General features: G+C 41.9%; 4 protein-coding genes across 6 annotated transcripts in view; all 4 read left to right on the top strand.

Annotated features, from left to right (window-relative positions):
* smarca4a (SWI/SNF related BAF chromatin remodeling complex subunit ATPase 4a) overlaps nt 1-16,441 on the top strand; it is a 24,148-nt gene extending 7,707 nt beyond the window's left edge. The window contains exons 4-34 of one of the 3 annotated variants that reach the window (XM_079521014.1): nt 14-487; nt 676-774; nt 1,013-1,268; nt 1,759-1,885; nt 2,129-2,302; nt 2,527-2,700; nt 2,998-3,171; nt 3,268-3,318; nt 3,536-3,666; nt 4,185-4,245; nt 4,346-4,485; nt 5,080-5,227; nt 5,868-6,031; nt 6,246-6,312; nt 6,881-6,991; nt 7,280-7,522; nt 8,546-8,659; nt 8,750-8,857; nt 9,153-9,239; nt 9,371-9,417; nt 9,699-9,865; nt 10,759-10,922; nt 11,736-11,993; nt 12,410-12,487; nt 12,590-12,808; nt 13,176-13,432; nt 14,060-14,168; nt 14,300-14,401; nt 14,821-14,953; nt 15,080-15,219; nt 15,716-16,441. In XM_079521014.1, coding sequence (XP_079377140.1) covers nt 14-487; nt 676-774; nt 1,013-1,268; nt 1,759-1,885; nt 2,129-2,302; nt 2,527-2,700; nt 2,998-3,171; nt 3,268-3,318; nt 3,536-3,666; nt 4,185-4,245; nt 4,346-4,485; nt 5,080-5,227; nt 5,868-6,031; nt 6,246-6,312; nt 6,881-6,991; nt 7,280-7,522; nt 8,546-8,659; nt 8,750-8,857; nt 9,153-9,239; nt 9,371-9,417; nt 9,699-9,865; nt 10,759-10,922; nt 11,736-11,993; nt 12,410-12,487; nt 12,590-12,808; nt 13,176-13,432; nt 14,060-14,168; nt 14,300-14,401; nt 14,821-14,953; nt 15,080-15,219; nt 15,716-15,748 — 4,610 coding nt within the window. In that variant the 3' untranslated portion in view covers nt 15,749-16,441. Of the gene's footprint in view, nt 1-13; nt 488-675; nt 775-1,012; nt 1,269-1,758; nt 1,886-2,128; nt 2,303-2,526; nt 2,701-2,997; nt 3,172-3,267; nt 3,319-3,535; nt 3,667-4,184; nt 4,246-4,339; nt 4,486-5,079; nt 5,228-5,867; nt 6,032-6,245; nt 6,313-6,880; nt 6,992-7,279; nt 7,523-8,545; nt 8,660-8,749; nt 8,858-9,152; nt 9,240-9,370; nt 9,418-9,698; nt 9,866-10,758; nt 10,923-11,735; nt 11,994-12,409; nt 12,488-12,589; nt 12,809-13,175; nt 13,433-14,059; nt 14,169-14,299; nt 14,402-14,820; nt 14,954-15,079; nt 15,220-15,715 lie in introns of all 3 variants that reach the window. The other 2 variants (XM_079521012.1, XM_079521013.1) reach the window with 2 other exon arrangements.
* A 7,889-nt stretch (nt 16,442-24,330) lies between these two features.
* Nucleotides 24,331-41,563, top strand: ldlra (low density lipoprotein receptor a). The gene is made up of 18 exons (XM_079521707.1): nt 24,331-24,645; nt 29,773-29,898; nt 30,179-30,301; nt 30,778-31,158; nt 31,318-31,440; nt 31,529-31,651; nt 31,773-31,892; nt 32,591-32,716; nt 32,858-33,029; nt 33,164-33,391; nt 33,624-33,742; nt 33,880-34,019; nt 35,259-35,400; nt 36,202-36,345; nt 36,583-36,855; nt 37,266-37,343; nt 37,470-37,633; nt 38,921-41,563. Exons 1-18 carry the CDS (start codon nt 24,564-24,566, stop codon nt 38,972-38,974), a joined length of 2,718 nt encoding a protein of 905 aa, XP_079377833.1. The 5' UTR covers nt 24,331-24,563; the 3' UTR covers nt 38,975-41,563.
* Nucleotides 41,564-47,087: 5,524 nt separating this feature from the next.
* On the top strand, nt 47,088-59,403 carry kri1 (KRI1 homolog). Its single transcript, XM_079520683.1, has 18 exons — nt 47,088-47,284; nt 47,457-47,533; nt 48,277-48,385; nt 48,615-48,711; nt 49,026-49,089; nt 49,183-49,232; nt 49,867-49,957; nt 50,385-50,462; nt 50,893-51,002; nt 51,292-51,517; nt 52,275-52,445; nt 53,313-53,385; nt 53,885-53,994; nt 54,098-54,260; nt 54,590-54,720; nt 55,708-55,772; nt 56,704-56,799; nt 56,893-59,403. Exons 1-18 carry the CDS (start codon nt 47,200-47,202, stop codon nt 57,386-57,388), a joined length of 2,292 nt encoding a protein of 763 aa, XP_079376809.1. The 5' UTR covers nt 47,088-47,199; the 3' UTR covers nt 57,389-59,403.
* A 1,792-nt stretch (nt 59,404-61,195) lies between these two features.
* spc24 (SPC24 component of NDC80 kinetochore complex) overlaps nt 61,196-70,893 on the top strand; it is an 11,172-nt gene continuing 1,474 nt past the window's right edge. Inside the window, exons 1-5 of the mRNA XM_079520060.1 lie at nt 61,196-61,355; nt 63,650-63,815; nt 67,621-67,765; nt 69,247-69,351; nt 70,806-70,882. Of these exons, the coding sequence (XP_079376186.1) occupies nt 63,662-63,815; nt 67,621-67,765; nt 69,247-69,351; nt 70,806-70,882 (481 nt within the window). The 5' untranslated portion in view covers nt 61,196-61,355; nt 63,650-63,661. The remainder of the gene's footprint in view (nt 61,356-63,649; nt 63,816-67,620; nt 67,766-69,246; nt 69,352-70,805; nt 70,883-70,893) is intronic.

Genomic DNA, 70,893 nt, shown 5'->3' with positions numbered 1-70,893 from the left:
TTGTTCTTCCTAGGTTATCCCTCTCCATTGGGGGGCTCAGAACATGCCCCAAGCCCTGGCCCAGCCAATGGCCCACCCTCTGGCCCCATGATGCCTGTAGGCCCCCCTGGCCCTGGGAGTGGCCCGATGGAGGGCAGCGGGGACCCTGGCCAGGGCATGGGCCAGCCCAACCGCAGTGGTCCCCAGGGACCAGTTGGGCCTGGCGTTGCGGGAGGGGGACCAGGTGGTGCAGGCGGACCCACTCCTTTTAACCAGAACCAGCTGCACCAACTCAGGGCCCAGATCATGGCTTACAAGATGCTGGCACGCAGTCAGCCTCTACCAGAGCACCTGCAGATGGCTGTGCAAGGCAAGAGGCCCATGCCAGGCATGCAGCAGCAACCCATGCCCAACATGCCACCTTCCACTGGGCCTGGAGCTGTACCAGGAGCTGGTCCAGGACCAGCTCAGGCCAACTTTGCTCAAGCTAACTATAACAGACAGCATGGTGGGTTCTTATTTCCCATAATATGTATTTCTACTGAATGATCAACTAAAGACAACACAATGGTGTCAAACAAAGAATGTGTATGAAGGCTGAACAGAGACCCCTGGTGGCAAGATGTGATTATGTTGGTGTGTTGCCTCCCCATTTTGAAACCATTCTGTTCTCATGTATAGCATTTATGTTTGCAGGCATGGTAGGTCCAAATATGCCTCCTCCTGGACCTGCAGGTGTTCCTCCAGGCATGCCAGGTCAACCTACCAACGGACCTCCCAAATCATGGCCCGAAGGTAAGACTAGTCTTGACAATTGACCAACTTAAACGATCTTTTTACAGTGTCACACAAGGCATCCCTCAACAGTGCCAACACTGCCCATAGCAGAGAACAGGCATGCACAAAACAAACCGTACTGGAGCAAATAACTATTCCATAAACTGAAACTGGCTTTTGATTTTAGAGAGGCCATGCTTTTGAACTCTTGTACACACAGCAAAGGTGATGTCTCATTGTGAATCATGTGTTTTAGGGCCCATGGTGAATGCTGCTGCACCATCCAGTGCCCCCCAGAAGCTGATTCCCCCTCAGCCCACCGGGAGACCCTCTCCGGCTCCCCCCTGTGTGCCACCTGCTGCCTCCCCGGTCATGCCTCCACAGACGCAGTCTCCAGGGCAGCCTGCCCAGCCTCCGCCTATGATGCTTCACCAGAAACAGAACCGTATCACCCCCATCCAGAAGCCCCGCGGGCTGGACCCAGTAGAGATCCTCCAGGAGAGAGAGTACAGGTCAGCATTAGGAGGCGCTCCATTAACCACTTAAATCCTATACTGAATTGACCCCCAGGGATTTCACTCTGCTAAAATGTCTTCGCGGAAACTAGCCGATCTACATGATGACACGTAGTTTTGAGCTTGTAGATGGGCTATTTTTGCAGACAGAGTGTAATTTCAACCAGACCATACCACTGGTCTGGTCGATCTCATGATGTTCCTGACATTACTGTGTCAACCATTTTCTAAATCACACAGTTTGTTTTATTTAATTGGAGAAAACCCATCGGATTCAGCTCATTTCTGTACTGTATGGAAACTAGCTTGAGATACTTTGTGAACTTCGTGTTCGCAATCGTAACCGTAAACGACGGCTGACAGGATGATGACACAGGATGTGCTGAATCTACCCAGTTGGACTTATTTACTATTGGTGTTTGATCGCCTTATGTGAATTTGAAATGTTTTTATTTTTTTCATATTAAATTTGTATTTTGTGCATCAGGCTTCAGGCTCGTATTGCGCACCGCATCCAGGATCTGGAACATCTTCCAGGCTCCCTGGCAGGAGACCTGCGCACCAAGGCCAACATCGAGCTCAAGGCCCTGAGGCTACTTAACTTCCAGAGACAGGTACGCAGGAATTATGTCGCTTAAAATAAATGTTATTATTTTATGAATTATACTATAGACCCGGCAGTGGCTCAAAGTGGTCGTCTGGGAACTGGAAGGTTCTCTGTTCGATAACGGCTCATCTTGGCATCGCATAATACAGGTGGACACCTTGCATGGCTGCCGCTTGTGTCAGGGTGTGTGAATACGAGGCAACATTGTATGCCTCGAGACTGAATTTCCCAACTTATTTTGTACCCACAGCTGCGTCAGGAGGTGGTGGTATGCATGCGTCGTGACACAGCTCTGGAGACTGCTCTCAATGCTAAGGCCTACAAGCGCAGCAAACGGCAGTCACTACGTGAAGCCCGCATCACAGAGAAACTGGAGAAACAGCAGAAGATTGAACAGGAGCGCAAACGTCGTCAGAAACACCAGGTACACGGAGAGCTGCGACTGTTGCAGATACATTGGGCTTCTTTCACTAAGGGCCCAGGGGCCCGCACATATTTTGTACTTATGAGCATTTTGTCTGATCATCAATCTTGTTTTGTCCGTGAATTTGGGCAGACGTACAATACAACTCGCATCTGTTCTAGAGCAGATAATAACCAATATCCAATGTTTGTAACCGGTGGTCTTGTGTGTCATTGTTTCACTAGGAATACCTCAATAGCATTTTGCAGCACGCCAAGGACTTCAAGGAGTATCACCGCTCCATCACAGGGAAGATCCAGAAGGCCACCAAAGCCGTGGCCACATACCACGCCAACACTGAGCGCGAGCAGAAGAAAGAGAATGAGCGGATTGAGAAGGAGAGAATGCGGAGGCTCATGGTGAGGGCTACATGCTGTGAAAGCATGTGCAATGCATTTAACCACAGTATTACTATCAAAAGAAAATAAGTATTTAATTTTAAAAATCATAACATTCTGACAAGTCAGACATTACATTTAGAAATGCACAGTTTAAAATGTTTAAATAAGCGGCTATAGAAAACTGAAAAATAGCAAACCTTGATCTGTCATTTAAGAACAGACATAGCGATGCTCTAAAACCTAACGGTCATGATGATCTGATGGCACCCAGCATACAACACGCATAATAAAGATGTCTTGTGTGTTGTAATCCAGGCCGAGGATGAAGAAGGCTATCGTAAACTCATTGACCAGAAGAAAGACAAGCGTCTGGCCTACCTACTGCAACAGACGGACGAGTACGTGGCCAACCTCACAGATCTGGTGCGGGCGCACAAGGCCGAACAGGCTCTCAAAGACAAGAAGAAGAAGAAGAAAAAGAAGCCCAAGGTGAAATGAACTTTAAATTGAAGTATGTATATTGAATTCAATATACATATTGGTTTTTTATGCATGTCTTTTCGATCTTTTCGAACTTCTCCTCAGAAGCCAGAGAATGCAGAAGGTGCTTCTGCTGCCATTGGCCCCGACGGAGAGGTGAGTTTGGAGGAGAATTTGTTTAAATTTACCTTCCTGGTTAACCACATTAAACCTGGTGTTCGCATCGCATTTTTTTTCATGTGATGAAATATGTAGGGCATAAGTGGTTACCATTGTTTATTTTCTTTATATACTCAACATTATATATACTCACTTTTCACCATGTTCCTTCACACCGCTCACCCTGTCTCTCGCCCCCTCCCTTCTCTCCCAGCCTTTGGACGAGACCAGTCAGATGAGTGACCTGCCGGTAAAGGTCATCCACATTGACACCGGGAACACCCTGACCGGGGTGGAGGCACCCAGGGCAGGTCAGCTGGAAGCCTGGCTCGAAATGAACCCTGGGTATGTCACCCGTCTGCGTCATGCTGAAGGAGATTCTTGGTCTTGTTTTTTTTTTGTAATTGAATGTTTTTGGTCAGTATTTTTGGACCGGATTGTGTAGCAAAACAGGGGCCGGGTGGAAAGACATGCAAATTCAGCTTGGGACTTTAGGATTTTGGGACACACTATCCAGTCATATTCTGGCACACCCCTAATCAATTGAATGTTTGACACACACATTAAGTCCATCAAACCAAGATGTCATTGCCTGAAAAGCCAATGGTTTTGGCGGTGTGTCTCAGTGATATTCGGCCATGAGCAGTGGCCATTCACCCGACTGAGCATGTCGAATCGGTGGCGGAGGGAGTTGGTGAGGCGAAAGCTCTGTTTAGCCTGAGCAAATCGGGGCACAAGAAGAGAAGCAGAAGTTGGCACCAAGCCAACAAAGAGGACACACAGACGCAAAATTGACCTCAATATAATGGCACAAACGTTAGTCATTTCCCTGTAAAATCCTAACCGCCTTTTCTGTCCTGCAGGTATGAAGTGGCTCCACGGTCAGACAGTGAAGAGAGTGGTTCAGAAGAGGAGGAAGATGAGGTTTGTCACTACTGAAGTGTAATGGCACCGAAATGGATTGTTAACACGTGACTTCTACAAATGTTTGACACCTCTGGTGTTTTGTCCCTGTCAGGAGGAGGAGGAGGAGGAGCAGCAGGCCCAGCCGTCCACCACAGCTACAGCCGTAGCCGTAGCCGTGGAGGAGAAGATCAAGATTCCTGACCCTGACGGTGCCGACGGTGCCGACTGTAATGAAGGGGACGTTAAGCACATCATCGAGTAAGACCCCCATTTGATATAATTTTGTATCTCTGTGACCACAATCTACACTGTAAAATCCTCAGTGTTTATAATCTACTCTAAAATCCCCAGTGTTTATTTAACTCTTGAGAGTGTACACTTTCAGAGTTACAGACTCATAAGGGTCCATTTGGACGCCTGGTTGTTGAGAAACAGTGCTCAAGACCTCCGACATCTGACCGCTAATAGTTATATTCTCTGTTAGAGAGATGTGACTGCTAGTAGATATATTCTCTTAAGTCTAAGACATCTGTTATTAGACTAGTACTGTACTTGGCTAAATCTAGGGCTGCAACACCATTATTTTCATGATCCATTTACTGTATCTTTTGGTAAAAACAAATTAGTACAGTTTGATCATTCATATAGCTCCACGTATTACTTGGTTTATTAGCTTGACTGAATAATGATATGCTGTTTGCTTACTAAAATTGGGGAAATAACCCTATTACTTGCTTTTTAAATCCGATGCTGTAGGCAGGATTGTGGTTCGTAGTATAATTTGAGTCTAACTCCACAGGCTGTTTGTTGACAATAAAAGAAGCTCTAAGTGTGTTTTCTCTGTGCTACCAGACATGCCAAACAGGACGTGGATGACGAGTATGGCAATGCAGCCTTCGCCAGGGGCCTGCAGTCCTACTACGCTGTGGCTCATGCAGTCACTGAGATTGTGGACAAACAGTCATCACTGCTGATCAACGGGGAGCTCAAACATTACCAGGTGCGCTGCTGATCACCTCAGATAGTTTATATAAACAATTACATTTGGCTGTAAAAAAAAAAAGACCCGGAGATGGTTTATTTAAACAATTACATTTGGCTGTAAAAAATGTTTGCAATACAAAGGGGTACAAAAAGTTCACAAATATTGAATATGTACTGTATGTGTGAAGATAGATTTTAAAGATATAAAATGATACTACTATACAATTAATCTATCACAAAAATGGGACTGAAATGTATATTTGGGAGTTCCTGTCTCCCATTTAATTCCTGGTGAAACCCAGAACAGCCTGGTTGCTAAACCAGGCTCTGGTTCTGGTTCGGGAACTGCGCCGCTGCAGAACGGAAAGCACTGCAGAGGGTGGTGCGAACAGCACAGCGCATCGTGGGAGGGGAGCTTCCCCCGCTCCACAAACTTCACGAGAGATGTTGTGTGGCTAAGGCTGAAAACATCATCATTCTATTTGTCAACAATTAGACTGCTGAACTAGGTCTGGTGACACTGCACAGACTGAACTGAATTTGTCTCTTGTTTTAATAGAGACTCTCTATATTATACACGTAGGCCCATATTACTTGTGATGTGACAATAAAGATTGATTCTGATTCTGAAAGTAACTGGCCGCTTCTCTTCAAAGGTCAAAGGTCTGGAGTGGCTGGTCTCTCTGTACAACAACAACCTCAATGGCATCCTGGCCGACGAGATGGGCCTTGGGAAAACCATCCAAACCATCGCCCTCATCACATACCTCATGGAGATGAAACGCATCAACGGACCCTTCCTCATCATCGTACCACTCTCGTAAGTCCAGGCCCAGTATGAGATTCACATTCCAAAGGCCAGATATTTCCTATATCTCAGTTCAAATACATTTAATCAATCGACTATGATATTGGTAATGTAACAGAAATCTATAAAGCAGTAAGCTCCACAGCATGTAACATTTTCTTATTGCCACTAGAGGGCAGCATGTAGTAAGACTATTCTGAGAGGATCCTTTTTGTGGTGTTTTCAGAACTCTCTCCAACTGGGTGTACGAGTTTGATAAGTGGGCACCGTCTGTGGTGAAAGTCTCCTACAAGGTTAGTAACTCTTTGGGAACCTTCAATTACTTTGTTTAAGGGTGGCAGTGGCTCAGGGGTAGAGTGCCTGGATGGGAACCACAAGGTTGCCAGTTCGAACCCGGGCTCCCCCAGAGTTACTGTCGAAGTGTCCTTGAGCAAGACACTGAACCCCTAATTGCTCCCGATGTGCTAGTTGGTGCCTTGCATGGTTTCCGCTGCCATTCACACAGAATGTAATGCACAATCTATGTAAAGCGCCTTGGATAAAGGCGCTATATAAATGCACCATTTACCATTTAAGAATGGGGCGCGTCATGTTCGATCTATGATATTAATTAAGAGTCTCTGAAGTCATGGTCAGGTACTCTGGTCAGTAAACAGAAAATGATTTAATCCTGTTTATTTTTCATGGCTATCTTTATATGTTTTGAGTTGACCTGGATTATCAGACTACAGCCAAAATCATGATACAAAAATGGAGCATCCAGAGTGTACGATGTCTGGTTTTTATTTTTATTTAATATTCCACTGCCAACACCTAAATATATGGTGTGCATTATCTCCCGTCATTTAAAAATATTTCCAGGGCTCGCCACAGGCTCGTCGAGCATTTCTCCCCATCCTCCGCAGTGGCAAGTTCAACGTGCTGCTGACCACATATGAGTACATCATCAAGGACAAGCAAGTGCTGGCCAAGGTAAGATGATCGTTCGTCCCCGTCTGTCCAACATAATACTCACGTGGCCATCCATCTTAAACCTCAATAGCGTTGCATTGTGACACATTGTGAGCTTGTAAATGTGTTGCAATATGTTTGATTTATTTTTTTTCATTTTTACATTTTGAATTTTTGGTGAATGTTTCCTGTTTCTTTCAATGTATTTAAAAGCATATAATGGCACACAAAATAAGGGACACCAGGTTTAAGGTTTGTTTTTGTTAATAAACTTTAGTGAAGCTCACTGGACTGTACTTAACCCCACAGCTCCGTTGGAAGTACATGATCGTGGATGAGGGCCATCGCATGAAGAACCATCACTGTAAGCTGACCCAGGTCTTAAACACACACTACCTGGCCCCACGGCGCGTCCTGCTGACTGGCACGCCGCTGCAGAACAAGCTGCCCGAGCTGTGGGCGCTGCTCAACTTCCTCTTGCCCACCATCTTCAAGAGCTGCAACACCTTTGAACAGTGGTTCAACGCACCCTTCGCCATGACCGGAGAGAAGGTAAGCTTTTGTGTGCCAAGTCTTGTACTTCCATTTATTTTGTGAAAGAATGAGGAAAAGTTTGGACATCATGCTCATACTTGATTTAATTTAAAGTCGGGGTAAGGTCTAAAGTTTAATTTAAAGTCGGGGTAAGGTCTAAAGTTTAATTTAAAGTCGGGGACTAAAGGTCTAAAGTTTAATTTAAAGTCGGGGTCTAAAGGTCTAAAGTTTAATGTAAAGTCGGGGTAAGGTCTAAAGTTTAATTTAAAGTCGGGGTCTAAAGGTCTAAAGTTTAATGTAAAGTCGGGGTAAGGTCTAAAGTTTAATTTAAAGTCGGGGTAAGGTCTAAAGTTTAATTTAAAGTCGGGGTCTAAAGGTCTAAAGTTTAATGTAAAGTCGGGGTAAGGTCTAAAGTTTAATTTAAAGTCGGGGTAAGGTCTAAAGTTTAATTTAAAGTTGGGGTAAGGTCTAAAGTTGAATTTAAAGTCGGGGTCTAAAGGTCTAAAGTTTAATTTAAAGTCGGGGTCTAAAGTTTAATTTAAAGTCGGGGTCTAAAGGTCTAAAGTTTAATGTAAAGTCGGGGTAAGGTCTAAAGTTAATTTAAAGTCGGGGTAAGGTCTAAAGTTAATGTAAAGTCGGGGTAAGGTCTAAAGTTAATGTGAAGTCGGGGTAAGGTCTAAAGTTAATGTAAAGTCGGGGTAAGGTCTAAAGTTAATGTAAAGTCGGGGTAAGGTCTAAAGTTAATGTAAAGTCGGGGTAAGGTCTAAAGTTTAATTTAAAGTCAGGTTAGTTCTAAAGTTAATTTAAAGTTGGGGTAAGGTCTAAAGTTTGCTGCGTAATATTGAGGGTCAAAGGGGTATGTTGCCTGATTTAGACATCTGTTTGCGTGTGCAACATGTTTTTTAAAGACATATTTTTATGGTTTAGTTTAGGAATTGAGTAATGAATGTAGTGAATGAAAGTATTGTATACTAGTATTGTGTTCCCCTTGCATTATTTCATACCCAGACTGACCGTAGGTTTTGAACATTTCTCCTCCAGGTCGACCTGAATGAAGAAGAGACCATCCTGATCATCCGTCGTTTACACAAGGTACTCCGCCCCTTCCTGCTGCGTCGACTCAAGAAGGAAGTTGAGGCCCAACTGCCTGAGAAGGTCAGCTTATTTTACATTTGACTGAAATTCACGCGGCTTCATCGTTTTGTTGAGTTTTGTTTTGCTAAACATTTCTCTGTTGGTTTACAGGTGGAATATGTGATCAAATGCGACATGTCAGCCTTACAGAGGGTGTTGTACAGACACATGCAGGCCAAGGGTGTGCTGCTCACCGACGGCTCAGAAAAAGACAAGAAGGTAAGGGTGTGAGTGGAATTGTCATAAGAGCTCTTTCATGCGTGGCCACTTTAACCACTAAAGCCCCATTTAACCACATGTCTTATTATGGGGAGAACATTTGCATTAAGCTCACAATGTGCCGCATTTCCGATGTGTTGTGAGCTTATGAATTGGCATTGCAACACATTATGTAGATCGCAACATATTTATGAAGTAAACAAAGCAGTTAGTCAGCGAAACCTATGACTAGTAGTGGTCTAAGAATGTCTTTATTTGAGGACGGCCTCAAAATGATTTTGTTTTTGTCTTGCAGGGTAAAGGCGGTACGAAGACCCTGATGAACACTATAATGCAACTGAGGAAGATCTGCAACCACCCGTACATGTTCCAACACATTGAGGTAAGATCTGCAACCACCCGTACATGTTCCAACACATTGAGGTATGGTGTCCAACATGCAAACAACATAACTGGACAATTCTTAAATCATCAGTCATTTTAATTCAGATATGTTTGTCATTGATTTTATAGGAGTCTTTCTCGGAGCACCTTGGTTACTCTGGTGGAATAGTGTCAGGGTAAGTAGACTTTGGTGTTGTCTTATTTGCCTATGACATGATTGGTTAGTGAGCCCGCCTCGGACTCTGGAGGTCCCGGAGGTCCCATGATACGATTCCAGCTCTCTGCAAAGTGTCGAAGTGTCTCTGACCAAGAGACCCCCATTTGTGCTCCTCTGTGGGCAGCACTCAGCTGGGTGAATTTCCCTGTGGGATATGATGGGTATCGGATGCCATGTTGAAAGTGTTTACTGGTTTCATGTGGTGTTAAACTACTAACCCACTTTTCGTCCTGTCTGCAGCCCTGAGCTGTACCGTGCCTCTGGGAAGTTTGAGGTCCTGGATCGTATTCTGCCCAAACTGAGAGTCTCAGGTCACAGGGTGCTTCTCTTCTGTCAGATGACGTCGCTTATGACCATAATGGAGGACTACTTTGCCTACCGCAACTTCAAGTACCTGCGTCTGGACGGTAGGGCAATCACGAACACAGATTTTTTAAATTTGACTTTGAATACCTATTTGAATAGCCTATTATTCATCCAATACAAATGATCATTTCTCATTAAAATGCTGTGTTGTGGCCTGGGCCATGGCTCAGTGGTCCAGGCACCTTGGCTGGCAATCCAGTCTGGCAGTGTGCCGCGGGTTCGACTCCCGAACCCGACGGCCTTTGCTGCATGTCTTCCCCCCCATCTCTCTCCCTATTTCCTGTCAGCCTACTGTCTTGTCCCTCCATAAAAAATTTAAATTAAGGCGAAAGCCACAAAAAAAAAACATTTAAAAAACGCTGTGTTGCAAGTCTTGAAAACATCCAGCGAGTAAAGGGTTAAATAATGTAGGCAGGGTTGGTCAAATAAGAGTCATTGATTGGCTTTGAGAGGCTGTTAACACTGCAGCTGTGTGTTCTGATTGGACTGAACCCAGATCAGCCAGACTTTATTGGTGACACACTCCAAGTAAGTGCAGTGTAAAACGTTATTAAATGGACGTGATTTGAAATGACGTGAATGCGCTACTTGTTACAAATGAAGAGAGAGAGAGGACGTAGAATACGCACAGATGGGTGGGTGCTGGGCTAAAGAGACTTCAGTTTACAGATGGATGGAGCCCGCACACCATAGTGTACAAAAAGTCTTCTTCATTCGTCTTTTTTTTGGTACCTACTATGGCGTGCGGGCTCCATCTGTATACAAATTATAAGAGAGACGGAACAGAACTAACCAAAAGACACACAAGCAATAGCTAAACACAATATTTGGGCCCAGTTGCAAAACCAGATGGAGACACAAACATGCTGTTAGTGCTTGTATTTGAGGATTGATGTATTTGGTTTGTAATAATTTTCGGTGCGTTTGACTGTAGGAACCACCAAGGCAGAGGACCGTGGCACGCTGTTGAAGACCTTCAACATGCCAAACTCAGAGTTCTTCATATTCCTGCTCAGCACCAGGGCTGGAGGCCTGGGCCTCAACCTGCAGTCTGCCGACACTGTCGTCATCTTCGACAGCGATTGGAACCCTCACCAGGTATGCCACACAAAGCAGAGTGTACCTTAATCTATAGGATATTCACATTCAATGTTTTATCTGACTGTGGCCCCTAACAAGATTTCCCCTTTTTTATTTAACCACTTACCAGTAAGTCCTATTTAATTTCACTACTTAAGCCCTATTTAAAGTGGTTTCTGAAATAGTAAAAATCTACAAGGTCACAACTCGGAAATAATTTGTATCCCATATAAACTTCCCTTTTTCTTTTTTAACTATGTGTTTGGGATTTTATGCCTTTTATTGATAGGATAGTATAACTGTTGAAAATGGGGACAGTATATTCAGTTGGAGCAGGGTACAGCATTGAGTAAACAGAGCTATGTCACATTGCATCGTTATATACACGTGGGGCCTCTACAGAGGGCCCCGTTGGGCACTGGCCTTCTTGGAACGATGCAAGTTGGAAATGCATGCCCCACCCAGATATTATGTACGTGTCCCTTTTTATGCCCAAGTATGTGTCTCTGATATATTTGTATAGTGGGCAGGTGGTTAGAAAGTGTAGCTCAGTTTCCACCATATTTTCTGTGCAGTGGGTGCATAGTGCGTCTTCCCTTGAGAGCGGGGTCTGTCTGTGGCGGCCTTTCTCTATTGCAAGGCTGTGTTCACAAAGCTCTAGTCAAGGCTTTCCTAAGTTTTGGTTCGTTTACTGTGCTCAAGTATCCAGCCAATGTATATTCTCTTTTTATAGCTAGATAGCATTCCATTTTGCTTTGGATTCCACAACAAACCTCTCACGTAGAGTAAACCACTCACCAATCTCTTTGCGTCCCGTCTCCTCCACCACAGGACCTACAGGCCCAGGACCGAGCCCATCGTATCGGTCAGACCAACGAGGTGCGCGTGTTGCGCCTCTGCACTGTTAACAGTGTGGAAGAGAAGATCCTGGCTGCGGCCAAATACAAGTTAAATGTAGACCAAAAGGTCATCCAGGCTGGCATGTTTGACCAGAAGTCGTCAGGCTGTGAGCGCCGGGCATTCCTTCAGGCTATCCTGGAACACGAGGAGCAGGACGAGGTCGTTGTCGGGGCAGATATACCTCCTCCGGTCTGTTTTCTTTTTTTATTACGGCAGTTTTATACTTTATTGTTGATAATTGTTGTTGTAAACAGTGGTTTATGGTCTTCTATGTGCAATTTAGAATTTTGATTCTGCAAATTATTTTCCCTTTCGTTAGGTTTAAGAGCACTATTTAATAGATAACTAGTCTAGTACTGCTAAAGAAAAATGTAGAGACCGTGCTTGGGAGTCTTAACATGCCCATATGTAGAGACCACTTTAAATTTGATTTTCAAGCTGATTGAAAGGGCACTAGCTGTTAGACCTGCAATGGAGCGTAAAGATGGATGGAAGACGTTCATTTGACAAAACACTGCTGTAAGGATGAAAAACATGCAGGTAACAGTACAGAATAACAGGTAGGATAACACAAAGTTAAAACAATATTTCTGGTTCGTGTACAGGAGGAAGATGAGGTGCCTGACGATGAGACTGTAAATCAGATGATCGCCAGGAGCGAGGAAGAGTTTGAGCTGTTCATGGTGAGTCCTCCTCTGTGCTTCATTATACAATCAACAAGAGTTAAGATGTTAATGTCTGTTGACTCAATCCTCCCTTTCACTGGCCCCTCTCTTCACCACCAGCGCATGGATATGGACAGACGCCGCGAGGAAGCCCGCAATCCCAAGAGGAAGCCTCGTCTGATGGAGGAGGACGACATGCCCACCTGGATCCTGAAGGACGACGCTGAGGTGGAGAGGCTGACATGCGAGGAGGAGGAGGAGAAGATGTTCGGCCGAGGCTCCCGGCAGCGCAAGGAGGTGGACTACAGCGACTCGCTCACCGAGAAACAGTGGCTCAAGGTCAGACGCTCTGAGGATTCACCACAGACTGTTTGCCATGTGGCTACAAGTGTGCCATGGAGTTATAGCATGCCGCTCAGTTTTGTCCAAATGTGATTATTAACATCTACTTGACTGTTGGATGTTAAGCTACAACTATGCAGGGTAATTTTGTTTTGGGGTCCAACAATGCAAAATGTTCTGTCACCAAATGGAGTATCAAGTTAAAACGTTGATGCCTGTCATTTCTGAATTACACTGAAAGAGATGGAAACCTATATTTCTACGGTGGAGTTGATTTAGCCGACAATTCAATCCAGTTCAATTTACGTTTTGCCTTTAAATCAACGCCATCCTGTGACTCACTAAAACCTCTCCACCCCAACAGGCCATAGAGGACGGCAACCTGGAGGACATCGAGGAGGAAGTGCGTCACAAAAAGACGACCAGGAAGCGCAAGAGAGACCGTGACCACGATGGTGGAGCCTCCACGCCCAGCTCGAGCCGGGGCCGAGAGAAGGATGAGGAGGTGAAGAAGGCCAAGAAGCGTGGACGTCCACCTGCTGAGAAACTCTCGCCCAACCCCCCCTCCCTCACCAAGAAGATGAAGAAGATCGTCGACGCCGTCATAAAGTACAAGGACGGGTAAGAAGTGAACGCCTCGTTTTCTCTGACGTGAAGCTAATTTTAAAAATCATAATGACCATTCTGGTAAAACAGAGTAATGGAGAATAACGTCAATACTTTGTCTTCCCCTGGAGGCTGGATGTTGAGCACAGTCATCACTGTTCAAACACAAGTTCAAGTTCTGAAGTGTACAGATATGATGGAACACAGGAATGGGGAGGGGTGTATATTAAAAGGAAATAACTGGAGTTTGCAACCTTAGGAAATGTTTTAATTTGTTTATCACAGTTGCTGTTGAAATTGTATTGAACTCATCCTTTTCAGTAAGTATTTCAGTCAGACTGCATGTTATGTTCTAAGATGCTTAAAGACTAATTTATTTTGTACTTTGTAATTGGAGTAGAGGTAAAACACTGACCCACCACTGCAGTGTCTTTGGTTAAATTCCCTTGCCCTGGCCTACACCATGCATAGACCAGCAGTAGGGGTAGCAACAGGGTCCACAGTACACATGGGGAATTGGCATTGACTAAATAGGGGTAAAAACACAAAAAATAGTTTTTTGTTGAGCGAGGAAGTATAAATGAACCGTAGGATGTTATCTTATGTTGTGTTAAGGCTCCATCTTCCCTTTCTCTCTTACAGCAGTAATGGGAGACAGCTGAGTGAGGTCTTCATCCAGCTGCCATCGCGCAAGGAGCTGCCAGAATACTACGAACTCATCCGTAAACCTGTGGACTTCAGGAAGATCAAGGTCTGAACTGGAAACCACTCATCCTTTTACTACTAACTAATTTCAGGAAGCGAAGACATTGTCATTTTGAATGTTTTTCATTATTTTGGTGAGTCCATAAGATGAGATGGTTTTGTATTTCCTCCATGCAGGAGAGGATTCGCAGCCATAAGTACCGCAGTCTGAACGACCTGGAGAAAGACGTCATGCTGCTCTGTCAGAACGCCCAGACATTCAATCTGGAGGGGTCTCTGGTGAGTGTCTGTGTCAGCCATCATGTCATTGACCTTGCTGTACTAGACATTAGATGACATGGATCCAAGTTCTCAATCGCCACAGCTGATTTCAGTCTTTTAGATTTAGAACTTTTAAAAGTCTTGGCTTTCTCTAATCTACTGAGAGATTGAAATTCTGTTATGTTCCTGGAACGTAAAGAAGCCCTGGAGATTTCTTGACCTCAATCCAAGAAGAAGCTTTTATTTTTAAACCCCTGCATTGACTTAAAAGTATTGTGCAACCCTAGTGTTTGTCAGGGAATCGGCACATTTCCCATTTGATCCCGGTGTTAGAAGTGTCCTTGAGCAAGAATCTGAATCTGAATCCTAACTGCTCCCAAAGTTTAGAAAAGCGATTTAGTCCATTCAGAGTATCTCCCTGTGACTCCTCCCCGCAGATCTACGAGGACTCCATTGTACTTCAGTCGGTCTTCACCAGTGTGAGGCAGAAGATTGAGAAGGAGGATGACAGCGAGGGAGAGGAAAGTGAGGAGGAGGAGGAGGAGGCTGACGAAGGCTCAGAGTCTGAATGTGAGTCCTGGAAAAGCATACCAGTCACAATGGTCTATCATCTCTGTCGAAATCTTGTCCAATAGGGACATGAGTGGCATGAATGTGCTCCTCATGCCATCCCTTCTCCCTCTGTCTCTCTCTCAGCTCGTTCAGTGAAGGTGAAGATCAAGTTGAGTCGGAAAGAGAAGGGTGAACGAGGGGGGAAAGGCCAGCGTCGGCGGGGCCGTGGTGCCCGGGCCAAACCTGTGGTGAGCGATGACGACAGCGAAGAGGAACAGGAAGAGGTGAGAGAACACGGCGCATACCGCCATTGACAAATAAATTGATTGATTTTTATTTCGTGACAGAATTAAAGTTCAACACAATATTGTGCATGGTACACTGAACTCTTTGCTAAGGCTGAGAAAAATGCCCTTTTCTGTGAAGTTTGTTTTCTTAAGTAAAATAAATCCTGGGGTCCTTCGGACATGTCCAGTTGGGGGTATGCCGAAGTCTGTTATGGTAATGTGTGAATAAAGCATGATACGATGTGAGCTTACATTAGTTTAAAAACGTGTTTTAAGTAAAGCATTACATTCAATGAGAATACACTTGCAATTGCATAAACTTTCAGATCATGCTATGTTTCGCCTGGTACTAAAGTGACCATATCTGCTCTTTATATGTGTCTAATATCACTGTTATATTGCGGTATACATTGTAAATAACTTTGAACGGTTGCACTTAAACATAGGAGTTTGAAGTAGCAGTCCGTTAACCATTTTATGTTCTGTACTCCAGGAACACTCGGCCAGCGGCAGCGATGAGGACTGAAGACAAACCTCTAGACCCGACAAACGGCCAACTGAAGACCCTCGACTGGACCCCATATATTTTACTTTAGATAACACAACGGGCAGACAGCCAGAGGAGGAGCACTAGTTTTACCTAGATGAGCTGATTTCTAGTGGGACAAAGGTATTCTCATTAAAGTTAAAACGATGAACTTAAAAAAAGAAGAAAAAAAAACTGTTCAACAACGAAGGCTTTACAAACCTTCCACTTCAATATTTAAGCAGGCTGATATGAATAGTAGAACTGTGTATGTCTTTTTGCCTTTTGTTTTCTCCTATACTATGATAATTATTGGCAGGGCTATTAGACTGATCGTGGACCACAAGGAGAGATAAACTGACTTTTTTTAAGTGGTATTATTTGTTTGTCTTATTCTGTTTCTTCTGAGACAAGAACGTGAACCAGAGTCACTGTTGTTTCCTGAACTGAGTCCTTTTGATTTTGTTTTGTTTCATTTTTTGAATGCATGTCGTGCGTGTCAATGGAAATGCACCTGGATGTGTCGTTCTTTATTATCTGTGTTTAATTTAAGACTACAAGCAGGATCGCGGTTAATGTCCCATCCTGGAGCTGCTCCCTCTGTGTGTTGAGGGAGGGAGGGGTGGATGGGACTATTACTCGTGTAGGTGTCACTGGATTCCAAAAAGTACAATAAAGGCATCTCATAATTAACTTTTTGTGATTTAACTGCATTGATTTCCTTCTATAGCAGTGATTCTAAACGTTTTTAATTTCAAGGACCCCCAGTTTAATATGCATTAGGAAAAAACCCCAACTTTTTTTATTTTGTTTTACAACTTAATGTATAGATTTGACATACAAAATTGTGCATAAGCATATTGCACCAGCAGTTCGTTTCTCAACCCCTAGGCATGCGCAACGTGTCACAGTCTATGACTTGCTGAACTCAACTGTGCATGATATGTTACCGTTTCGCTCACAACTTGTTACCTACTCATTGTGTGATAACTGTGGTTGTCACTTTTGCACACTAGATGGCTCCACTCAACAAGACCAACTACATAATGTCAGAGCTGCAACGTGGGCTAGTGGTTGGGGGGTGTTATGGGTTGTTTTTGTCTCTGTAGTGACTGACCGTAACCTCTTGAACCCTACTCTCCCTATTCTGGGACAAACATGGGTGAAACCAGATCTACAAGCTCACAGTGTTGCTTTGTGAGGTTGTATATCAAATAAGTATAGGGTTTATGTGGCTAAACTGAAGTCTGCATACCTAACTCAATTTTGAGGTTTTTGCTATTGAACAACCTTTACATCTGTGTTTCGAAATATTGAACCAATGGAAAGCAGTAAAAGCTTTGGACAAAACCTCTTAACTCCATTGGACCCTCAAACTGTCTGCTAAAGCAGCTAACTCCACCACCTCTCCCCGTCTCATTCAAGTAATTGACTAAAGTCACAACACCAACTTTGATGAGGCAGCATTGCTTTGTTTTCAAAATGTATGGTTTTCTTAATTTCCTGAAAAAATAACATTTTGGAGTTAGGTGGTTTCTTCCGGACAGCAGAGATACACACACAACTGTGGAAATTGATCCCCAGCCATTTTTCAACTTCGTAGGATTAGGTATGTTTTGTCTTTGTGTGGGTTTTTTAGCCTAGACTGTAGCTGAATTCCCTCCCAGGATGTGATATTGTCATTGGACCTCCATGCCTCTGATCTCTGTGGTCTTCCTCGGAGGGCAGCCGTTGACCCCGACACCCCTATATCCTCTCTTCCCTTCACAGGGATTTAGCGGCAGCTAGGGGCCACATACCATGACACCTGTCCAAACACTGCAGCTCATATCTCAACTGATCTGCCATTCACTCCAACCTCACGTGAGTTCAGAACTCACTTGAGCTTTTAGAGGACACTGTCCAAGCATGCATATGCTATTAACTGACTGCATGCCATTTCCTGTCGGTTTGTCCTTGCAGTAAGGGAGTCTTATTTAGGGTTGTTTATGTTTATATAACGTACAGTATGTTTGAATGGTTTTACTATTTAGAGGTTCTTGGCAAGTTTGTTTCCGACAAATATTTAGTTAGATTTAACACTGGCCAGGAGGACAAGTTATAGCCTACATTCTTTCGACCTGTTTAGTGCGAGTCTTATCCTCAGTTACGAGGCCAGGATGATAAGGCCAAATGTGAGTTTTCACAAGTTATTTCAAAGTAGAAAGTGAAACAATTGCTCACAGTATCGGCCACTATTACAGACAGGAGATGCAGAAAATGTTTCCTGCTGCCCAGTGCTATTTTCCGTGGATGATGGATAACTACACACACATCAACTGATGTCCAAGGTGAATGCCCCTGCATGTGAAAAATCAAGCACAGGCATGGAGCCAGGATTTATTCTGTGTCCTTAAATTCACTCTGCAGTCTGCACTGCAATAGGTTTTCTGCAAAAAAGCAGCCCATAACATGATGGAATATATTCCCAGTATCTTGCCAACTTGGTCAGGGTTAGTGGCCAAATAAAGACTTAAGTACAAATTATTGATGTTCTGAGGAAGAGAGATAAGATAAGATAGTGTTTGCATTGGCTCATGGTGAAGTGCAACAGTAAATGCATAAAGAAACGCAAAGCTGAGGGAAGTTTAGTCTGTCACGTTAGGGGAGGATCGTGGCGTTGGGGGTGCGGTTGGGATTTCCGCCAGGATTCCTTCTCTGTCCTTGTGTACCCTCTGCACTGCAATACATCTGCTGAGAAACAGCAGCCCATACCATGGAATATGATTCCCTAGCCAAGTTTTGGAGCAGCTGTTGCCAAATAAAGACTTTAGTGCAACTGGGAGAACCTGATTTGACCTGAGGAAGAAGGGTGGGCAGGGAGTAAGAAGCTCCAGCATACAGTTTGTTTTGAGTGTGTGTCAGGCTGTCAGCAGCAGAAAAGAAGGCTTGCTTCCAGCATACTGGAAGAACCAGAAGGTGTGTGCTGGGTGTTGTTTATGCTGGCCCATGGTGAAGTGTGACTGATTGTACATCATGAATAATGTAATGCTGAGTGAAGGGAGGTCAGGTTAGGGGTGGGTTGGGGGGGTGTGGTTGATACTTTGCGGTTCCTCCTCCATATGAATAGAGCAGAAAGAGAGAGCCACTTACCTTTCCTGTACGCCCCAAAACTGCTATTTGGCTTCTGCATTGGGCTATAGTTTATACATAGTAAAATCATCAGTGTTTGTACACTGATATTGTAAGAAAAAAAAGTCCCTTACGGGTCCATTTCTTCACTCGGAGGTAAATTAACTCTTTGACGTCTACTACTACAAGATTTGTAAGGGAATTTCTCTCTCTTTCTCTCTCTATGAATATGACCTATCTTTAGTTTTCATGGAATTCCATGTCAGGGGGCCCACGAGAAGGAAGAGTAATTAGCGTTCGTCTCATTAGGCGATCCGAGGTCCATTCTGGGCTCTGGCACCGTTTCAAAAAAAACTTTCCGTGCCTTGCAGGCTTCTCTGGGGTGGGTCATCAAGGACCCCGTTTTTCCAGAGGCCCCTAAATGTAAGCCTGTCAACTTATATTAAATGCTCACCGATGTTGGGTTGTTCCTCTCGGAGTGGGGCCTGCATTAAGAACACAATTTCTCATTCACAACAGTCCAGGGTACAGTACAAGCTGTCACACATTTTTATCTAAATAGAATTTATATAATTTCAACGAGGGGTTTATTTTTTGGTACTACACATATTTTGTCTATAACAGTGGTTTTCCACCAGTGGTCCTTGAAGAGGTTCCAGGTGGTCCCCAGCTAAATGATGGAAGAGGTTCCAGGTGGTCCCCAGCTAAATGATGGAAGAGGTTCCAGGTGGTCCCCGCAGCTAAATGATGGAAGAGTTGGCAACCAAAGCGTTAAACATCTGCATTACTTAATTTACAATAAGTCTACACAATAGAGAAAGTAGAAGAATTTTTTGATCAACGTTTGCCTGTTATCTCTTCTAATGGTACCACATCAATACAGCATGGGGCAAAATCCGACAACAAAGTTTTGGGTCTGAACGGCTGAATCTCATCAAATGGTGGTCTGTGGCTCAAATGCCGAATATATAATGGCCTTGATGTGAAAAGGGTAGAAATCCACTGGTCTATAATATAAACCTCTGTCTATGGATCATGACAACAATCCATTTTTTGTGTCATCCTTTTAGCAGCGTTTTGTTGACTGTGTTGCTCTAACTGTCGTAACAAACATGAAGTATTCAGTCAATCAGTCAAGGGTCAATAAGAGAGAACTATCAGCTTGGAGTAGAATGCTTCATTCGATTCTATGTATATATTTGAGAAGTGTGTTTTGGCATGGGGTTATGAATGGAGTGATAACATACAAAAAGCTACCACATGTTATGCTATCATCACATACTATATTTTCTAGCACTACAGGTACACTCCTGTATAATATGTTGATAGTCTGTACATAATACTGTGTCAAATCTGAATATTAATTGTGATAGATGTATTTTCACTCATATATTCACTGGTGAATGTGATTCAAATGGTAAATGGTGCATTTATATAGCGCCTTTATCCAAGGTGCTTTACATAGATTGTGCATTCACCCATTACATAGATTGTGCATTCACCCATTCACACACACATTCATACACCGATTGCGGCGGAAACCATGCAAGGCACCAACCAGCACATCAAGAGCAATTAGGGGTTCAGTGTCTTGTTCAAGGACACTTCAGAGTTAGGGGAGCCCGGGTTCGAACTGGCCGGTTACCATCCAGCCACTCTACCCCTGAGATATGGTGAATATGACTGCCTATACATGTTTATGGACTACACATTTTAACCCATTTATAGATCATAATTAATAATTTAGAGAATGTGTAGATATCCTTTGTCATAACCTCAGAACCTATCCTATTATAATTTTTTCTTTGGCTCGATTAAATCTTGTTCCTTGTGTTTCACTCCTAATGCGGTTGTTGTTATCACCTAAAGTTTTATCTAATCTTATAAACTTCATTACCTCTATCTCATCTACGGTATTATAACAGCCAGACCTTCACTGTTGGCAGCAATATCAAAACGTCTACCTCTTTCCTTTCATATGGATTTGAGCTACTGTGATGCAGACCTGCTCTGATACGAAGCTAGAGGCTCCCAGTGGGATGGTATATAGCTGTGTAGCTGGTTAGATACGAAGCTAGAGGCTCCCAGTGGGATGGTATATACTGTGTAGCTGGTTAGATACGAAGCTAGAGGCTCCCAGTGGGATGGTATATACTGTGTAGCTGGTTAGATACGACGCTAGAGGCTCCCAGTGGGATGGTATATAGCTGTGTAGCTGGTTAGAAGAAGCTAGAGGCTCCCAGTGGGATGGTATATAGCTGTGTAGCTGGTTAGATACGAAGCTAGAGGCTCCCAGTGGGATGGTATATAGCTGTGTAGCTGGTTAGATACGAAGCTAGAGGCTCCCAGTGGGATGGTATACAGCTGTGTAGCTGGTTAGAAGAAGCTAGAGGCTCCCAGTGGGATGGTATATACTGTGTAGCTGGTTAGATACGAAGCTAGAGGCTCCCAGTGGGATGGTATATAGCTGTGTAGCTGGTTAGATACGAAGCTAGAGGCTCCCAGTGGGATAGTATGTAGCTGGTTAGATACGAAGCTAGAGGCTCCCAGTGGGATAGTATGTAGCTGATTAGATACGAAGCTAGAGGCTCCCAGTGGGATAGTATGTAGCTGGTTAGATACGAAGCTAGAGGCTCCCAGTGGGATAGTATGTAGCTGGTTAGATACGAAGCTAGAGGCTCCCAGTGGGATAGTATGTAGCTGATTAGATACGAAGCTAGAGGCTCCCAGTGGGATAGTATGTAGCTGGTTAGATACGAAGCTAGAGGCTCCCAGTGGGATGGTATATACTGTGTAGCTGGTTAGATACGAAGCTAGAGGCTCCCAGTGGGATGGTATGTAGCTGGTTAGATACGAAGCTAGAGGCTCCCAGTGGGATGGTATATAGCTGGTTAGATACGAAGCTAGAGGCTCCCAGTGGGATGGTATATAGCTGGTTAGATACGAAGCTAGAGGCTCCCAGTGGGATGGTATGTAGCTGGTTAGATACGAAGCTAGAGGCTCCCAGTGGGATGGTATATACTGTGTAGCTGGTTAGATACGAAGCTAGAGGCTCCCAGTGGGATGGTATACAGCTGTGTAGCTGGTTAGATACGAAGCTAGAGGCTCCCAGTGGGATGGTATATACTGTGTAGCTGGTTAGAAGAAGAGGCTCCCAGTGGGATGGTATATACTGTGTAGCTGGTTAGAAGAAGAGGATAACACACACCCAGTGTTGTTTTTGGCAGCACATTTTGATTTTAGTTTTAGTCATAGTCTTTTGAATAGTTTACATTTAGTTTTAATCACATTTTAGTCACCTGGAATGATTTAGTGTCAGTCGACTAAATATCATAAGATTTTAGTCGACTAAATCTACAGTTGATTTAGTCGACTAAAATGTATTTTGGCGGGCCTTGATGCAGTCGTAATGACACTAAAATGTACACTAAAATAGCCGATCTACAAGCTCACAACGCGTCGTGCTTGTAGATCTGCTATTTTCAGCATGCAACCAAGTGTAAAATATATTATACTGGATCTCTTGTCCACTAGTCCCTCCCTAACATTTTAGTCTAGTTTTTATTTGTTGACAAAATTGTCAATATATTTAGTCTTAGTTTTAGTCTTCATAGCTTAGTTTTCATTTAGTTTCCACTTTGTTTTCGTCATTGAGAAAAGGTAGTCGATGAAATGTTTTCGTTTTAGTTTTAGTTGACGAAATCAACACACCCAACAGACCATGAGAAGTGGAGCAGCTCTGCATATTGTTTTTGCTGTTGAGGTTCTCATGTGGTCACGTGAACTCTTCTATTGAAACAACAGACACAGACCTGGGGAAAAGATGCCTCAAATACAAAATAAAAAATCCATAACAGTACCAAATGACTACACTATGAAACATCATCAAGCTCAAGCACAAACTTGTAGGAAATGTATTTATCTTAGTCATTTTTAGCCCTGGGTTTACATTTCATCATACAATGCAAAATCTGCAAGCTCTCTGACACGTTGTGACCTTGTAGATCTGCTATTTTTCCTTTTTTTTATAATTTTTTGAGGCTATGGCCAGCTTTGTGTGTAGCCTACCAAATAACGATGATTTGATTGGCTGAGCACGGAATGTGATGTATGATGATGTATGACGATAACGAGTCTCACTTCACATGAGTGTGATTTTTATTTTTTTAATTGAACATTTTCACCTATAACGGCATGCCAAAGGGACACCAGGTTGAAAGTGGTTTAAATTTTAAAAATCACACCCGTGTGAAGTGAGGGGCGCTCTTATCATCTTACAACATCGAGGAGGGAATTCGGTAAAGCTTGGAGCAGCTATGAATGTTAATGTCAATGGTCATCTAATCTAAGGAATTAGATGATGTAGGCCTAATGATGATGTAAAACAAACGGTGTCCAAACAAACACTAAATTCTCTTTAATGTTAATGGGATTTAATGTTTGTGTTAGGGACAAAACAAACATTAATTTCTCTTCATTGTCAATGAAGAGAAACTAAAACAAAAACAACAAACTAAAAACAAGCGCCCTTCAAAAAACAATCTTTGTTTCTGGTGTGAAGGACACGGTCATATTAACAGATCGTCGTGAGGATTGTGAAATAGGTTTGTGCCATGAAGCATCTTTGGATGAGTGGGTGTGTGTGTGTTTGTATAACGCTCATTCTGCCTAGTTCAAGGCTGCTTGTCACTTTTATCTCTTTAGGTGCGCTTTATCTCTGGGTTGTGTGTAATGGTATCTTATTATTATAGTGAACTGTGTTATGGCTCCGCCAGTAGGCCTACGTTTGAGACTTTGAACTTGAGATCATGTGCAGGTCCTAAATCTTACACAGTAGGGGTGTCAAAACTTTTCAGGTGAGGGCATTCATGTTAATGAATTTACTGCCCATGTGTTGGTATTTTTTACGATTTACTTATGACTTCTCAGCCAGAGTATAGTAGCCTATATAGTAGGCTATTAAAGTAGACTTGAAAATAAATAAATAAATAAAAACACCAAGGGTGAGGCAACAATTAACTCAGAATAGGCTAATTGGCAGTTGGAGCCAAATGTTGGAAATGTGAAATGTAGGCTAAGTCATAGGCAAGTCATTGTCAAGTCATTCTGTGTGTGTGTGTGTGTGTGTGTCAGGAGGAGTACACGTGTGCACAACTCTCTTTCTCTCCCCTCCCCTCCCTCTCCCTCCCTCCCTCTCTAGGAAATATACCTCGCTCCCTCTTCCACACTTCAAGGTAAGGGTTAAACCAATACATCCATCATGGGGGTTAAACTCGTAGTAAAAGTTAAAAAATGCGACCCCCCCCCCCCCCGGAAGCCCCTCCCCTCATTGTAAAGCCATGTATCTCAGGAATCACACCACTCCAAATCCCGCCTTCCCCTAGCGGGGCCCCTCCCACCCTGGACCACATTGAAATGGGTCTGATGTTGTTGCCAAACATTACAGTTAGAGTAGTGCGTGGGGCCAGCATCCTTCCATCCAGCCTCCTCAGCCAAGCCAAGGAGCATCCAACAGCCAGGCGGACCTCAGACCAGCTTCAGGACACCGGACCTCCTGAACACCCCAAAACAGCACAGTTTGTAGTCAGTAGAGCAAGCAAACAGAACAGGCACATCATCACCATCATCACCCACATCATAGTTGCACTCTTGTTTATTTGGCCATAGAAGGGAAGGGACTCTGGGACTGAGAGAGCGTGTGTTGATGTTATCAACTCGGTTGAAAGCTATGGACCGACTGCTCTACGTGTCACTGGCTTTTCTCATCTGTCACATTGTCCAAACAAGTAAGCTATATTTAATGTACTGCCTTTGATTTGCAACATATATTATTTTTCATTAAGTTTGAGAGCTATATTTTATGTACTGCCTTTGATTTGCAACATATATTATCATTCAGTTTGAAAGCTATATTTTATGTACTGCCTTTGATTTGCAGCTTATATTATCATTCATTTAAATTGATGTATCTGTTGTTAAACTGCGTGGGTGTTGAATTATTATTTTATTGAACTATTAATATTTTATAGGATAATAAATCCATTTCGATTTCCTACATTTAGTTAATTAATAGCCAATTATTATCTGTTTATCATGGGTTTACTCCTCTGACGGCATGATGGGGGAGGGGTCATATTTTTCAAAATGTAGGTCAATTTTTTCCCCCTGCCGTGTCCTGAAAAGACTCGAGGGCACGAGGGGGGCTGGATTGTAAATCATATTTTGTCAGAAGCTCAGAAAACATAAAAATAGTGTATCTTACCATTACATTGCTTTTATTTCTCAGTAGGCTGCTATACATGAAACGTTTTATAAATGTGTTCATATTTTATTTTGCTTTGTATTGTATTTTGCCGGCATTCGTAAAGAATCGAGCACGCTTTATGCTTCTCATTGGTTGGTACTCAAATTACTAGACGTTCAGTGGCCAATGAAGTTTGAGGTATGTGACCACTGTATGATTCATTTATATTCCATCGGGTGCAGCAGCCTGCCAATGCCTACAATGTAAAAATGTATCTACAAGCAACTGCAACTTTATTTTTTGGGGGCAAATGATACAGTCTTGCGTGCAGGCTATAGTAGGCCTATAGCTAAACCTGCAGTTGTCAAAAACCTGCAGTTGTCAAACGAGGGTTTCTGTAAATCCGGTTGTTGAATGCAGGGAGGGGGCGATTTTTCCATTGTTATTATTTATGATGTGAGAAAGTATGCTATTTATTTACAAACACACCATTGAGTTTTGAATAATTAGATAATTTGTAATTGTTAGCTCTTACAGGTGCACACAAATAGCCTAGTCTTACCCCCCTCCATTAGGATTGTAATTGTCATGGTGGTGTTCACATGATGCAATATCCAGCCTGTTTCAAGTGCTGCATGGCTTATCATGGTTATTCTCAACCAGTTTAATTTCAAGGATCCCTGCAGTTTGATTGTGCATTACTGTAGGTACGGACCCCCATTTGATTCCATTCCTGGGAACCCGATCTAGTGGATCTACACTGTTCATTTAACTCTGAGAGTGTACAAATATAACTGAATGGACCCCTTAGGCCCTTACGGTCCAATTGGTTCCTATCAATCATTTAGCTGGTGACCCCCTCCCCCTGGATTGAACCACCTCATAGACCCCTGTAGCCGATGCCCGGAACTCACGTTGGGAACCACACACCACCCCATATATGTCCTGCAGCGGTCTTTACAGTTTTCTGTTATTGTGGGGAAAGCTTTTGCAGAAAATAGCCCGATCGACAAGCTCACAATGTGATTGATTGATTGATTGATTGATTGATTGATTGATTGATTGATTGATTGATTGAAGAATGTATACAGTTTGGAGAATTACAGTACATTACAAGAACAACTCAATACAAAGACTGTTAACTGTGGACGATACCAAAGCATTACACTTGTTTACAATAGGGTCCACCCTTTTCAATTCATCAGAACATTTAGAGACGTACAAATATACACTTCTATATAATCAAAAACAGGAAACACATCGTGACGCGCTCAGATTTCAATAGAGATGTTCTGAATGATACGATTTATTTCTTCCACTTCCAGATCCGATTCCAATAGGCCTACCTGTAACTTGCATATCAGTCGATGCTGAGTACCGATGCAACAATAAAATCTATAGGAATAAATAACAATTCCATTAATAATGTAAAGGTTCAGCCACAAGTTAGTAAAATAATAATGTAAATAGTATAGTAAGAGTATAAACAAGTAGTGTAACATCAACTGAAGCATTTAAAATACAAAATAATTGTATAGGCTACTGTAAATGAAACCATGTGATAAATTACATCATATATAGACTGGCCGAACGGATTGCGGAGCGGTCTTGATACCGGAAGGTCGCCAGTTCGAATCAGCGGTCCGACACGTTAAAATGACCACCGCTGAAGTGCCCTTGAACAAGGCATTGAACCACTACGATGAAATGTGTTCTATGAGCAGGGCCTGGCTGGAAACAAGTTCTTGAGTTTAGCCCAGATACCCTGGGTAAATATAGTAATCATTTCATTTAATTTCATAGACTGACATACTCGCCGATACCGATACAAGTTTTGGCGTTTTTTTCGAACTGCAGGTTTTGGTCTTTTGGAAATGGAACAACATTCAAAGGCCTTGCCTCACGTTTTTGTGGCGCCCCAAAAACACGACGACCCCCAAATCACTGAAATGGACCGTGATTCCCTCACACCCACCTTCCTTGACATATATTTGTCTCGAGGCAACATTCCAAACTATTGGTTTTCCTAGAATCACGTTTTGGGCTCGACCAGTGTGTTGGGAAAAGAGAGAGAGAGAGGGCGCATGGTGGAACGTGTTGGAACTGGTTCAGTTTCACAACAGAACCCTGTGTTGTTGTGGTTTGAGGACAGCAGCACCAGTCAGTGTTGGCTCAGTTCTGCCGTCCATTCTCTATCCCCCCACATTGTCTATTGTTTTATCAGGACACCCGCACATATTGAGCCTTTCTCCAGAATGAAGGCTTTTCATTATTTACGGCGTGGCATGGGCCGAGTATAGTGGAAAAAGATGAGTCTGTTCAAATGAAACCGTTAATCACTTAAACTACTAAAGGCTCTGTACTTGGTCTGCTCTTTTTTGCCCTCTAGTTTACACCAAATCTCTTTGGCTAAAATAGTAGATCTACAAGCATTGGGTCTTTGTAGATTTATTATTTTGGGCAATTGTTCCCCCCAGAACAGGGATCCTATAGGCTTCAAGTGTCCGCGGTGGCACAGTGTATACTTGTGCAGAAAGTGACTCTTAAGCGGCCTCTTAATCTGTGTTAATCTCCATCTGGTTAAACATGTGATGCCCAGCTTTAAGTCCCATATGTCCGAGCAGTTCAAGCAAGGAGACCTAATTAAAGTTGTGAAGCCAAATGGCTTATCAGATTGTACGAGATTATAGTTTCCTCTCAGGGTATAAACCTGATAGAAGAATGATAGCAGATCGATTAGGTACACCAGACATCAGAGACAGCATGCACTGCAAGCATGTCACAGTTCCCTCCTGTCAATAACCCTGTCAACCCTGTCATCTTGTGGGTGAAGCCTGTTTTGAACTGCTGGACTTTAAGCCCCAAAAAATAAATAAATAATTGAATTTACATTTGGAACGATGAGTCATCACTTTCTTTAAAGAACCCATGTATTAAGACAAGAGCTGGATAGTGGATTCTAAAAGATTCTTGTCAGGGTAGAGTGGTCATCTTTTTCAAGTTTTAAAGCTGTATACCAAGGGAGGAATATTTTGCCTATCTTTAGCAAAAATAGCAGAGTCATGTGGTGTCCGTGTTTAACCCTATGTTGAATGTTGTTGTCCCACAATGGAATCCTACACCAGATTCAAAGTGACTCGTGAGGTTCTTGGTGGCTATCTTCATGAATTACAGTCAGAATTGTTTTAATAGCCAGGTATGTTCATGCAGTAAAGACAGGACCACGCTATTGCTATGAAGGTGATAAGGTACAGGAACCACATGGAGCCATAAATCCTTGGTGTTTACAAATATAACCGGATTTGTAGCAATAAAGATTGTTAGGAATTTCAGTCATATCAGTCTGTATCAGGCCAAGAACCATTTGTGATTTAAACCTCATGCTTCTGGAATATTTTGCCTGGTGAGGACTTCAGCTTGACATTACAACCCTGTGGGGGAAAAAAAGAAAAGAAAAAGCACCCTCGTTAATGTGGTCACCAGGCATTAACGTGCAGAACAAGCTAGAACCAATCACACTGCTGGTGGTGTGATTCTTTGACCCCTCCCGCTGATCTCCGACAGGAACAGGTGTCCACCCAGGGTTTCAAGGCCTGAGGGGGCAGGAGAAGAAATCCCAAGGGCCCAGGCTTCCTCTCGTTAGAGTGCTCTCTCTGGCCAGGGTCTCTGATGTACAGTATCTTAATTGGTTCTTTCTTGCAGCTGAGTGCGTTCAGGGGATCCATTAGAGTCGGGCTGGGGTCTGCAGAGACGAACCAACCTCTGAGAGGCGTAGAATGTCTTTGTTCACTGAATCTGAATGAGCTCAATTCAGACTCAGTATGTGTTTGCTGACATGGAACCACAACAGTGTCAAACGAGATATGCATTGTTGTACTTGTAAGACCTGTCGAGTCTTGAAGATGAGTCGTTACTAATCTCTCTTTACAAAGCTGTAGCGTACCAATTCGTCTGCCCTGGATAAACTGTCTTGAACTCGCCAGTAGGATGTATATGTCTGTATGGTGTGTGACTGTACAGAAGGGTCTTGTCAGAAGGTCATACATCAACAGCACTTATATTGTACCTCAACCCATCCCCCTGCTCCCATGGTAGCAGGTTATCATCATGTATACCACGGCCCACTGCACAGGCCCTCCCTCTCCCCACTCACTGTGAAATACGGTTCAAAACACAACGCAGTACCTTTTTGAGTGGTGCAAACCACTCCAACAACTGGCTTTGTTAGTACCCGTGTGTGTGTGTTTGTGTCTGTACGGGTGAGCATGGTTACTAACTTACTATGGTCACTGACATTACGTCAGACCACAGCTGATCAGGCTATATAAGACCTTGCACCACTCAGTTCACACGGGTGTGATTATTATTTTACATGGGACATTCCAGGTCACCGAGGAAAGATATTTGAGAACGACCGCCAGCTCGGCAGTTGTTCTCAAATACAACAACTGCCAGATGTCGTATGATAGAACAAGCGCCAGCATATTCTATTTCAGAACCCGCTTCTATAAACAATTTATTCCTCGAGGGCTACTCTCGCTTTCCAAGCTAATTTCTCTTCACGTGCAGTCGTCAGACTCACGTCAGTTTGCTTATGTTGACTAACCCTGATAGATGATGGCTGAAAACAGCTGCACGTTTGGCTCAACCTGTGCCTTTTTTGTCACAGGCGGACTGACAACGTGTGGGAGCAGCCAGTTCCAGTGCGGCAATGGGAAATGCATCACAAGCCGATGGGTGTGTGATGGAGCAGACGACTGCGGAGACGGCACTGATGAGGTTTCTCAGACCTGCTGTGAGTGTCACATTGCACAGTGCACCATGTGTTTCATATGGGCAGATCCTTCACCTGTTTAATAAGCAGTAACAGCAGGAGGACAGAGATTCTCAGCCTTTTGAGTTTGAAGGTCCCCCGTTTTGATATGCATTATTAGGCATACCCTTTGGGACCCCAGATCCTCAGTATTAATTTTGTACACTCATAGTTATAGATTTGTAAGGGAGAGACATTACAGGGATTACAGGGAACCCTCTGTTGTGGTTTTGATGTTCTTTTTTGTTTGCTTTGTCTCCAGTGGACAAAACATGCAGACCAACCGAGTTCAGCTGCGGCGGGAGTCTAAACCAGTGTGTGCCGAACACCTGGCACTGTGATGGAAAGGCAGACTGTGAAAATGGATCTGATGAGGAGGACTGTGGTGAGTTGGACTAGTGTTGAGGTCTCACTGTGGCCATCTGTCTTTACTTATCCCTTCATTATTTACTCCTCAAACGTCTCCTCTTTATTATGGTTTTGCATAATTCCTCAGTCCTATAAGTTACGCTAACGTAACCTACCGTAATCTAATCTATACCCTAATCTAACCTAACATACGCTACTGTATGCTACACAATCCTAGCCTAAATTAAAATAATATAATCTACCGGTCCCTATCCTACCCTAATTTAATCTAACCTTCCGTAATCTAACCTAATATTAGATTATGTATTCTATAAATTGTCTATTCTATTGTCTGTTTTTATTTTTTAAATTTTGTGTGGACCCCACCCCAGGAAGACTAGCAACCACTTTGTGGAAGCTAGTAATGGGGATCCGAATCAACAATCTAAACTAACTAACCATTTTCCTCCTCTTCCCTTCATCCGGTCCTTGTGTTCTTTCCCGCTGGTACAGCCCCTAAAGAGTGCACAAGCACAGAGTTCCGCTGCGCAAGCGGACAGTGTGTGTCGACAACGTTTGTGTGTGACGACGAGGCGGATTGCGACGATGGCAGCGACGAGGCCAGCTGCCCGCCCAGCACCTGTAGTACCTCCGCCTTCCAGTGCAACAACACTGTGTGTGTTCCCCGTCTCTGGGCCTGTGACGGAGATGCCGACTGCTCTGACGGCTCAGACGAATGGCCAGAGAACTGCGGTGCCAAGAAACCCCCCAGCGCCGCCACTCATCACTGCTCTCCCCTGGAGTTCCACTGCCGCAGCGGGGAGTGCATTCACAGCAGCTGGAGGTGTGACGGAGGGGCCGACTGCCTGGATCGATCGGACGAGGCCGACTGTAGTAAGTGGACACCCCATTACAAGCTTATTATTGCCTTATTATTTATATTATTTTTCATGTTTGGTCTTAACTGTTCTACAAATAAATTGTATTGTTGTAAACCATATCGCTGTCTTATCCTCTCTCTCTCTCTCTCTCTCTCTCTGTGTCTGTCTGTAGCTCGCCCCACCTGTCGTCCAGATGAGTTTGAGTGTGATGATGGCACCTGCATTCCTGGCAGCCGGCAGTGCAACCACCAGTATGACTGTAGGGACAGGAGTGATGAGACAGGCTGTGTTAACGGTATGCCATACCATCTGTTTTTGGAATACATCAAATCTGTATTCGTATTTAGCGTCATGGATTCATTGTTGCCCTGTCTTCTCCACAGCGACACATTGCGAGGGTCCAACCAGGTTCAAGTGCCGCAGTGGGGAGTGTATCACCATAGAGAGAGTCTGTGACAGAAAGCGTGACTGCAGGGATTGGTCAGATGAGCCTCTCAGAGAATGCGGTGAGAGGCGAGATTTAAATGACTCAGCTAATTGCTAGCTTCATGTGTTTAATGAGGGTGTAGAATGCTAGTCGCTGACTGACCTGACCGGAGGATCATTTTGGTTCTTTGTATGCTGCAGGTTCCAACGAGTGCCTGTACAACAATGGCGGCTGCTCCCACGTCTGCAACGACCTGAAGATCGGCTTTGAGTGCCGATGTCCGGACGGTTACCGCCTAGTTGATAACAAGCGCTGTGAAGGTACAACACGAGAATGAACACTTTCTTTTCTTTATTTTTTCCACTTAGTTTTTTATTGAGAAAAAAGGCTGCATTTTTCATATATTACAGATTAACACAATCTATAAATTCAATATTTGAATTCCTCATACATTGGCAATGGGCTGGAGGAAGAGATCACACTTTTCCCACCTTTTGTAAAACTTCTTGTAGTCTGAGTATGAATGTTAGTTTTATCATGACATATTTCCCCATTCTGAATCAACACTTTCAACCTGATGTCCCTATTTTGGTTCATTATAGGAAAATAATCTTCCAAACCTTTCCAGAATTTTCTAAAAGTGTTTTTTTCAACACATTTTCAAAAATATATACAGTATTTGTATCATGTGACACCATCATACGATGCAGTACAAAATATGGCTTTATTGGTTTATCTATTTGTGTCAGCCCAAGGTACATGAAGTCACTTGTTAAGTAAGCAATACTTCATGTCCATGCCAGCGTGACGATCATGCCAATGTGAACTTCAGACATTTACTGCAATCAATGTATTCAGTGGCGCAAACCCCTAGGGTGGGTGAAAGGGAGTGTGTGTCTGCTGCTGATGAAATGTCAATGTTGATGACTCAACAGTAAACACTGTTCCCACTCTCAGTGATGATGGTTGATGCCGGTCAAAAAACAGACTATATATTTCTACTGTTCATCCTTTGCAGATATTGATGAGTGTGAAAACCCGGACATCTGCACCCAGATCTGTGTCAACCAGATAGGTGGCTACAAATGCGAGTGTCAGGAGGGTTACCAAGTTGACCCAGCAACCAAAACCTGCAAGGCCATTGGTAAATTTAATCTTTTGGAGTTTGCTGTAGTTTATTTAACATTATTTCAGTTTATTTAATTATATTTCCATTATTTTCCCACTATTAGATAAGTATTTGCCAGCTTAAAACAAACACTCATGCTCTTGTTTGATTTGGTAGGAACCATAGCCTACCTGTTCTTCACCAATCGTCATGAGGTTAGAAAGATGACTTTGGACAGAAGTGAGTACACACGAGTCATCCCCCGTCTGAAGAACGTGGTGGCTCTGGACATGAACATGGCAGGCAAGGAGATTTACTGGTCGGATATCTCCCAAAAGAAGATCTACAAGTGAGCAGGAACCTCTTATTTTTACTCCCTATACTGCTGAATGGGCCAATTTAATTTGTTCAACACCAACATGAAAAATATCTTTCTCAACTTTTCCTCAACTTTTCTTTTTCCATCTTCCCTGATGAATCCAGAGCTCCCATGGACACGGCTGCAGACTCCACCCAGCACAACGTGGTGATTGACAGTGACATTGACGCTCCCGAGGGCATTGCCTTCGACTGGATCCATGGAAACCTGTATTGGACGGACAGCATCCGCAGCACCATCTCAGTGGCCACTGCTGACGGAAGCCGCCGCAAAACCATCTTCCACCAGGGCTTGGCTAAGCCTCGCGCAATAGTGGTTGATCCCCACAGCAAGTAATACCAATAGCCTTACTTTCCACTCTTAACTGATTCAGTAACGAAATCATACAGTATACTATATAAATAATAAATATAATATAATATAATATAATATAATATAATATAATATAATATAATATAATATAATATAATATAATATAATATAATATAATATAATATAATATAATATAATATAATATAATATAATATAATATAATATAATATATTTTCCTCTGTGTTCATATAGCTTTATGTACTGGACAGACTGGGGAACTCCAGCCAAGATTGAGAAGTCAGGGCTCAACGGAGGAGACCGCCATGCATTGGTCACCGACAACATTGTGTGGCCTAATGGAATTACACTTGGTAAGCGCCAACGGCTGACTTCTCATTGTCCGTGTGCAGGATGGAATTCAAGTTTCAATGTTGCCCATTTCGTTTTTTGCTTGTCTAGTCTAACCTGTTGTTATCCCCCCCCTTCCCCTCCCCCTCCCCTCCCCTAGACCTGCTTAACCACCGGTTGTACTGGGTGGACTCCAAGCTCCACACCCTTTCCAGTATCGATGTGCATAACGGAGGGCGTCGTACGCTCATCATAGATGAGAACAAGCTGGCCCATCCTTTGGGCATCACTGTTTTTGAGGTAAGATCCTTCAGTCCACTCACAATTGGCTCTGTGCAGAGCTAGAGTAATTGTTTCTTAAAGGTGGCATAACCCATGTCCAGTTCAGTTTCCCATAAAGCTTTTCTTGTTTGCCACCGCAGCAGATTTAAACCGTAAACAGTACAGCAAGTTTCCAGTTGAAATCTGCTGCCGTGTCAGTCAGGCGGAGCTATGGAAATCTGACCCCAAGATGCGTTATGCCACCTTTGGGAAACCGGGACAACAGTTATACACAGTAGTGTACCTATGTGCCCTCAGCCCTATGTTGCCTCAACCCTAACACTATCCCTAGTGAAAGAGACAGAGAGAGTGAGAGAGTAAGAAAGTAGGGGAATAAGTGTCTGGAAAAGGAAGGAGAGGGTCAGAAGGTGACAAAGAGAACGGGAGGAGGTAGTGGAGCAGACCGTGACAAATACCGCTGTACCATAAACCGTTTACTGCAGCTATAAACTGTCTAATAGCGATGCATAACTTAACAAGTTTCAACGTTGCGTCCCTAGCTTGGGCATTATTGTAGGTGACAATTTTCTAATTCTCCAAAAGAGTGAAAATAGAAGATCTACAAGCTCACATGTTTTGATGCTATGTGTTGTGAGTTTGTAGATCTGCTCATTTCTCTACTTTAAAAATATGTGCTTAAGGCTTAAAGGAATAGTTCACCCCCAAAATGACCTTTTTTCTATCGATTACTCACTGCACAATGGAGCCTTGAATTCATGGATATGTTTTAGTTTTTGTCGCATTACTAAGCCAACAATTTGATGACTGGAGGAAGAGTAGTCAAAGAGTCTCTTTGATTACTCTTTCACCGCTCATCGCATTATTGGCTTAGGAATGCGACAAAAACTAAACATGGGTTGTTTAATTGATAGAAAATAAGTCATTTTTGGGTGAACTATTCCTTTAAATGGTTAAAAAAGTTATTCTATGAGGCGCCAAGTGGTCCAGGCGCATGCCACATAGGCTTTGGCCTGACAGCGTGTCGTATGTTCAAGTCCCGTTCATGACGACCTTTTCTGCATGTCTCTCCCCTTCTCTCTCTCCCTCTTTCCTGTCCATCTTCACTTCATGCTATCAATAAAGGCAGAAAAGAAAAAAATAAAAGAAAAAGGGATTCTAAGCTCTAAGCTCATTTCATTTCACTTAATGCATTGCGATTGTACCTTTTACCTTTTATGAATTCTTAACAACGTACCTTGCTGTGCTGCATTCGTCTAGGAAAGAGTGTTCTGGACAGACGTCAGCAACAATGCCATCCTGAGTGCCAACAGGATAACCGGGGGTGACATCAGAGCCTTGGTCGAGAACCTGTCATCTCCAGAGGACATTGTTCTGTACCACAACCTCAAGCAGCCTGCTGGTAAGCACACTTTTCTGGGCTTCAAACCTCTCATAATGTCCGTCAGGCTGCAATGCTCTGTCTTGCCTGCAAGGCTAATCTTGCCACAACAATCGGTTGCATCTCAGGTCCACCATCCTTCAGGGATGGTGGACAATATAAGAAGGAGAGGCACTTGCTGCCCCCGTACCTATGGAAGTGTGATTGGGGCCGTCATTTTGCCGTATGTTTTGAATTGTTTTCGATGGGAATATGACAAGGTGCTGTGCACCTTTGACGTTTTCATCTGGTCATCAAGAGTTGAAAAATATTCCACTTGGGTTGGGTAGAATGCTGTGCTCATCACTGTCACTTTTTATTCAGCCATCCAATCACATTGCAGGAGAGGCAGGACAAACACCACAAACGACCGGCTGTCAATGAAATGTTATTGGAAATGCTTCCTATTTCACTATTTTCGACAAAAACGGAATATTAAACATATTATTTGTATTGTATTTTTCACAAAAGCAAACCAGTACTGTATATTTACAATATTCAGCAAGTTGTGATACAGTGTCACTCAAGCCAGCAGCTGTGGTCGGCAGGACAGCTGACAGGCAAATACAGACACTTGGTGCCTGTCTCTGGCAGCTTGTCTTGTCTGTAAATGCTGTGTAGCCTACCTCTACGTATTGCAAGGGTCATTATAATGTTCTCCAATACAGGTCCATTTGTAACTGTGCTGTATTTCTATCTAGTATAAATCCTATGCTCTACCCATCCAGCCTCTCTGCAAAAGCATGGAAGTGTGTATATCAAATATTCTCCTGTCCATTGCAGGAAGGGATGTGTGCAGGGCGGCCAATGGTGGCTGTGAGTTCCTGTGTCTACCAGCTCCTCAAGTAGGCAGACATTCCCCAAGATACACTTGTGCATGTCCTGATAACATGATGCTAGCCAGAGATATGAGACGATGTGTACCAGGTAAGTCAATTGACTTAATCGAAGAATTAACTAAAATTGTAATTAAGGCTAATTCATACTTTTCCATTCAACATAAACACATCATCTTTGACGAACGACACACAGGGTCATAATAGTTATAGACAGTATGAAGTATATATTTCCTTCTATAAACATTTTTCTCTTTCACTGAATGCATTATTAGCACCAAACAACACACACATTTGTTTTGACTCTCAATTCTTCTTCATGTTCCAGCTGTACCAGCTGTGACCACCCCGATGCAGCCACTACCGGTGCCAGATAGGACTACACCCAAGCTCCTGGTCCCCACCACCACCAGGGCACCTGTAATAATCCCCAGCACCACCACTGTCAAGCCTGCGCCACGCACCACCCCCAAGACTGTGGTGAAAACCACCACTGCATCACCTGTAGCCAGGACAACCACCCAGCAACCAGTGAATCCCAGGGTCCCTCAGACCACTGAAGCAGCCCAGACGACAACAAAGGCTCCCGTCAACTCTCATGGTAATTGTTTTTTGTTATGTTCGTACTGACTGTGTCATGGAATGTGGTATGTTACTTTTGCGTTACGCTTGTGTTTCTTCACAAACACCTTCAAAGCACTGTTAGCAAAGTATATGAGGCGTAATAGTAAATGGAAGAGGGTAGGCTAAATGCAATAGAGACAATAATGCTATTGGTATTAAAAAGATAATTAAGTGCCCATTTAAATTGCTAACGGTAGACTAACAGCATTGCCATTGGTGTAGAAGTTATTTGCTTGAAAACATTTTGGAAGCTAACTATACATTTCCCAAAAAGCATTAAATTGATTAGTTTGGAGTAGTTTGTTGTTTCAAAATGCATCATTTGTGTTCATGTATTGGAACATAGTCTGCAAGTGTAATGTATTGTTGTATTTCTCTCCTCGCCAGGTGTACCTCATGTGGTCGATGCCATAATCGAGACTGCTCCTACCACCCCAACAGCCCTATATATTGTCTTACCTTTAGGTTAGTAGCTTTAGCATCTCATACGCTTCTCATCTCTGAACACATTAAATACTGATGAAACAATACAAGAGAAAGGCACAATAAATAAATAAAGTATAACTATCTTCCTCTCCCGCTGGCATTCAGTGATACTGTGCATGGTGGCATTCGGTGCTGTGCTCATATGGAGGAACTACAGGCTGAAGAACACCAACACCATCCACTTTGACAATCCTGTGTACCAGAAGACCACCGAGGATCAGCTGCACATCTGCAGGAGCCACAGCCCAGACGGTTACTCCTACCCAGCGGTAGGTTTGGTCTTGTTTGGGTCAGACTGACCCAGGGCATTATTGAGGTTATAACCCATTAAGACCTGAGGCCAATTCTACAAATGCCTTCTAAAATCAGTAGTTCTCACTCTTAATTACCAGTACAAGCCGCACTGAGAGCTTGTACCTGGGCTATTTTTGAGTAGCCAACGCAAAAAATCAAAAATTACACAGTGATGAAAAATCCCGGTTTGAATGGGTGGTTAACCACTTTCACTTTCAAATGAAACAAAAAATAGGCAAGGCGAGTTTATTTGCAGAGGCAAGGAAAAATATGTGTATTCATATATAGCACATTTCAACAACAAGGCAATTCAGTGTGCTTTACATTAAACATTAAGCAAAGGAAACACATAATTGATAGGACAATTGAATTCAGTAAAAAGGAAGGCAAAGAAAAGAAGTTTAAACACTGAGAGATACTTAATAGGAAACAAACATCTGTTCAGGACACTGAGGGAAAAAAAACATAATTTAAAAGGACATCGTTTAAAGGTTGGCTTTCACTTTTGCTACAGTACTGTAGTAGATCACAGTTAATTCTTTTTTGTTTTGGTCCAAATTATATGACCCAAAGAGCACATGCAAGGTTGAGGGAGTCACTAAGGCATAGTAGTTACCTTATTTGGTTTTATTAGTTAGTGGGATCACTCACATGTGCATTCCTGTGTATATATGCCAAGTTAGCCACGCCACAGATCAGCACTTCATGTAATTGGTCTTCACTAATGCTCATTATGATATGGTACCATTTAGTAGCAGAAATAGTACCATTATGAGCATTAGTTACTAGGACCAGTTATATGAAGAAGAAGTTGAAAATGGGTGAAGTCGTCCTATAACCTTGAAATTTATGGAGAGATGAATGGAGTTCTAGTGCTCAGCATGATGAGATTTTCTCCTCTTTCTCTCTCTCTCTCTTTCTGAATTCTTCTCAGATATCATCAGACGATCAGCAAAAACCTCTTCGCTGATGAACATTTCCTCTCTAGTGTGTCCCTTATTTTTGTCTTCGACTCATCTCTAATCTGCTCTCTCTAATCTAACACTTCCCATTCTACCCTAATCTAATCTCCCTACTGTAAACCTTAATAGTATTTAACCACACTCATTGTCACACATGACTAAAAAATAACATGCAAATAACTTTCTTGAATAGGATGGCCTTTCACCCACAGCCATGTTACTTTCACCCATGTTGTGTATTAACACATTTGTGTATTGTATTAGTGTATTACTAATTTACACCTTTTTTTGTCCCATCAGAAACAAATTGTGAGTCTGGATGAGGAGGCCGACAACCCTGCCTTCGAGAACTGAAGACCACAGGAGTAACAGAGCCTTGATAATAAGCTATGTTGGACGTTATTTTATTTAAATATTTGAAGGTTAAATATTTTGAACCTCACAGTCAGCCACAACAAAATTGAAGAAGAAACCAGTTATGGTTATATAATGCAAGCTCGAACCATGATATCCTCACAGACAAACAGGTGCTCTAACAAGCCAAACACCACGGTGAAGGAACGAAGGTTTTGCATATCCGTCGCACACAGTGTTCATCCACATCCACAGCGGACCAGTGTGAAATTTGGGGTGTTATCATTCCCAGCTAAACGCTACAGTACTCACCGAGACTCTTTATCCAAACAATGATGCCTTATTGTAACAGAAGACTGTCCTTGTGTCAAAGCCACAACATGAAATAACAGCATTGACTTGGAACAGAAGTGACCTCTATTCTCAACTTCCACCGTCATTGAATGCTACTAATGGAAGTTCTCTGTCAGCTCTCGGCACGTGGAGTTCAACAATGATCTGTAGCATAGATGTTTATTTTGATGAAAAGTGAGTTATCCTTTGCTCAAGGAAAGTGATCATGCCTTGCACTATTTTCAAATAGATTATATTTTTGTGCTTTACAAAACTAAACAAAAACTTTAACTTGAGAGTTTGTCCCACAGCAAACACTACCGCTGAATATAGATGAATGGGATTGGTTATTGATTATAATTCATCATGTGTTGTTATAACCAGTCTGACCTCAGTAAAATGACAGAATTAAGACTAATTTAGCTTTTAACACCAGCTATTACCTCAGCCATGGAGCAGGGATGTTATCCAGTGGGACCTATAATGCCAGTATAGGACCCACACAAGCACACATGCACGTATACACAAGCACGCATGTGCGTACACACACACACACACACACACACACACACACACACACACACACACACACACACACACACAGTAACACACCTATCCATTGTTTATGTGCCTTGGTTATGGTTCGATTAATGACCTGTAAACTTGACCTATCACCAAATGAGTTCAGTCACTGGGGCTCTAGCTATATGGCCAAGCAGCCATTTCATAAATCGGTGGGCTCTTGCGGTCCATTTCTGTCTAACTGGAGGTCTAGATACTAGAGATTAGTGTTGAAAATTCATCCTGTCTTTCTTTCTCCCCTTTTCCCTCATTGCTCAATAGTTTCCCCACATATATTTTTGTTGAGCAACACGTCGTGTTGCTCAACAAAAATATATGATTTTCACCTGAAAATTGCTTATTTCCACTGAGCAACATGGGCATTAAAATAAATGCGAGGTAAAGCCATATGATCCTATAATGAATAATGATCAATGGAGCCATGATGTACAGTGACTAATGTGCAACAGCACACAGGCTGCTGTGTGTTCACGTTCTCCCATAAGACCTGCAGATCCATTTGCTTTGGTTCTCACTTGCATTCCTGAATGCCTGAAAGGCTTTCCTACACAGTTCTCACAAGATATCTACAGTTGGGTGCCACCGATATTGTCCCTTATCATTTGACCCATTTAGGCCTGACCTCAAAACTTTTAAAAATCCTGAAAAAATCCTTCTAAATTTTCACGATTTTTCAAAAATAGCAGACCTACAAGCTTGTAGATCTGCTATTTTTCAATAGCTAAATTATAACATAATGTTTAAAACACCAAAAGGGGTTCCCGCCCAAAATGGGTTAACTGTCCTTTTGCGCAGATCACGCAAACCTCAGCAAAAAGAAAAGGACAATATCGATGGCCTCCAACTGTAGGATTGTTTTGTATCTGTGACAAGTTTTTGTGCCTTTTTAACCACTTAATGTGTAGTACCCTAATGTTGGTGCTATTGAATTCCAAGGATTTGTATAAAATCGACATGCCTGTTTGTTTACAAGTATATATACGTACAAAAAAGTGTATATATAAATGCGTAAAGGGAAGTGACAGTGTTACAAGCATTATTGTAATCAGATTAAACCTGACAGTAATACTGAGTGTTGCACACTGTAGCAGGGTTTTTCATGTCAGGGCTGAAAAGAAATGCCCGAGAATAATTCACAAATAATCGTCCTTTTACATTGTCAACTAACAGTGCGGATAGAAAATGTGTAAATACATTGTTCATAAATGTAAATATTTGCTTTTGTTATTGTGTAGTTTGTTGTATACTATGAAATATTTGCTGTACATAAATAAATGCTTCTATTTATTCTATAGACTACTTCCTCAGCCTTCAGTTTTGTCTCCACCCTCCATGGAAGCCAGCAAAAAAGATGGCTTCCATGTCAACTTTGTGCCAGAGGAGTGATCAAGTTCATAGCTGAATGGGTAGAGAGGCCACCTGGGAAAAAGAAGTTCCCAGGTTCAAGCCCTGTCAATGTGTCAAGGTGTCCTTGAGCAAGACACAGTGAGGCAGGGCTGAACATTTTCCCTGTGGGATCAATAATTTGAACAGTCATGTAATAAAGTTAATTTGCCATTTAAAGATCAATCTAAAGATGTTTCTGTACAAGTGTGAAGTAAGTAAAGATATATGTAAAATACATTCCCTATAGTTTTGTATTTCCAAACTGATTTGATTTATAAATAAATTGTTCTAAGATACCTGTTTGAGTTGTCCTTCCCATCTTCTCCAACAATCGGTTTTATTTAAAAATATAATTCCATATATTAAAAACACACCATTATTACATGAAATGTTATCTAGATTTATTTTTCATCTTTTCAGTGTTGTCTGACTATCATGCATGTAAAGTTAAGTCAAGTCACTAGTATCCTGTTTAATGTACTGTAGTGTATTTCAGCTTCTGTACATTTGGTATACGTAACATACAGTTAGTCAATAACTGGGTCGGTAATTTCCGCCCTGTGGAAATTTCCATGTGTGTGTGTGTGCCATGTGAGTGAAATGAAAACTTACAACCAATTGCCCACCATGTTATTGTTTTGGAATGCACACATACTGTAGTCGTTATCTCCGGTGGGAATAGCCCGTTTCTGATAAGCAAGCACGCATGTTTAGTTCTTTCTTTCTTTCTTTCTTTCTTTCTTTCTTTCTTTCTTTCTTTCTTTCTTTCTTTCTTGGGTACGAATCTCAAAAGATAGAATTTGAAACATTTCATACAAACTTGCTAAACTGGTGATCTCAAATTTGTCAGCTATAACAAGGTGAGGTACATGACATGGCCTTGTTCAGGCATCAGTTTTAACACCAGTCATGTTTTGTAGTTTGAGTTTCCAAACATTGTGAAATCACAATAACAATGACTGATGTGTTACAGACTGTGACGTCTTGGTTGACATATCATGAACAAACAAGTCTGTGTTTTTACAGAGGTTATTGAACTTATTTAAGCAGATGTGAAAACAGAAGCTTCGAAGACTGCAGACCCATGATGACATGCATGACCATGTCCTGTACAATGACATGTGAACCTGTATGATTAAACATACACCTGTATGATTTGATTAAACATAGCCTAAAGGCTGCCCAAAAGGTAGATAGTGATTTACCAGTAGGCTATATCACAAAGGCTGTGCAGGTATAAAGTAGACCACATGACATTTTTCGTTTTCAAGAGTGTTGCGCACAAACTAGCATTACAAAGTAATATACCTTACAATAATAAGGTATATTACCCATATTTCCCATTCCAAGTGTCTTTGTCTTGTAACGCCAGCGTCGCTATTCCAAAGTCCCCTCAGGTACATTTTTTAACTATTTTTGCCATTGGGATATCTTTTTTGGATGGGTAGATCTTGTTGAGCTTTTGAAAGTAGAAATCATGGCCCCTCATGCATTAGAATGTCCTACAATAGGGAAAAATAGCTAAAAGTGACGCTTTGTGGGCTTTGGGAGCAACTCCTTAGATGGTTGGAAAATACATCTTGTGATGAGTCATGTTTCCGAGAATTCCAGATGCGCGTGCACGCACGCACGCACGCACGCACGCACGCACGCACGCACGCACGCACGCATAGCTTGTCTCCTGGGGGCCATGCCATAACACAACGTGAGGCTCAAGCCGATGTGACCAGAAGCTCACGTTTCTTGGAAGCAATATATAATGTGAGTGGTTACCTGGAACCGAAGCAGTGAGGGGAAAGTCTTCCCTCCAACCTGTGTGGGGGTCAGAGGGCAAACCATCATGCTCAACCTTAAGGGTTAGACCCACGTCACGCACCAGCACTCTATGAAGGCTCCCAGCCCAAGTTCAAGGCTATAGAAGGTGTGATTAGTTACGTGAGATAAGTGACAGGTCAGGAAAACCTCCAATATAACGCACATTATAGTAGTGTAACATATAGGTCATTAAGAACACAACAACGTGCGTCTGTCTATACCGGTATTACACTTTTTGGGTGGATACTCTATACACTTTTTGCTCAACATGTCTGGTTCATGAAGTGTGGGTCATGACCGAAAGAATAAGGTCACGAATACAAGCGGCCGAAATGAGTTTTCTTCGACGGGTGGCTCGCTTAGAGATAGGGTGAGAAGTTCAGTCACACGAGAGAGACTCGGAGTAGAACCGTTGCTCCTTCGCCTGGAAAGGAGCCAGCTTAGGTGGTTCGGGCATCTGGCTAGGATGCCTCTCGGGCGTCTTGGGAGGTCCTCGACACACGTCCCACTGGGAGGAGACCCCGGGGCAGACCAAGGCGCAGTTGGAGGAAACACATCGACTCACTGGCCTTGGAAAGTCTCTGAATCCCCCAGGAGGAAGTCACTAATGTTGCTCTGGAGAGGGAAGTCTGGAGCACTCTGGTGGAGCTGTTGCACCCGCGACCCGACTACGGATAAGCGGTTGAAGATGGATGGATGGTTCAGTATTTTTGTAAATCCTAAGTAGGCCATATCATGTAAGCAGTGAGGTCCGTGTAATTGTCAGCTATTTTAGACTCGTGACAGTGTTGTACGATGAAGTATAAATCTGTTCTGTTCTGTTCTGGTTTAAATACATGTCATTGTAAACAGATTTTTCACTGCCACAGGGTTTTTGTTTTAGTTGGCATAAGGCAGCAGAAAGACAGAGATTTTCAAAGAAAAAATCTGACATCATTAATCATTAACATATATCAACAAAAGGTCAAATGCAGTTCAGTCTTTCCTGTTATTACCAGCGGTGAACTGAACAAATACAATGTCTTTTCTGATTTCTGCATTTGTTATATTATACTAATGGAATGGCAAATTATTAATTGTAGCCTTGTATCTAAATATGTATGTTTATCTGTAATATAAATGTAATATAAATGATTTCTCTTCCATTTGTTTATTGAAGGTGCACTTTACAGTATATGGGGTTTAGAAACGTCTTTATTATATTCATTGGTTATTTTTTGTGATCAACTTTTTTGTCCCGATGTATGATATAGGTCATTATCAACAACCTGACAGAAGTGATACACACATGACATACTGTATATAGCATCCACTTAGGTGCCCTATCTCTGGCAAAACTTCACCTGTTTCTAAACTGAACCTGCTCTAGATTCTTCCAAGGTCCCGGACTACACTTATAGTGATAAAACTATAAATCAGATTTAGACAGCTAGCAAGAGAATCCAGCTCTGCATTCTTGTGGGCCGAAGCACATCCTCTTTCAAACGCACACCGTGGCAGCCAAACCTGTGGGCTGCTCAGATGTACACAGGAATGCGCTCATAGACCACTGCCCCTTTTGGCTAGAAGGATGTTTTGTTGGAAACATTTATTCCCCCACGAACAGATCATCTACAGTACTGGAGCCCACTGGACAAGCACATATCAGTACTGGAGCCCACTGGACAAGCACATATCACACACACCAGCAGCCCAAAAGGTTTAGCCTATACTCAACTGAGCCATTATTTGTAATGTACATCTTTACCAATGCCCTGAACATTTCATATCTTGGATCTGATCTGTCAGTTGTAAAATGTGTATAATTTAGATAAGCGGTACAGTATCTAAATAGACTAGACTAGATAGGCAAATATAATACTATACTTTCAGTGTGTATTGTGTATATTTATACACGCTAACACAGCTGAGCCACTTCTGTGGTTATCTCATGTTGTTTATGCTGCTACAAAATATCCTAGTTGAAGGCCTTATTATCCTCATTTGCCATAAACACCAAAGCACAAGAAGAGGAGTTGGAGTGTACTTTGACCACTATAGACTGAACCTACAAATGTGTACACTGACAGTTTGCGTAGGTGGGAGTGAGTGTAGGTGGGACTTATTTACTTTCCCACAGCAGTTCAGCATAGAGGGGGCAGACAGGGACATAAACATGGGGATGGACAGACTGCATTCAGTCTCATACTAATGTTTTGCATATTAATTGTGCCTCAGTATGATCAGTAGCATTTAGTGTTATATGTTTGCCAAACATGTAGTTATTTTTTTGAAAGAGTTGTACAGCATTGAATTTACAGTTTGACAGATTCTTTGGGTTGCCAGGGAATTGATTTATTGTACTCTGTTAACAGGCCAAACAGGGGAACCCTTGGACTCCTGGTTTGATATTAATATTAATAATAATGTCACCATCAGTCATATATCTAAATGTGTATGTCAAGTCAGGTCACCTCTCAATTCACAGACAATCCCGATAAAACAAGAGAGAACAAACACATCATGAAAGATATGGGCCTGTTTGAATGAATTGCAGATATGTACATACGAACCCGCAATGTGTACACTCCTTCGCTCTTTCATTCACAAGGAGTGTGTATATGAGGTGTGTGTGTGTGTGTGTGTGTGTGTGTGTGTGTGGGGGGGGGGGGGGGGGGGGGGGTTAACAACAACTTATGTGAACATAGACCAGTCCCTGGAACCCCAGTTCCAGGGACTGGGGTTGCAAATTAGCCTTGGCTACAAACCCTTTGTACAATGCAACGGTTTCATGTTTTTACAACTTGATACATTGTTTTTTGTATTGTCCCTGTTAAATAAATAAAAAATAAAATATGTCTCTCAGGAAAGATATCAATTTAATGAGATGCTGTGCTGATTAAAAAAAATTGTGTTTATGTTAAATTATCTATAATCTGAAGCACCCTCGAAAACCATGGACTTCAGACTGAGAATGTATATGTTGCAATAACAACATAACTGTTTATTGCCATATCTGCTATCAAAATTCCTAGAAAGTAGGAAGTGAAGCCAGATCCTTGACATTTCAATGTGTGATATATTTGTTCTTAAGCAAGCTGCTGAGTTCTCATAGGCTACAGACTTCAAAGACTCTCTCTCTCTCTATTAATCAGACAGGCTCTCCCCCCCAGCTCCACCAATGCCAAGCTCACATCCTTGATCAGAATGATTCACTCTGCAAAAACATGTTTCCCATCATCTATATTGTTTGTTTTTGTGCCATATTTACACACTTCCTATGGGCGACTGACTGATAACCATTGATAAAGAACTCCATCGTCATACTGTGTCAATAGTCACGTACAGATATCGGGGAATATGGAAGTAAACAAACAACAACTATGTGGATTCTATGAGTGGTTTTAGTGTGGAGAATATGATAGCTTGTATTTATTTATATTTCAGCAGTCGTATTGATGCCAATTTCTTCCTGATTTTACCCAATATTGCTCAAGTTCATTTCCTTAAATAGCAACATGATGGCTTTAACTGTTGAAGAGGACACTGTTGCACTGCAGTAACGTTCAACATTTCTCAGAAGAACAAAAAAGATATTCAGTTCATAATAATTATATCCATTGTTATGAAGGCTTTCATTTCACCTAGAGCTCCATATATGGAGACAACCTATATCTCCACAGTATGGAGACAAGTTAACAGCAATATCCAGCACTGACATCATAGCCTGGCCCTATATGGATATACACACATGAACCCTGGCATCGTCATGGTGATACGTAGGCCTTGGGCCTACTCAGTGACACGCATCTAGTGAAACAAATATAAGAAGAATCCTAATGTTTGAAATAGGCCACGTCGTAGACTCGTAGCCTAATAATTAAAGGTCAAGCAGGTCAAGTACAACAAAATAAAAACAATAGCCTACACATGTGTTAGTGCGCCCCCGTGTGGACATATGTGTGTACTGTAACTCTGTACTGAAACTAACTTCGCGTCACCAGGCTTTCCACCGGAAACCACGTGTTTGGTGGTTGTAGCTCTTTACACACATGCTTAGCAACAATAACTACTTTTCCTGCTTAAGTACACTACTTTATTGAAATAAGAGTAAACGTTTACATCAAACCATGCCGGGTCCATCGGAATTGAAGATCAATTCCAAGTTCGCGGAGAAATATGAAAAATACCGACAAAAAGAAGAGTTACAAAGGCGTAAGTGTGTTATTGTAAGCTAGCATGCTAGCATCCACAGCATGGGCTCCTCTATGGCTCCTCTCTTGTCGTGTAACGTTAATAAGGTGTAAATGTTTGAAAAGGTATATTCATTGCACGAACGACAGTGAATATACAGCCTTGCGTAATGTGTTGTGTTGTGTTGCTGTAGTGAAGGACCGGTATGGAGATGAAGCTGATCGAAGTGATTCAGGCTCATCAGACTCTAGTTCTGATGACAGTGAGGTGGTAAGTATTATAATAATACATACTCACTCACTCAACTCACTCACTTACTGGGGTGACAGCATGGTGCACTGCATATGGTCTAAAAGGTCATAATTACTGATATTTACAGATTTATCTCAATGCTCAATAAGGTGATAACCCCTTTCGGGACTCTTGTTTACCTTTTCTGTATTTGCGTCTCTGGGTTTCTGTATTTGTATTTCCGTCTCCCCAAATACAGAAAAGATAAACAACAGTCCCGAAAGGGGCTAAATAAGGGGTATATTTCGTGAAACAACTTTCAATAACTAGTTGTACTGGTTGATATTTTGACTATGTTATTATCTCAAATGCAGCTGCTGCTTAAATGAAGCAGGTTGTCATTATTTCAATGCAGTTGATTCTCCATAAGTGTGCATAAGGGCTTTTTTTCTTCTACGTTTACAACCTATGCAGTGCCATTATCAGTCTGTGCAACAGTGATCATCAACATTATACAATACCATTCACTCACATTCAAGGACTGGTGTGGAATATCAGCTGAATGCATTAACCACTTAAACCCTATGCTATGCTCTGTACTAGTGATTTTTTTTGTTTAATTCAATATCCACTGAAAATAGCTGAATTAGATCTGCTATATTCAGTGAAGGCTTTCTCCAGAATACTGGGATTAAGTGGTTAACTGTATCAGAATCCAACACTAGCCCATTGCAGAGAACTGTTCAGCGATGCATTATTCTTATGACTTTATTTGCCTTCAGGAACTTGACCCTAAAGTTGAAAGGGACTTCTACAGAACATTGTCACTGTTAAAAAAGAAAGATCCTAAGATATATCAGGAAGATGCCATATTCTACACTGAAGAAGAAGGTAATGTCATGCACAACTATTTTTTGTTTGTTTGTTTGGGGGGTGGTAGCCTCGGAAACCCAGACGTTTTTATTTCCAGTCCATTAAATTAAAGTTTTATTTTGGAAAATGTGGGATGCATTATGCACCTGCATTTCCCTATGTTTATGTAATTTTACTTTTTGAAACCTGTACAAAGCCTGGCTGTTTCTTTTTGTCAGTAAATCACATATCAATCTTTGACCAACAGATGCATCCACAAGCAAAAGCCAACCTTCGACCTCAAAAGCTATTAAGCCAATGTATCTGAAGGACTATGAACGTAAAGTCATCTTAGAGAAGGGAGGGTAAGTGATCTACTCTTGTACAAGGTTTTACAATATGGCATGTATATCCAGCCATTTGACAGCATCTGTAAAGGAAATGTCATTCAGGTGCCGGGACACTGCAAGAGGCTTCATCAGGCTCTATAAATAGTTAAACAGACCAGGGATGGGGGTCAGGTGGTGTAATGTCAGTGGTTCAGTTCAGAGTGCCAATGATGTTAGGTTGAAGCGTATAGATTTTTGAATAGTCGGAAGTATAAAATAGGTTGAATGTGCACTGCCTTTAAAAGATATATGACTGACAAACAACCAGCTGATTAATATTTTATTCACAGTAAATATGAAGATGATGACGATGAAGAAGACTATGATGATGAAGAGGCTGCCAAAAGAAGAGAGGTAGGATGCATTGTTATTATATTCATTCAGAAATGTTGATTTATGTATATGGTGGCAGCGATTTCATTGTATGTTCTTTTCTTCTTTTTAAAGCGAGCTGCCTCTCCCAGTTACATGCAGGAGCAGAAGGAGCTGAAAGAGAGGTCTGATTGATAAAACTGCCTATACATGAACACATATTAGTACATTTGTACAAAAAAACACAAAGAAGCTTGAAGGTTTGTCTGTTGAGTGTGTTGTGTAAACTGAAAGCCACATGTTGGGAGGTATAAGGTTCAACCATAGAGCAGTGTTTTCAGCCCTGTCCAGTGTCCTCATACTGTAGGGTTGTTCATTGGTTAGCAGAACTTAGCACTGTTGCCTACAGAAGGTATGCGCTGGTTCAAACCTGATGGTGCCTTTCTGTGTGGAGGACATATTTTCCCCACATTCATGTGCGTTTTCTGCGACCCAACAGACATTAGGGACAGACGGACTCCCCCTGAAGAAGGAAGCCTAGTCTGTCTGAAACGGGTGTGTTTCCACTTTCCAGTCTCTATGACCACTATAAACTATTGGCATCGGCAGCTACGAGTGTGTGGCTGTACTCCTTTATTCTTTAGAGACAAGACTCCTGTCATTTTAGCAAGGACTTAGAGCTAAATCTGGTCCCCAGGTGCTGCTCAGTGGCTGCCTAGTGCTCTTAGTAGTTACTAGTTAGTGGATCACATGCAATGGACAAACTCTTGACCTGTTGAAATGTAGTTGGCTTAATAAACGTGCCCTTCACTTCTCCAGCCTCCGTAAGTTTGTCCAGGAGAGCGACGAAGAGGACAATGAGGGAGAATCCCAGCTTCTAACCAGGAGAATTAAATCCCAGGACGAGAAGGTCAGTCAGTGGAGGGGCGGGAATGTGTCCACATGGCTTATGTCGGGCAGAAACCATGTATCCATCTATTAATGTTTTTTCATAAATGAATGCCTTATTTTGTACGTCACTACATTTTTGCAATAGTAGCTAAAATAACCAATCTACAAGCTCATTTTGACCTTTAACCTTTAATTTTTACCTTTTGACATAACCAAAACAGGGGCGCCAGTTTGATAGTGTTAAGTCTGTGGGTTGTATAAATTAAGTATTAACAAGAGCTACATTGGATCCATTGGAACAAAGGTTCTTTTTTCCATATCCTGAAAAAAGAAGCTTTTGGACAAAGGGTTCCGCTCGACAGCGACATTTAGTAACGTAGGCGTAACAGGTCAGCAGCTGATTCACTGTTGGCATGGGTGTGGGTGTGACATCCTTCTGTGTCTAGGATAAAGAAGAGGATGATTATGTGGAGTGGCTGAAAGGCGAGAAGGAGTTGGATGGACCAGAAGAGGTGCAGGACATGGTGAGTGTGCATCACTGAATGTAGCCTGAAAGAGCCCTGTGCTTTTCTGCGCATAGATCAAACTCAAACTAGCGCTGGAAACCGATGCCGACTTCCTATTGATTTACCAACCTATGTGCCCGCCTCCCCATGCCCCGCGGTATTTTGAAGGTCCTTTTGTATGGAGGACATCTGCATCTTGAAAGCTCTCTTGTCAGCTTAAGCATTGGCAACAAGTGTAATGTCAGGTTTACGCATGCACATCCTCCTCACAACATGATTCAAGTTAAATATCGACAAAGTCACCCTTTTAATATTCAGTTGGATTCAAGCATGCGCAACAAAGCTTCACATTTCATCACATTGTAAGATTGATTTAAATAGTAAATGACTGAACAGTATTGAATTTGGTGATGGCAAACTGATCAGGGATGTGTGTGCATTGATACAGAAGTACCTGAGGGACTACTGGAATGACCCAGAGTTGGACTCGAAGGAGCGCTTCCTCAGAGACTTCGTCCTCAACAAAACCTACCTGGACGATGAAGATAATGATGACAGGTCAGTTGACAGCCCATCTACATGTTGTCTTTTACACCACCAGAGGGGAGTGTTTTGATTCCTTCTTTCTGTTAATTGCCACTTATGTTATACACAATACAGACCTGTCACCATTTCCAAAATGGCATATTATGATCAAGTGAGCAATGAGTAAAACAATACTACAGTAAAGTAATCTGTTTGATTTAGCCAACTTTAGCTTTGTTCTAATTAGTTTTGAATTTTGCTGTCACATTTTTCCATTCTTCCCTTTTGACTGTACTGTAACTATTCCTGGTTGCGTTTGAAGGATCCCTACCTATGATGAAGTGGTGGATGATGTGGACGACTCTGAGGAGGAAGGGGAGTCATTCCTTCGGCGGCAGGACGACTTTGAGAGAAGCTACAACTTCCGTTTTGAGGAGCCAGACGCCCTCCAGATCAAAACCTATCCGCGCAACATTGCCACCTCCGTCCGCTCCAAAGACGACAGGAGGAAAAAGAAACGGGAGGAAGTGAATGAGAGGAAGATAAAGGTGGGTCTGAGTATCTGTCTCCGTATCTGTCTCCGTATCTGTCTCCGTATCTGTCTCCGTATCTGTCTCCGTCCATATTGGACCATTCACCATTGCTCCGATCATTGGGCCGACACACAAAAAACTATGTTTTCATTGTTGCATTGTGATAATGGTCAACTGTGATCTGTGGTATCGGCCAGTGGTTTTCTGCATCTCTAATAATTGCTTTTCCCCCCTGATTTAGCAGATGTAGCGTTGGGATGTCATATATAATGCAGTTTTCATTCAATTCATTTGAGGTTTTCGGATTTTTATTGGTATGATTTATAATGCAACACTGGATAGAAATAACTTTTGTATTGTTCATTCTTTTTGATCCTGCAAATGAAGACACGCAAGACTGAAAATAATAATTATAAACTGCTTTTAAAGGACTAGTTCACCTGAAAAAATACTTGTCTACACACCGTGAAGCCTTGAATTGATGGAGATGTTTTAGTCTTTGTCGCATTTCTAAGCCAATAATTTGATGACCGGGTCAGTAGGAGGCTCTTTGAGTCTCCTACTGACTCTTTGAGACTCTTTAAGTCTCTACCGGAGACTCACTCTGAGACTCACTCTGTCATCAAATTATTGGCTTAGGATTTGGAATGCGACAAAAACGAAACAATCTCCATGAATTCAAGGCTTCGTGGTGTCTGTAATTGATAGAAAATAAAGTCATTGTTTTGGCTGAACTACTCCTTGAACTGCTGCTGCATTTCCTCATTTTCAGGAGAAAGAGCTGAAGCAGGAACAGCTGAAACAGCTGAAGAACCTGAAGCGCAGTGAGATCATGGAGAAGCTGCAGAGGCTGAAGGAGCTGTCGGGGAATGAACAGCTGGCCTTCAATCAGGAAGACCTGGAGGGAGACTTTGACCCCCAGCATCACGACCAGCTCATGCAGGTGAAAACACTGCTGAAAAAAAATATGTTTGACGTCTTGCAAACGTTTCTAATATGTACTACGTCACCAAAATTAACGTGAACTGTCTTTGTTCCATAATCTGGATAATATTATTGTAAAATGAAAATATGTTTACTCAGCAGTTAAAACATAACAAGCAATTTCCTGATGTCTGTCTGAGTTCATATAAATTGAGATGAGCATTTTCCGTTGTTTGTACTTTATTAACTTATTTTTCAAGTTCGTAAATGAATTGCATAGGTTGAAAGATAAAATGTAATGAGTGTTAGTCTTGGATCACGTACACAGTTCAATTCTCCACACTGATGTGTACAGTATTCCTTCCAAGAATCCATCCCTGGAAATGTGTTGACCACCTTCCCTCCACTAACAGTGCATATAGACAAATCCGCACAGGCGGCCCTGGGTGCAATCATAGCTGCGGTGTCACATTAACTCACTCAGTGCCACAGGACGCCTTTGGACGCCTCCCCTTTATGCGCAGCTTTTTTTTAAAGATTAGTTTTTTGGCTTTTTGCCTTTATGGATAGTTATTAGTGAAGACAGACAGGAAAGTGGGAGGGAGAGACATGCAGCAAAGGTTGTCATGACTCGACAACCGGGACTCGAACACATGACGCGCTGTCAGGCCAGAGCCTATATGTGGCATGCGCCTGGACCACTTGTCCAGTGGGCGCCCCACATTAAGCGCAGCTTGACACTGCATCATTGATTGCATACAGCTGGCCCACATGGCACGGATCCGCGGATTCGTCTATACAGCCATGCACAGAAGTCATATGACAAATTAGTCTGTATTACAATCATTGTTAGTTGAGTATTTTTGTTCCTTTTATCTTTCTACAGAAAATGTTTGGCGATGAATATTATGGTGATGAAGAAGGAGAAAAGCCCCAGTTTGATGACGACGAAATTGAAGGTGTGTTGGTCTGTTGGATGGTTACTCTAATACAGTATAGGGAAATGGTTGCACTGAATGACATGAAACTTGAATTTTAGACCACTAGGTTACCTGATGTTTTGGGAGCAATTGGGTCTAGTCTGGAATAAATTCGATTTGCGGTGCAATATGTGCGTGCAAATGACCAGATACAGTAGGCGCGCTCTAGCCCGGATCAGCATGGCTAATGTGTAATAGAAACCAGGTTTTCCACAGTTACTGGGGAAAGCCTGGTGGCACAAGGCTAATTTGGCCAATTTCCATGGCAATTTGATCACAGGTCATGAAAAGGGACAAAATCATGTTTCTACAAGATAATCAGACCGGTGAGCTTGCTATTCACTATTAAAAAAAGTGTAAAATAGAGCTTAAGTGGTTAAAGCAGGGTGAGACTTGTGCCTGACACTACTTGTATTGGTCTCTCTGGACAAGCATTCTATCAAGATGTAAACATTGTTTCTGTGTGTGTGTGTTACAGAACACTGGAACTGGGACACGTGGACGGGCGAGGGAAAAGAGGAAGACTGTGGTGGGGAGGGAGAAGAATATGAAGCTCAAGATCCAAACTGTGAGGACGCAGATTTCATTGTGAGTCACCTTGGTTCGAGGTTCTCATGTTTGCCCAGAACAGCCTTTTTTGCTGGTGCTGGTTGTGTGTGAGATGCTCATAATCTGAATCTGTTGAAAACAGATGGATGCAGACTATGACCCCAGTCAGCACACTGCCTCCAAGAAGCAGAAAAAGAAGGAGAGGCAGATGAAGAAGAAAGAGGATGCCCCGCAGATGGGAAAGAAGAGAAAGAAGTCTCACTTTGCTGAGGTCATCACTAAAGAAAAGCCTGTATTTGATCCTCGTAAGTGTCAATGAGTCCCTGTCACATTCATGTCCCTAATTGTATGTGTTATTTGTATTTCGCTATAATTTGAATTTTAGATTTCATTTATTTTAATGGAAAATGGAAACAAAGTTATCGAACCGCTAGCCTATACCCACCATTTTCACCCACTCATATGCCAATGGTCAATGCCCGTGTGCATGTTGATTCAACCCACTGAGGAGAAAAAGCGGTTTAGACAGATTCCATAAAGTATAATTTTATATAATATTATATATATAATATATATTTTTACCCGAGATGCGCTTGGTTGTAAATGTTAGATTCATATTATGCATTCCTTTCAGAGGAGAAGAGTTTTGAGCAGTACCTGGACGAGTATTACAAGCTGGACTATGAAGACATCATTGATGACATCCCCTGCCGTTTCCGCTACAGGCAGGTTTTGGCAAACGACTTTGGCCTGACCACAGACGAGGTATGAAATTAATAGTTACTCATGTCACCTTGTCATAAAATCTGAGTTATCAGGTTTATACTCAAATAAAGAATATATTTTGGCTTTAGATAAATGGGCCATTTTAGAAGAACTCTTTGACATTTGATGGGAGTGTAGATGTATTAATTTAATTTACCAATGTTGTGGTTCCCTAGTCCTGCACTGATGAGTTTACATGTGTGATCTGGTATTGCTGCCCTACGGGGAAAGCTCTGACCAGGGCATGATCTCACTTTAATCTTCTCTCTGAGCAGACAAGGACAAACGGCAATTGTGAAATCAAAGGGGTGATGATACTTTTTGTGGTGCTGGCGTGTGCCAAAAAACATTGATGTGTTAATTGGACAGCATTGTGAAGATGCATTGAATCAAATCCAAACAAAGTGTAGGTTATATAATAACTAAACTGAAAAAAAACAAGGCACACTTTATGAATTTGTCTGATGCATGGAATGAATAAACGAATGCCAGACACATTTATGAAGGTCTTTTAAGATTCTTCCCATGTGAGTGGGGTCCTGGACTGCCAGGGGTCCTTGAGGGCCTCAGCAAAATGAGGAACAGCACTTAACCCATTCTGGGCGGGAACCCCTTTTTGGGTTCTGTACAGTATGTACAGTATTCAAAAATGAAGGTCAGGATTTAGAGGTGTTTTTAGAATCGGCCTCAGGCCTAAATGGGTTAAGCCCTGTTTTGGCCTTTCAAAAATAGCTGATCTATAGCTCACAATGTGTTGTGATGCAGTGCTTATGAGCATGTAGATCTGCTATTTTTGACAAATCTTCTCTTATGGAGGTCCCTGCCACAACAACTTTTAAAATGGTGGTCCGCGGCCAAATGCACTAAGTCAGTTTGGGTGTTCAGACATTAAAATGTTTTGAGAACCATGATCTATTCAATATTTAATGTTGCTGTTGGTTAGATGTAACTCAGTAGATTAATGGAAGACTCGGTTTCCCTCCAAAGGTCATGAAAGCTGATGAGAAGGAGCTGAACCGTTGGTGTTCTCTGAAGAAGACGTGCATGTACAGGTACAGAATTACTGATGCTACCCTTCACATGAAAACTGGTAGATTGATAATGACAAGCCACTCACTTGATTACAATCTTGTTATATTTTAGCTTGTGACCCTGTAGCAATATGTAAACTACTACTGATGGTCCAACATGTTCAGAGATAAGAAATCAAGACTATAGTCAAGTCTTTTGGTATTTTTATCTGACTGCAGAGAGGGAAAAAAAGACTGCAATGCACCCTTTGACACTCAATATCAATGTAGAGCATGTCTTAACTCTTTATCAATATCAATGTAGAGCATGTCTTAACTCTTTATCAATATCAATGTAGAGCATGTCTTAACTCTTTTGGTATATTTAGAAATCGTCCAGCTGTTCTGCTGCCCTCAGTGAATGTCTTTACTCTCAACTAGGGCTAATTAATTTAGATTATTTTTCAGATTGTTAGATTAATATGTGCAATTAACTTAGACCATAAAATAATGCTGTTATATTTGAACCCAAACAGACATCTTGAACTTGCTAAAAGCTGCACTATTTAAGTATTTATCCTCTTCTTCCCCGAATTTGAAGCCGGTTTCCTGCGCATGTGTTGACATTTTTACAATTGAATAGAGCCTGCCTGCTTGCTCAGGGGATGCATTTTAAACTTGACCATCAGGTCAAAATTTGTGTCAGATCCTGTGTTTAGGTGAGACATGACCTTTGACACGATCTAAATGTCTCAATAGAAGTGCAGGGAGACATAATTCAACCATCCCAGTAACCCCAATTGTATATGTTCATTCATAACATTTTATAATATAATAAAACAAAGACGGGCATCTCATTTCTGTGAAATTGTAAATGGGAAGAAATATTAGGAATGTTTCCCTGATGCATTACTAACCCAATGGATTGCTGAACGTTTATTTGATTAATCATTTCACCCGTATATTGTCCTAGGTCTGAGAGAGAAGAATTGGGTGAGCTGAAGAACTATGAAATGAGGGGAAAGAACGAAAAGAAAAAGAGGCAAATTCTGACTTCCCTCTATACTGAGTGAGTACTGATATGACATTGCCTTTATTGTATGCAGCCATACACTATGGAAATTAATTTGACCAAAAACGTCTCTGGCTGTTTTTTTTGTAGGGAGGAGGAGCCTGAGGGCACGTCCAAGGTGGGCAGGAACAGACTGCACAATGCTGAGAAGCAAGGCAGCGGAGCAGAGGTGGATGAGGAACCAGGGACCAGTCTGGCCATCTCTGGTGGCAGCTCTGCAGAAGGAACTTTGGGCAAAGCTGACGGTGAGCTTCTGGATGCAGACGACGACGATGATTTCTTAATGCCCAAGAAGAAGATGAAGTCTGAAGAGAACTCTGAATCGCTCACTACCGATGAGAAATCGGCAGATCGAGCAGAGGATGACAGCAGAACTGGGGGGTCAAAACTACCCAACAAGAAACACAGGCAGCCGGGTCGCCACCTCATATCGAGACCCATACGAGTGAAAATGGGCGGCCGTGAGTTCAGTGGACAAAGACTCAAAGCCTTTGGACTGAACCCAAAGAGACTGCTGTTCAGACAGCTTCTCAAGCAGAAACGAAAGATCCAGGAGAAAATGGAGAAGAAGAAAAGCAAAGTGTGATAGTTATTTATTGCAGTTTAAAGCTGCGTTGGCAGCTTTTTGTAATTGCCAAAGTTTTACATTTCTCCCAATTTAATCATTATGCCAATTAACCCCTAGTTTGTATTGTCCCTTTCGCTGGCACTGCCAACCAACCACATGGAGTCACTAGCTGCTTCTTTTCACAAAGTAATTCATGCTTTGTCTCTCACGTTAAATTATATAGATCAGGTGTGCCCAAAAGGTAGATTGCGATCTACCAGTAGATCACAAAGGCTTTGCAGGTAGATCACAGCATTTCATGGTCCTAAACATATATTTTATTTAAATATAAAAAAAAACATTTTGGAATCTGGTATTTGTTGTCAGTAGCATTACAACATTATATACAAAAAACACCCTACCAATTCCATTTTCCCTCTATTTCCCCATTCCAAGTGTCTTTGGCTAATGTCTTGCTGTATGTAACGCCAGCGACGCTATTCCAAAGCCCCCTCAGGTACATTTTTAAACACATTTCAGCAATGGGATCATATTTTTTCTGGTGGGTAGATCTTGTTGAGCTGGTCATTTTGAAAGTCGCTCTCAAGTCAAAAAAGTGTGGGCAGATGGTCCATTAGTTTGTTTTTTGCAAAGTAATGGTTCACTTTATCGTGCAAAGCCTCCAAAAACACACAAAAGTAAAAAAACAGCCAGCGACTGCTCCTGCACAGAGGACGGATGTTTCCGATGCCTGGAGGATACATGCAAAGGGGTGTCCTCCTTGATAGGGACATCAACCTGAACAACAGGTTGTTGCAGCGGTGGGGATCCCACGTTGGCGGCTGGTCTCACTCGTCGTCTTTTTTTTTTTTGTCAGACACCAACAACTTTATTCTGGAAAAATAAAACGGACACTATGCCGTCAGAACACATGCTCCTCCTACTGCCTTGATATAGATGGTCCATTAGTTTGGTTTTTGTCAAGTAACGGTTCACTTTGAGAGACAGATGGACGAACGAACGGATGGACAGAGTCACTGAGACTTGTATTGGACTTTAACCTCGCACCGTCATTCATTGACTACTGACAATTTATCCTTCTGTAGTTTTGGAATCCCATCGCGCTGATCGCGGGTGGCAGACTGTCTGCCTATCTGTTTTGGGGGTTTCTTTTTTGTATCAGTACCAAGGAACCAGGACCAGGTACAGATGCATGACTAACATTAACCACTTTGGGCATGTCCTTTTAGATTAATGTGTTTCTACAAGCTTATAGATCATCTATTTTTGCTGCTTTTGTGTGACATTGTTGTACAAAATAGGGCATAAGTGGGTATAGTGAGTGAGTCTTCACATAGGGACTCCTAATCTGAGAAATGTGGAATAATTGGACACTCATTTTGATTTATAGGGTACCCATTATGCAGAATGTCTCATTTCAAGATTTCAAATGTATATAACATCTTTTGAAAATAGAAGATCTACAAGCTCACAATGCGTTGCATCGCAAGCTTGTAGATCGGCTATTTTCAAATTGCCGAAATGGTTAATGTGTGTTTTGTAAATTGTAAATTGTAATAATAAAAATACATTTTAAGTAACTAGTAACTAAGTTTTCAAATAAAGGTAGTGGAGTAAAAGTACAATATTTGCCTCTGAGATGAAGTGGAGTAAAGTACAAAAAAATTGGAAAATAATGTTTCTCCATTATCTTCCATTATATGCAGAGTAGTTTTTGTAGTCAATTAAGAGCCACAAGTGTTACTCTGAACTGTAACCTGCTGATGTGCGTTAATCATCAATCTCTACTTGTATTGTAACAATGTGTTTATTGCACTACCCTCCTGTGAATAAGAAATGGTCTTATGCTTTTATCCATCTTGGCATTTGATTTAATTTTCCTTTAGGACAAAGAAAAACCTTAAACCTTTTCTCCAAATGCCATTTTATTTTACTTTGTTTTATTTTCCTTGTATCAGTTCTCAGATTAAAGAATTTGATTTTGTGAAATGGCTGGATTGTTTTAATTTGGTATTAAAAGTGCAACTTTAACGTGAAGATAACATGCCGTATATACGGCATGTTCTCTTCACATAAGTTACAAGTGTAATATATACTGTTAGTTTGTTTACTGTTGAATGAAAAAAATGTTTGCACATTAAGCTAATCAACTGGGAACCCTTGGCCTAGAGGGTTTAGACATTCATGTCAGTTATGTTTGGTATGTATACAGATCTGTATGGCGGTGTCTGTATGATGCAACCATTTTAGAACATTTATCTCTGACCCCAATTACACTCCATCTTCAATGCTCACAATATTTAATCCCTTTTTCTAAAAAATAAAATAGAAAAATATGAAATACCATTCCACAATAACAGTCAAACAGAACATTGCAAAGAGTAGTTTTTAAATTCAGAACTTTTGATTTATTGATATTGACAAAAATATTGTATTGAAGTTACAAAACACTCATGAAAACGATTAGAGATAAGTAAATATAATATATACAAGTTACAACATACAATAATATTTACAATCCTACAGATTATTGTCTGAGGGGTCATTGTTTTACAGTAAAACAATGATCTCGGACAATAATTTGCAGTAGCCTACATTTATGATTTAACAGTTTAGGGCAGACACTTACCGAGTGCCTCCCCAGTGGGTAGGCCCAAATGGGACCTCTCAGTCCCTTCGCCGACTGAGGTCCCATATGGGGCTAGTGGGTTTCTTGCCTTGTAGCCGTTGGCTGCCACATGGATTGGGAACAGATTTAAAAAATATAGCAATTCGAAGATTACACAAAAGTCCGTTGAGGTCCTCTCACATTAGACAGATAAATATGTTAACAATACATCCTAAAACATGATAGTAACATATACAGTACATATTATATATAAAGCTATTTACAAGCAGTTCAGTTAATTCTGAAAGTAAAGGTTCCAGCAGGGAGGCCTGGTGGCGGCCTCTTGGCTCTTACAATCAGGACATCCTTCCGCCGGTTCGATCGTGTTTGTTCGATGTGTAGCAAAGCTCCAAAAACAAAAGTAAAAAGTAGACCAGCCAGCCACTGCTCCTGCTCAGAGAGATGTTTCCGTCGATGCCTGGAGGATCCAGGCAAGGAGTGTCCTCCTTGAAACGGACATCAACCACAACAACGGGTTGTTGCAGCGGTGGGGCTTCCACGTTGGCGGCTGGACTCACTCGTCTTCTGCGAGGTGGGGGTCTCGCCCTCCTGCGTAGGTCACTGTAGTCTCCTACGGTCCTATGGACGAAAAAACTGTGACCCATGGTGGCGGTTGGCTGCTAGTACTGCTAACTGACTGCTGCTACTAGTACTCTTCTCTGGGTTGGGTTTAGAAACAAGGCTGTTGTTTGTTGTATTGTTGATCTACAGGTTGGTTGTGTTAACGTAGTTGTATTATCGTTGATAGGTGATATCAGGCAGGAGAACTCTGTTGGAGCGACTCTGTTACTCGGTGAAGAATATCAGAGTGAAGGTTGGACGGCCCGTTGCGCTTTTTATTCGAACGGTGGCACATACGTCACACGACGCGTAAGCCAATCCGCGGGACAAGAGACGTTGTGTGTTGGGCCAATCAGAAGACACCAGCGCGTGAGGTTACTTTTCAAATGTCGCGCTGCGGTTACCACAGCAACATGGTGGGGGGGAAATGTCAGCAGGGGCCAGGGGGATCATTTGAATTGGCCTGGCTAAAGCCGTTGGCAAAAAAAAAAATTGACAGTGTGATATTAGCCAGGCTACATTTGGATGGGCACTCTAAATAATTTGCAGTGCATTGAGGAAATAAAATTAGTTATACTTCCGACCTGTGGAGGGCAGTAATAATATATGCCTGGCGGCGTCTACACTGCCGGAAAGTAAAAAAGAAGAAGAAAGTAGTTCCACATCCATCCCGGATGTGACGTTGCCGCGCGCTGAAAGGAGGGCTCAGGCTGAGAGGGGGAAGTTTTGAATCGCGGAAGAGAAAGAAATATTGTGGTATGTATTTTACATTGTTGCGCTGTATATTCCGGAAGAAATGTGTTTCTTTGTACACATCGACCTGTTTAAATGCTGTGACAGTTGTATGTAAGAACAGTAGCACGAAGATATAGCTTTTTTCTGGCCGGTATGACGAAGACGTTACTGTGTGGTTGTGTGATACCATCCACGTAAACGTTAAAACCGCTTGATGCATAAACATGAGCTTTCTCAGCTGTGTGTGTGTGTGTGTGTGTGTGTGTGTGTGTGTGTGTGTGTGTGTGTGTGTGTGTGTGTGTGTGTGTGTGTGTGTGTGTGTGTGTGTGTGTGTGTGTGTGTGTGTGTGTGTGTGTGTGTGTGTGTGTGTGTGTGTGTGTGTGTGTGTGTGTGTGTGTGTGTGTGTGACATTGGAAACTTCATTTGGGTTTTTATGTTGGGAAACTGTAGGTATTTATGGATTCCTTTTTAAAGGGGGAACTTGGGGCCAGTAAACCTTACACACACACGATGGGAACACAGGAACGAGGCGTTACATCACCCACTTCAAACGTTGTGAGAACATGTATCTCTGATCACTTGTCTTTACTTCATGATGTTATTTTGTGCAAGCTCACATGCCCCCTTTGAACCCACCCCCAATTGTTCTGTTGTTCATCTTACATGCAGATGTAGTATCATTGTTGTCCCCACAGACACGGACAGGCTCCAGTAATCTCCTCTGAGTCCCCGACAGAGCCATGCTATTAATCAAGTGCAGTTTATTTTAGAATGTAATTCGTCTATTTACCAAACTGAGAACATGAGGCTGCTTCCCTCTGCCACGTTAAAGCTGATTTATACTTTGTTGTATGACGGTGTCTAGTGACAAAAAGCCAATATACAAGCTGCCAACGCATCGTGGATGCAATGCGTTGTGAGCTTGTAGATCTGCTATTTTCGGCAAGCGACCCCCATCATACAACAAAGTATGCATTAAGCGTTACAGATGTCGTGATTAACCACGACAGAAGACAGTGAGAGTGAGGAGGAGTGAAACTCGGGCCCCTCAGGGCCAAAGCAGAGCAGAGCACCGGCCTTGTTTGGGGTCGGCTGAAGAATCTTATCAGGAATCACAGTCTGTTTAGTGTCGTCTCTACCCTAGGTACATCAGATAAGAGTAGTGCATTAGTAAACCACTGATTAACGTTCTACATGTCTGCGCCTGTCACTCTACATGTCTACATGTAGAGTATATGTTCTAATGTGCAATGTACGCACATGGTGTTTTTTTGATTTTTGTACACTGTGTGGATGTAAGTCTGAGAGTTAATACTTAAATGAATACAAACACAACACCTTGTGGTGGCAATTACCTCACTGTCATGTACACATCCCAGTGTGAATGTAAATTAGCTTATGACTAAAGGTGCTTGCACACCGGCCGCATTTTTCGGAAATCCGATGGAGAAACGCCGCTTAAAAATCCGAATTCGCGCTCGGTGTGTGGGGACCTTTACTCTGGCCCATTTACATGGATGTGAAAACTAACTGATGTTGATTAATGAGCTTTGTCCCTGTCAAATAAATAAATAAACATTATGTACCAAGGCCACCTCATGCTCAATTTTTAGCTTGTTGTGACATTTTCACCAAAATTTACAAACTAAAACTATATATTTGTATTTTACTGTAGTTTAGTTTGTTTTTGTAAGTAGCCTAAGTCTACTTTTTAAACCTATGTGTTTTTTAGGTTTCTTTCAAAAACACGCACGCACGCACGCACACACACACACACACACACACACACTATGATTGGTAGACTGTAGCTTTGTAGTTACCAGTGTGAACATAGCATTAGATGTTGAGTCACCTGCCTGGTGTTCAGGGAGTAAGCTGTGACATCCCTTGAGCAGTGGCCCGGGAGGTGGAGCAGTGGTCTTTTTCTCTTTGTAGAAAAGTACAATAAAGCACATCCACTCCAGGTCTGCACACTGGGTCATGTTCCAAAGCTTTAAACATATTTATTAAGGTTCCTTACACCATAGTGGACATGACGTTTCAAACCTGTGTGTGTGTGTGTGTGTGTGTGTGTGTGTGTGTGTGTGTGTGTGTGTGTGTGTGTGTGTGTGTGTGTGTGTGTGTGTGTGTGTGTGTGTGTGTGTGTGTGTGTGTGTGTGTGTGTGTGTGTGTGTGTGTGTGTGTGTGTGTGTGTGTGTGTGTGTGTGTGTGTGTGTGTGTGTGTGTGTGTGTGATATTAATATATGATAAAGGATTTTCTCAGCAGGGTTGCAATGCAAACCGCTCAATAACATTTCATTTTCTCCCCTCTGCAGCTGTCACCAAACATGGCTGATCACCAAGACCTGGTGGAGACGGGAAACGACTTGATTGACTTGATAAGCGATGTTGCAAAAGACCAGGAGCTTGTGACTGCTGCAGTTAAGGAGAAAATTAAACAGGACATGGAAATGAAGGAGTGTGTTAAACAGATGTTAAATGGCAAGTAGGAACGAACCAATATTAAATCAAATGGATTTATAATTTATTCCTGTTTTCTTTTGGGCATGTTGTTGGACATTGTCAGCTTGTAGAACTGTTATTATTGTGGTTGCCCAGACTATTGTAATTGGAACACTTTATTATTATTCCACTGGATTAGTCTTTTGTTTGACGCACTACTCCTCCCACAGTTTTGACTGTACGCACTTGAGCGCATATCTCAAATTGACCGGCTTCATCGGGAAGGATGTGCTTGTTTTTAAGAGAAATGTTGTATAGTTTAATTGATATTAATTTATTAGTGAATAAAATTTCCCCATTGACATGAATAGGAAAATGCGATTTTTCGCATTTTCTCACATTCAAGTATTTTTTCCTCAGACTGTAAGCACTATAGTTACAAAACTTGGAGGGTAGGTTCATAATAATTACTAAAATGTCCGATCCATCCCAAATTTGAATCACATGTCGCGGGTGGTTCAATCAACCAAGTACCAAAAGCAATTCCATTTTCATCCATAGGGGGCGCCGCAAATGCGAGAAATTAACCGTTTGTTGCAAAAACATGATTTTTGGGGGATAAATCCCCTCCGAATTACTTACGCATGATCGCAGGGGTGACGCGACATTGTAATTGGCTGGCAATATCAGTGGGAGGGGCATATGTAAGCCACTGCGGCAACCACATTTTGCAATTTTTAAAAATTGCGACCTTTCTAGCTACTCCTCCCACAGTTTTGGCAGCACGCACTTGAGCCATATCTCAAATTGACTCTTGAACCGTAGGTCGTAAAATCAAAATTATGGGCCAGAGTTTTTCCCTGGCTTTCTTGGGTCATGACGCATCTCACCATATAGGCCACGCCCATTTGCGTCATGATAGATTTTCCGCCATTTCGAATTTTCTCAAACACTTTTTGCTTCTCCTCCTACAGATTTTGCCCAAATCTCACAATAATTGGTACACATGATCTCTGGACTGTTCTGATGAAAACACCACAGGCGGAATTTTGATAGTGCGTATCGTTCGGCCGTAATCGGCTTCCGAAGTTAGTGGGAGGGGCCTATTTTACAAAGAATGCCACAAATCACGAACCAAACGTCCAATCAACTCCAAATTTGAATCAAATGTTGGTGGTTTAATCAACCAAAAGCCAAAAGCAATTCCATTTTCATCCATAGGGGGCGCCACAAATGCGAAAATTGTAACCGTTTGTCGCAAAAAACATGATTTTTGGGGGCATAACTCCCCTCGAATTACTTACACATGATCACAGGGGTGACGCGACATTGTAATTGGCTAGCAATATTAGTGGGAGGGGCCTATGTAAGCGACTGCGGCAACCACACTTTGCACTTTTTCAAAATTGCAACCTTTCGCAATTTAAAAAAATGGTGTGGTTGCCGCAGTCGCTTACATAGTCCAACTCAAAAATACTTGAGTTGGACTTTTAGATCTTCCCATGTTAAGTGAATGGGGAAAATGAATTCACTAATGAATTAATATCAATTAAACTATACAACATTTCTCTTAGCAATGAGCAAGCACACCATTCCCGATGAAGTCGTCGATTTGACATATGGCTCAAGTGCGTACAGTCAAAACTGTGGGAGGAGTAGCGTTTAAAAAAAAGTCTTACTCCAGTAAAAATAAAGTGTTGCAACCACACTAATGAATGAAAAGAAAGGGTAAGGGGAACAATAGTATGGTTGCCCATAGGCAACCACACTAATAAAGTGTTACAATTACAATAGTCCCCTTTGGGCAACCACACTAATAATAATAATAATAATAATAAAGTGTTACAATTACAATAGTCTCGTTGCACTAACTAGCTTTGGGGATGCGTCAGAGCTGGATTCCTGAATGGGAAATTCTGGGCACAAGCCCTGCAGGGCCCAAAGAGCAGGGTGGCACTGTAGACAATTAGGCCAATTAAGTCAGAGGCATTCACCCTGGAAATCTTAATTATAGCGGCTCTCATATAATGTTATGTATTGTTACATATACAAATAATAAAGTGGTGAAAGAACATAACCAGCTGATCAGTCAGTCTATCATATGATTCTAAAGTAAAGGGGCCCCAGCACGAAAAGCTACTATAGTGTACCCGCATACGGCCTGTTTTGAAACCGAATATACAAAAGATATTTTGACACTACTTTTCTTTCACTTAAAGGAGGAAACTGATGACAAAAAGATACAAAAAGAGAGAACTATGACTCATTTCGACTTTATGTTGACATATCCGTGGTGCAGTAGATCATATCATGGAGATGCGGTCCGGTACGCTCTTAACCCATTTAGACCTGAAGACGTTTCTGCAAATGTCTTCTAAATCCTGACAGTTTTCTGAAAAGCCCATGTTTCTATGTCAGTCATTCTTAAAGTTTTTCATGTCAAGGACCCCAAAAATATATGTAATTGGCCGCCGACATGAAAATATGTTGTTCCAGGGATCCCCCATGAAGCAAAGATTGAGTTAAAAACAATTGCTCTGACAGAATATATATTCAAAGATTTGCACCACATTTTCTCGATTTTTCAAAAATAGCAGACCTACAAGCTCGTAGCGCGGCACTCGGTGCCGCGCTATGAGCTTGTAGATCTGCTATTTTTCAATAGCTAAAGTATAACATAATTCTTATTTAAAACACCAAAAGGGGTTCCCGCCCGTCACTACACCATTGGTTCTCAAAGTTGGGGTCTCAGCTAGTCCTTAGAAGGGTAGAAACTAAAATCAGCCAGAGAATGTATCATTCATATACTGTACAGTACTATGCTGCGGGAATAAACATACAATTTATATAATAATTATTATTATTATTATTAGTGTGGTTGCCCAAAGGGGACTATTGTAATTGTAACACTTTATTAGTGTGGTTGCCTATGGGCAACCATACTATTGTTCCCCTTACCCTTTCTTTTCATTCATTAGTGTGGTTGCAACACTTTATTTTTACTGGAGTAAGACTTTTTTTTAAACGCTACTCCTCCCACAGTTTTGACTGTACGCACTTGAGCCATATGTCAAATCGACGACTTCATCGGGAATGGTGTGCTTGCTCATTGCTAAGAGAAATGTTGTATAGTTTAATTGATATTAATTCATTAGTGAATTCATTTTCCCCATTCACTTAACATGGGAAGATCTAAAAGTCCAACTCAAGTATTTTTGAGTTGGACTATGTAAGCGACTGCGGCAACCACACAATTTTTTTAAATTGCGACCTTTCTAGTTTTCAATATTTTTTGAATGACACTATGGAGTATAAAATGTGGTTAAAGTGGTTATACATTTCTTTTTTATGCTCTCTCTCGATTAAAGGACCATAATAGAATCATGCCCTCATTACTTTTTATGTTATCCTTTTAGCATCATTGTACCACATTGTACTCTTTGCAAACAGTTAATAAATCAATCAATCAAAAAAGTAATCGATTAGAAATTTAGAATCAACAAATTTCACTGCGGTAACGTGTGTGACAAATCGTATGACTTTGAATGTATGGAAATGGTGTGTAAAATTACATACATGAATGAAATGGCCTAGTAGGGTATTAGACAAAGAATTGTCATAACAACTCATAACTCTGAGGATGGAAGTATTACAGAGTTGGGCCACATTGGCAGAGGTCTGTGCTGTACTGCTGCAGAGTTTCTAGTTTTCTCCTGTACCATTTCTGTATAGATCTTAATGTCATCTCCTTGTGTACCATTTCTGTTAGATCTTAATGTCATCTCCTTGTGTACCATTTCTGTTAGATCTTAATGTCATCTCCTTCTGTGCCATTTCTATCCAGATCTGTCTGTGTCTGAGCAGAACCTGGGCCAGAAGCTGCTGGACACGGAAGACAAGAGAGCCCAGCAAGTGGAGGAGCTTGAGAGTTTGAACGACCAGCTTAGGAAATTAACAAAAATGAGCCAAAATAAAGACTCAGATATTGAGTATCCTTGATACATGGTAGAGTGATTGATTGATAACTTGGTGTTTGTGTGTGTATGTGTGTGTGTGTGTGTGTGTGTGTGTGTTTATTTTATTTTATATATTACTTAACCCATTAAGACCTGAGGCAGATTCTACAATGCCTCCTAAATAAGTAGTTCTCAAACGTTTATGTGCCAAGGACCCCCGAAATGTAACACTTTCAAGATACTACTCCCCCCCCCCCCCCCCCCCCCCCCGTATATATTTTTTTGCGTATATCTTTTCTACGTCCGAGCATAGACATGGTAACGCCCCGCCTGCCTCTGATTGGCCTACCGACACTGCCGGCCTTACCAGAGTTTCCTCCGAGGTGGAAGATACATGCTGGATAGTCTGCCGTGAGGTTACTCCGTGGTGGGAAATATATAAATAATACAAGTACGATATAATTAATAGTAAACCAATACTCACTAAAAAAAGATCAAGGGAAAAGAGACCTTTTTACAGTACAATAATGTTTCAAGTTTACACATGTATACAAATAAACAGGCCAATGGCATAAACAATATTAGTTTGCCTCTTCTACAAAAGTTACTGTTGCGCGTGCCAAGCTGTCATTCTCTTGTATTATATCGTACTTGTATTATTTATTTTATTTCCCACCACGGAGTAACCTCGCAGCAGACTATCCAGCATACATGTATCTTCCACCTCGGCGGTAACTCTGGTAAGGCCGGCAGTGTCGGTAGGCCAATCAGGCAGGCAGGGCGTTACCATGTCTATGCTCAGACGTAGAAAAGATATACGTGTTGGTGATGGGTTCGCTCGCCAGATTTCCAATGTTTTTTCCATAGGGTTTTAATTGTTTTGTAGTGAATTTTGATGCTGTGGTGTTAATTGCTTGTTCAAAAAGCGTTTTCTTGTTAAACACGTAATGCTCAGGCTCACAACAGTACTGTATATGGGGCATAAGTGGTTAAAGGACCACTTCACCACTTTTCAACTTCTCTTCCTATAATTGGTCCTAACTAATGTTCATGATAAAATACCACCATTTCTTTCTACTCCGTCTGTGTCTCATAGGAAGGCTGTGGGCAGTTCAGAAACCCGTCCACCAGTGACATCATCGATGGTGAATCCAAGCTAATAGAAACGGCAGGCTTTCTTTTCCTGAAAAGTTGCAATGCAAAAGTTGAAGCCATCGTTCTCACGATAATACAAATCTAAATATATTTTAAAACAAATCTTGTTTTAAAAAAAATCTGCCTAATGATGATGTCACTGGTGGACGGGTGTCCGAACTGCCCAAAGCCCTCCTATGAGACACAGACTGAGTAGGGAAAAATTGTGGTGTTTTATCATGAACATTAGTGAGGACCAATTATATGAAGAGATGTTGAAAAGTGGTGAAGTGGTCCTTTAAGGGCTCTTCTTTTTCCTTTGTTTTTAACCAATGGGGTGGGAAAAAACGGGTATGTTTCTTAACCTGCCCACCCACCAGGTTCCTGCAGAGGGAGCTAGAAAAGCTGAAATCCTCTGAACAAGAGATTCAGATGCTGGAGCAGGAGGTGGAAGAAGGAACTACAGAAATCATCCCCGAGGCTCAGTGAGTCCATTTAGTCCATTATCATTTATAGTCATCTTTTTCTCCCATCGGCCAGCTGACTTGTACCGTTGCCTTCAGTGATAACATAATGGATGCAAGCGTATTGAAGCTACAGTTCGGGACAAGGCAGAAATGTAGATTTCAGAATCGGTCCATTACACAGCCTATGTAGTATGTATTGTTTAAAATGAAGTCAAAATTGGACTGTAATTACAAATTTGACCTATCATTTTATAATGGACAATTTACTTTTTGGGCAAGGGTGCATGATCTGTACATGGCTACATGCCTACCAGCAAGTGCCTCTGAGACTATTCTTGCTCAAATGTGAATCTCGATTTTCCTCCACAAGAATTGAGATCACGATTCTTACACGATTAAAAAATGTTCCATAAATATTTATTGTCTTTCTTTAGTATGTACTTGCTGAACATTACTACATAAAAGATGTGGCACCTGGAGCCAACTACTGTGGCTTAAATGGACAACATCAAAGTGGTTGACTTAAACGTCTCTTAAAGTCTCTCTCTTGTAGCAAAACATAAGAGTAATGAATTGGACGGCCAACTAGTGCTGCACGATTCTTTTGAAATGAGATCTCATAGGTCCGAGATCTCTAAATCGCTATTTTTCCGATTTATTGTGCAGCACTATGTCAACCAGCACTGTGTTGTAAGCTTCTAGATCAACTATTTCTGCTATTTTGGAAAGACAAATATTACAAATTATAAGTAATTTGTATATTGTATATTTAAGTTATTTGTCATATCTGCACTGTGCAATTTGATTATGAAACCTAAAAGGCAAGCAGAAATACAAATTGGGATGTTCTAATTATTTGTAATTGTGACAGCCCTAATTACGAGGTGTACAGACTACACAGAAGAACTGTAATATGAGTCATCTCATTCTCAATCCATGTTACTTATTCAGTGGTAAATGGGGCTGTATTTGGACTGCTGTACAGTGTGTACCATGGCATGTACTGTACTATGTAGCACTTTACAAGCCATTTACTTACATGTACGGTGGAGTCATACCATCCTGCCTGTTCATTAGCCACTTAAACCTCAGCATCGGTATTGTGGGGGAAAGCTTCCCCACTACCATATACAAAACTGAAAATACACTAGTATTGAGCCCTGAGGGACTCCGGTTACCTAATTTGGGGGTTACCGGTAAGTCTATTAGGGGTTTTTTTTTTTTTTTTTGCTCATACCTACCTGGGATCAAAATGGAACCCTTCCACTCCCTAAGCAACAGATGTTCTTTGCTTTGTTTTCTATTTCATTGACCATTTACCTTGTTGGCTAATGACTAGGGTTCATACCAATTACTCCGATATTGCACTTTTGTAAGTTGCCCTAGAATCTAGGGCAAAGTGTTTCTGCTAAGATACCTAAATTCAATTGTAATTTTGTTGTTGATGAGCTCATTTGTTGTTTTTTCATCAGGCACACCGCTAGGCTATACCACAACATAACCAAGATCAAGTGGGAATTCGAAACCCAGCCAAACATTTTAAAAGGAGGTATTTGCCCT

Source organism: Electrona antarctica (genome assembly GCF_951216825.1).
Source record: "Electrona antarctica genome assembly, chromosome: 14".
NCBI classification, from domain to species: Eukaryota; Metazoa; Chordata; class Actinopteri; order Myctophiformes; family Myctophidae; genus Electrona; species Electrona antarctica.
Note: the sequence above shows the minus strand (reverse complement) of the source record. Positions and strands in the feature narration are given on the sequence as shown.

Coding starts and splice junctions, on each gene's coding strand:
- ldlra (XM_079521707.1), top strand. CDS start 24,564: ATGTTATCAACTCGGTTGAAAGCTATGGACCGACTGCTCTACGTGTCA. Junction 31,441..31,528: donor TGAGACAGGCTGTGTTAACG/GTATGCCATACC, acceptor TCTTCTCCACAG/CGACACATTGCGAGGGTCCA. Junction 36,346..36,582: donor TATGAGACGATGTGTACCAG/GTAAGTCAATTG, acceptor TTCATGTTCCAG/CTGTACCAGCTGTGACCACC.
- kri1 (XM_079520683.1), top strand. CDS start 47,200: ATGCCGGGTCCATCGGAATTGAAGATCAATTCCAAGTTCGCGGAGAAA. Junction 49,090..49,182: donor AGGCTGCCAAAAGAAGAGAG/GTAGGATGCATT, acceptor TTCTTTTTAAAG/CGAGCTGCCTCTCCCAGTTA. Junction 50,463..50,892: donor CAGAAGAGGTGCAGGACATG/GTGAGTGTGCAT, acceptor GCATTGATACAG/AAGTACCTGAGGGACTACTG.